The sequence below is a fragment of the Canis lupus genome, chromosome 13 (genome assembly GCF_003254725.2).
Source record: "Canis lupus dingo isolate Sandy chromosome 13, ASM325472v2, whole genome shotgun sequence".
Taxonomy (NCBI): Eukaryota; Metazoa; Chordata; class Mammalia; order Carnivora; family Canidae; genus Canis; species Canis lupus.
In genome coordinates this window covers 36,654,541-36,724,314 of record NC_064255.1, presented here as the reverse complement: position 1 = coordinate 36,724,314, position 69,774 = coordinate 36,654,541, and the positions used below count along the sequence as shown (strand labels likewise).

General features: G+C 63.4%; 1 long non-coding RNA gene across 1 annotated transcript; it reads right to left on the bottom strand.

Moving 5' to 3' along the window:
• Window positions 1–11,749: 11,749 nt before the first annotated feature.
• LOC112662334 (uncharacterized) lies at window positions 11,750–15,419 on the bottom strand. Its single transcript, XR_003138419.3, has 3 exons — window positions 14,401–15,419; window positions 13,356–13,501; window positions 11,750–11,850 (listed from the first exon to the last, which is right to left on the bottom strand). It is a non-coding gene; the product is annotated as an uncharacterized LOC112662334 (long non-coding RNA).
• Between the last annotated feature and the right edge of the window lie 54,355 nt (window positions 15,420–69,774).

The following is a 69,774-nucleotide window of genomic DNA, read 5'->3' as shown; positions in this document are numbered from 1 at the left end:
GTGCACACGTCCGCGTCCCTGCCCAGCAGGCTCCTCACTTGCCCCCGCACCAGCTGGTGAACTCCTGCACGGCCGTCAGGATCCAGCTCGAGGGCCCGTCCCCCGTGAACGCTGTGGCCGGCGCGCTGACACCTTCCGTCGTCCCTTCCCAAAGCCAAAAGGGCTCCTGGGCTGTCGGAGTGGGAGCCCTCAGGGCTGGGACAAGGTGCAGAGGGACGTGGGGGGGGTGGGCGGGCGGGGTGGGAGTCAGCACAGGCACCACAGAGGGAGACTCCCCGGGCGTGAGGGGCCGCCCTGGGTCACGGTGGACGAAGGGCCCACGCGGGGCTGGGAGCCCGGCCCGGGCAGCTCGGTGACCTAGCGAGGCCCTGCGTCCTGCTGATGGGTTTTGCCCCCAGGAGCAGGTGCCATGGCCTGGAGCCCCACGCCGCCCCCACGCTGACCTGCAGCCCTGCCCTGGTCCTCCGGTCCTCTGGGCTGCCCTGGAGGAGGGGGCCCCCCAAAGGCCAGCTGCCCCCCTTCCTCCCCGCCAAGTGTGTGGCCGTGGGCCTTGGGTGCACACGGGAGCTGTGGCTGCGCGGCGGTGGTGGGACTCACCTGTGAGTGTGGGCCCCGCTCCAGGTGGCCACCGGCCCCGCCACAGGACATGCAGCTCTTGGCTCCCTCTGTTTCCTGCGTGAAGACGGAGCTGGTGGGATCACCAGGTGCCGCCAAGCCGGCGGCCGTGAGTCCCTCATGCCTGTGTCCCCGAGGGCTTTGACCTCCAATGGGGAGGCATCCTGGCCAACGGGGGGCATGGGGACGACTGGCAGCGTCTGCAGGGGAGGCCAGGTGGGGCTGTGGCCTGCGTGCGGGGTTACCGGTGGGTCAGGAGGCTGCCGGCGATGCTGACGCCACGTGGGCCCCCAGCACCCTCCCCACCCAGGCCAGGTGCAGGGGTGGGGGGTGCAGGGGGCCCTCTGCTCAGACCGCGCCCCTTAGCCTGTGTGTGTGCATGTGTATGTTTGCACACGCGTGTGAGGCTGCGTGGCTGGGTACCCATGTGCATGTGTGTGAGTGGGGGGGTGCACCGTGTGAATACAGTTCCCGCACGTGTGAACGCGTGGTTCTCTTCCTCGCACCCCCACCCCTGGCTGCCGTCCGAGGGCCCATGTGAGAACACAGCTTCCTCTGTGGCCTCCGCGGGCCACCATGTCCCTCTGGGCGGCGGGAGGGCCCGGAGCCTGACCCCGCACCTCGGCCTCCCTGGAGGTGAGGCCTGGCCGCCTCTCCTGGAGCAGGGCTGGGGCTGCCTCGGGGTCGCGCTCCTGCTTCCCGGCCCCCGGGGGCCCTGTGTGGGGTTCGGGATGGGGACAGCCAGCAGGGCCCGCGCCACCCCACCCTGCTCTGTGGCCTCACTCAGGTGGGGCCGAGTTCTGCGGGGGCACCAGGAGCCCCAGCCAGGCCCCGCTTCTGCTGACCCTGCTCCGATGTCCCTGGTGCTCACAGCGGCGCGGCCAGCAGGACCTGGCGTCCAGCCCGCTGCACCCTGGGGCCCCGGGCTCCTTCTGGGAAGGAACCTTTGGCTCCTACGGGGCTGCACACACCCTGACCGTCCTTCCAGTCTGACTGGGGCTCTCGCCCCCGATCCCCCGTCCCCGATGGCCTCTCCCCGTCCCCAGCCTGGCTGGCCCTCTGCCTTCCTCCTCCCTCCCACGGGGCCCCACAGACCCTCTGGCTGTTGGCCCCGAGCAGCCCCTCAGAGGAAGCGGCCGGTCCTGGAGGAGGGCTGCGGATCCTCAAGGGGGCTTCCCTCATGCTTGTGTCCCCGAGGGCTTAGAGCACAGACATGTGGGCCCAAGGCCGCTCCACTCCCAGGAAGACCAGGGGCCTTGCTCTGTTTGGGACCTGGGGGAGCCTCGTTCACCGGGGGGCGGTTTGCACGTGGAGGGGGGGCCATGGGGCCGTGCATGCTCCTCTCTGCCCCTGTCCTCTGGGCGCCTGGCCTCTCCTCGGGCAGCTGGGGTTTGTCCAGACTCCTCCTGCCAGGCGGGGGCACCAGAGACGCTCCAGGCCCCCCGGGCAGCCTCGGGTCCCCAGCAGGGAGGTCCAGGCCCAAACCGGACCAAGCATTAGGCCCTTTGCCGTCCTCGTCTTTCTCGGGCACGTGCCCCCGGCGAGCCCCATGGGGTGATGGGCTGGCGCACGGCTGGGCATCCTGGGTCCTTTACCCGAACACCGGCCAGCACGCCACCTGCCGCCTCCTCTAACTGCGCATCGGCCTGGACCCGTGGTTGAATGAGTGACCGCGTGTTGTACTGAATCGGAGGTGCTGTGAAGGAAGGGGTGGGAGGGCAGGAGACCGCCCCCAGCTCTCCCTGCCCAACGTCGGCCCGGCCTTGCCTCTGCTCAGCCGGCTGCGCTCCAGGCCGCACGTCCTCCCTGGAGACGCCCTTGCAGCAGCCGAGGCGCCCCGGGATGGCCTGTTCCTGGTCCTCTGCCCCAACTCGGTAGGATTCTCCCCACAACTGATCTTACCCGCTAGCTTCCCCCCATGCACATGCAGGGGTGAGGTAACCAAGCAGCCCCTGCCCCCAACAGGCAGGGACCCCTGGCCGAGCCAGCAGGCAGGACAGGAGCCCGCGGAGGCCGGGCCAGGCAGCTGCCAGGAGCGGGGCGGGGGGGGGGGGGGCGAGGCGCCGAAGGACCTACCCGGGTCCAGCACAGTGTGGGCATTGGTGGGTGGGCCCCACCTCCCTCAGCGGCCCTGTGGGCTCGCACCCTAATGTGATGATGGGGACCCCAGGGCCTGTGATTAATCCTGTGGTCACTGCCCGTCCCCACTGCTCACGTGGGGACTCTGCTGTCCCTGGAGAAGCGGGACCACTGGAGCTCCCCTGCCCGGCCAGCCTGTGCCCCCAGAGGATTGCTGGCCATCCTGGGGTTCAGGGGAGCACAGCTCTATCCCCCGTGAAGGGCTGTGGGTGCCCCTCGCCCCACCAGCTTGCTCTTAAGTGTCCTGTGTGCTGGCCCAGGCTGGTCCTGCTGCCCCAGGGACCAGGCCCCCTCGTCTGTGTGGCTCTGGGGCCTGCAGGAGCCACAATGGACCCGGGAGCCACCATGGACCTGTGGAATCGGAATCCGTGCAGTCTTGGGGTCCCCTGGATCAAGGGCACACAGCTTTTGGGAAGCTCCTCACCTTCCAGGGGCATATAGCACTGTGGGCAACTTTGAGTGGACAGTCAAAACTTGGGGTGCAGGGATGCCCAGAAGCTCCCCGCCCTGTACCCCAGGAGGAACTGTCCCATTCCTCTCTCTGGAGAATGTCCCAGTGATGGGCTCACCGGGGCCTGAGGGAAGGTGAACCCCACATCTTGCAGGGTCCAGGCCTCCAGGCAGTGGGGAGCCCAGCAGGGATTTGTGCTCTGCAGGCCTGGCTGCGGGGAGGCTCCCCTCTCGCCCCGCCCCTCCCAGGCCTTCGTGATACTTCTCCACACCTCGGGCTCCTTTCCTCTGCCAGGATGGTGGGTGCGGGCACCCTTGCCCATCTGCACAGCGAGGATGCACCCCTGTCCGGGGTGAGCACAGCAGATCGTCACCACTTCGCATCCCTGTATCTGGAGACTCAGGGGGGCTCCCCCATGTTCATTCTCCCCGCCTGCCCTGGGGTGGTGATTCAAGTGACCCCTCTGAGAGTTAGTTATGTATCTGCCATGTGCAGGCTCCGTGAGGGCGACCAGGGGGTGAGGACACAGACCTGCCACACAGAGCCCACACCATGAGGCCACGCAAGGAGGCAGGTGGTGACAGGCTGGGGTCCCAGGAAGGGGCCTCGGGAATTTGATGGAGGAGACAGACGGATGACCCTGCTTGGGTGGCTGGGCTCATACTTCCACCTGCCTCCTGAGGTCAGCCCTGCGGAGGGGGCAGTCACAGAAGAGGCCCTCGCTGGGGAGAGGATGGGGTGGGCTCCAGAAGGCCTGAGGGAGCTTTCAGGGGAGCCAGGGCACAGGGAGCGGGCAGGAGGGCAGGGGACAGGGGACAGATGCCCTTTAGCCTGCTCATGACTCCTGGCTCCTAGGTTTAGGAGAGGGTGGGGAAGGGCACTAAGGTAGAGATAGAGCAGCTTTGAGGCAAAAAACCCTTGCTCTGCCATTACGAGCAATGGGCTTGAGCCCTGGTCCCCGCCCCGCCCCCCCCCCCCCGCTCCCAGTAGCCCCCTTTCCTTATCTGTAAGGAACAACGCCTTGGGGTGTTAGTTGCTCAGGACAGTGGGGAGGTGGCAGTGAGTGAGCCCCCTAGACTCTGGGGACAGAGCCTCCCCGCTCCTTCCTCTCCAGAGGGGAAAGCGGGTGGGGAGGCAGACAAGCCTTCTGCTTGGAGCAGCAATGGCATTTCTCATCTGTTCATTCATTTGATCATTTATTCACTCATTAATTAATTTATTCAAATATCTTTACTGAACATCTTCTGGCTGCAGTGCTCTAGGTCCTGGGGATGCTCCCTCACTGGGAGGAGAAAGCCGCTGGCTACAATCAAGCTATCAGGGAGGTGCTGGGGGTACACCAATGCGGTTGGGGATGGCTGGCGGGAGCGGCCATGCCACCTGCAGTCTGATGTGGGCACACATGAGCTGAGTCCTGAATCCAGGTCTGTGGGGGTCTGGTGGGCCAGGCAGCAAGTTGGTGGGGCTCTGTCGGAACCCACAGGGGTGATGATGGTGATGGTGATGATGATGGTGATGGGGGTAATGATGGTGATAATGGTGGTGATGATGGTGATGGTGATGATGGTGATGATGATGATGATCGTGATGGTGGTAATGATGGTGATGATGGTGATGGGGATGATGGTGGTATTGGTGGTGATGTGTGTGGTGATGGTAGTGATGATGGTGGTGATGGTGATGACGGTGGTATTGGTGGTGGGGATGATGGTGATGATGGTGATGGTGGGGATGATGGTGATGATGGTGATGATGGTGACGATGGGGATGATGATGGTGGTGGTGGTGGTGGGGATGATGGTGATGATGATGGTGATGGTGGTGATGATGGTGATGATGGTGATGGTGGGATGATGATGGTGATGATGGTGATGGTGGGGATGATGGTGATGGTGGGGATGATGGTGATGGTGGGGATGATGGTGATGATGGCGATTATGGTGATGGTAGTGATGGTGGTGATGAGGATGATGGTGATGATGATGATCATGATGGTGCTAATGACGGTGATGTTGGTGGTATTGGTGGTGGTGATGTGTGTGGTGATGGTAGTGATGATGGTGGTGATGGTGATGACGGTGGTATTGGTGGTGGGGATGATGGTGATGATGGTGATGGTGATGATGATGGTGATAGTGGTGATGATGGTGATGGTGGGGATGATGGTGATGATGGTGATGATGGTGATGGTGGGGATGATGGTGATGATGGTGATGATGGTGATGGTGTGGATGATGGTGATGATGGTGATGATGGTGATGATGGTGATGGTGGGGATGATGGTGATGATGATGGTGATGGTGGTGATGATGGTGATGGTGGTGATGATGGTGATGGTGGTGATGGTGGGATGATGATGGTGATGATGGTGGTGGTGGGGATGATGGTGATGGTGGGGATGATGGTGATGATGGTGATGATGGTGATGATGGTGATTATGGTGATGGTAGTGATGGTGGTGATGGTGATGAGGATGATGGTGATGATGATGATCATGATGGTGCTAATGATGGTGATGATGGTGGTATTGGTGGTGGTGATGTGTGTGGTGATGGTAGTGATGATGGTGGTGATGGTGATGACGGTGGTATTGGTGGTGGGGATGATGGTGATGATGGTGATGGTGCGGATGATGGTGATGATGGTGATGGTGGGGATGATGGTGATGATGATGGTGATAGTGGTGATGATGGTGATGGTGGGGATGATGATGGTGATGATGGTGATGTTGGGGATGATGGTGATGATGGTGATGATAGTGATGGTGGGGATGATGGTGATGATGGTGATGGTGCTGATGATGGTGATGATTGTGATGGTGATGGGGATGATGGTGCTGATGATCGTGATGGTGATGGTGATGGTGGTGATGCAGGGGATGGTAAAAGCTAACAGTTATTGTCCTTAAATAAGCGATGGCTCAAACACCACTATTTATTAACTCATCCAATTCTCACAGTGAGATGGATGCTATTGTCTACCCATATTTCAGATAAAGAGATTGAGGTGTGGCAAGGCACAGTCACTTGCTCAGGATCTCACGGCTGTTAGTGTTGGAGGCAGAGCGTGAACCTGAACCAGTGAACCTGACTTTGGGGTGCCTACTTTTGACCAAAACTTCTGCTGAAACACAGCCGACTCACTTGCCTACAGGCTTGCTCTCCCTGCCCATGCTGCCCTCATTGTTCCTGGGAATGGCTGGATTAATCTCTGTCAAGTTTGCACTTTCCCCCAAAGTTTGAATTAACCTCAACATTAATTTGCTGATCAAGCGCCTGCAGTAGGTCATACAACGTGAGCACCTGTGATATTCTAATGCATTTCCGAGGAAATTATTGTAATGCACTAAATGGGAGATTTAAAGGTTACTTGTTCCCCTGCAATCTATGAACTGTTTTATGAAAAAGTCATAACTGAAATAATTGAAGTGTCAGAAAGGAAAAAAAAAAAAAAGCATGAGAAACCCAATCAACAATTCCCTTATCACTTACCCATCATCCTGATTTTATTTGGTATTTTGGCAACTCACCAATTCTAGGATATTGCTCTGGGCATAGGCAAAGGGGAGGAGGGAGGAATCACAGAATGGCAAATGTCGCAGCTGGGAGCCTCAGTTATCTGTGCTAAGTGTCTGATTTTATCCAGGTAGTGGGTTCCACTGCCTTAGAGGTAGTCAAGCATCCCACGGGGAGCCTTCCAAACTAGGTGCTGTTGAGGGGATTAGTGCATTCTATGGTCGGTGGCCCAGGGGAGACCCAAGGTTCCTTCCGACCTGAGCTCCCAGGACTCTCAGCACTTAGGTCTGGTCCAGAGAAGCAAAGCAACTTCCCCAAGGCCACACAGCAGAGTCACAGCTGGAGTCTGGACATTGGAATGTCTAGTCCTGGCTCTTCCTGAGCTGGTCTCAGGGGAGGGGAGCTGGGAAGAGGGTTCGGCCTCGGGGTCAGATTTGGTGGGTTGGGGACAGACTGGAGACCCATCCTGATTCCTAGTTGGTTTGTGTGTGTGTCTGTTTAAGAGCTTTGAAGAGTTCTCTCTGCAATTCACGGGATGAATAATACATCGAAGGAACATTAAGTGGTGTCAAAGCCAGAAATGAGATTTGGCCAGGAGCCCAGACTCTATCAACAGCCTGGCTTGGCCTGGGGGGCCCGGGGAGCCTGCCGGGGAACCAGGCCTGAGCAGGGCCCATCTGGCAGGGGGGCCCGCCCTCCGAGCCAGCGTTACGGGGCCGTGTGACAGGCGGCCCCCGGCCGCTGCAGTGGTAGCTGGCTCTGCAGGGCCCTCTGGACTCTCAACTCTTCCCCACCGTGCCCGGGCCTCCTAGGCTAGCGGGCGGCAAGCACCACCCCGTGCGGCTCTGTCCTGGGGCCCTCCTACCCCGGGTACCCAGTCGGGTCCCCGAGGACCGGGTCACACACAGTCTGCATCGGGGCAAGTCGGGACCCAGGCCGGACACTCTGCACTTCCAGCTCCCAGGTGGCCCTGGCCCTGCTGGTCCTCAGAGCTGGGTGAGGAGTCCACGTGTTCTCCTGACTCCGCCGTGTGGGTGGGAGGGCGCGGGCAGGTGGTACAGCCACGAGTGCAAAAGCTTGGTCCAAACAAGACGCCAGGCCCCAAGGGAAGTCGCTTAGGCCGAGCCACATGTCACCGAGCCGAGGCTAACTGCACAGTCTCCCAGCAGGGGGGTCAGGCCAGGCGGTCCGTCATCTGCGCGGCGGACTCTCGATGGCCCCCGAGGGAACCAATCCGCCTTTTTACCTCCTCTGCCTTCCCATTCCCCCTTAGTTGTGTCTAGAAAGTTCTCCTCGTTCAGCTACCCAGAGCCCCCCTACTAACTGCTGATTGGATGCTCCCCCACCGAATAGATCTTTGATCAAATAAACTTTTAAAATGTTTGCTAGGCCTCAGTGTAGCTTTTCAGTTGTCAGAGGCTGGGATTCACCCGCGGAGGTTCTGAGTCTGAGGCTGGGCTTGTCCCGGAAGGAACGGGGTCTGGAGCCGAGAGGTCTGGGTTTAGATTTTGCTTCTGCCTCTTGGTATGTGTCTCAGGCAAGCGACTTAACCTCCCAGGACTGTCCTCTTCTTGCCTGCGAGGCGCGGGTCATACCGGAGGATGGTTTCACGGCGAACTAGGTTAGACTCCCAGGTGGAGCCCCGTGAGGGATGATACGAAAACCAGTAAGAGAAGGTCCCTGAGGACGGCACAGGGAGGCCGGGGCAGCCCAGCTCATTCTTCGGGCTGCATTAGGAAGGGGGCTTGGGCCTCCAACCGGGAGGGTCTGGCCAGGATCCCGAGGTGGGGGTGAGGAGCTGGTGCCAGGCTGGGGGCCTGGGCAGGGTCTGGTGCTGGGACACCCCCTCCCCCACATTATGTGCTCTCAGGACACCAGTGGAGGTCTTTCTGTAGGAGAGAGGCGGTTCCAGGTCCTTGTGCTGACTTGGGGGGCTGGGGCCTTGTGCTGACTTGGGGGGTTTGGGGCCTTGTGCTGACTTGGGGGACTAGGGCCTTGTGCTGACTTGGGGGGCTGGGGCCTTGTGCTGACCTGGGGGGCTGGGGATTTGTGCTGACCTGGGGGGCTGGGGCCTTGTGCTGACCTGGGGGGCTGGGGCCTTGTGCTGACGTGGGGGGCTTGGGGCCTTGTGCTGACCTGGGGGGCTGGGGCCTTGTGCTGACCTGGGGGGCTTGGGGCCTTGTGCTGACTTGGGGGGCTTGGGGCCTTGTGCTGACCTGGGGGACTGGGGCCTTGTGCTGACCTGGGGGGCTTGGGGCCTTGTGCTGACCTGGGGGGCTTGGGGCCTTGTGCTGACCTGGGGGGCTGGGGCCTTGTGCTGACCTGGGGGGCTTGGGGCCTTGTGCTGACTTGGGGGGCTTGGGGCCTTGTGCTGACTTGGGGGGTTGGGGCCTTGTGCTGACCTGGGGGACTGGGGCCTTGTGCTGATCTGGGGGGCTGGGGCCTTGTGCTGACTTGGGGGACTGGGGCCTTGTGCTGACCTGGGGGGCTTGGGGCCTTGTGCTGACTTGGGGAGCTGGGGCCTTGTGCTGACTTGGGGGACTGGGGCCTTGTGCTGACCTGGGGGACTGGGGCCTTGTGCTGATCTGGGGGGCTGGGGCCTTGTGCTGACTTGGGGGACTGGGGCCTTGTGCTGACCTGGGGGGCTTGGGGTCTTGTGCTGACCTGGGGGGCTTGGGGCGAAATCCTCAGGCTCGCTGTCTTCCAGGGTGTTCAGGAGGCTCACATCTGCCCCCAGGGTCTTCACAGAAATGCAGATGGCCTCACATTGTTCCTAAAATGCACTTTTCTTTTACCTGGAATGCTTGTAGCTTGTCTATAAAGGGAAAGACAGGGATTTCCCCAACCCCACCTTCTCCATAAATAAATGGAAACACAATGAAAACTCTGCCTGTGGCTGAGCCTCCGAAGCCTCCAAGCTGGGCCCCCCAGGAAATAACCAGAAAGATGAGGGGACCCTGAGATTTTCTGAATCCAAAGTCAGTCTCTGTGGGGAGGGAGGAGCAGCAGAAGGCTGTGGGGGCCGCCTGTTCGTTCATCACAGGAAGGCCTCAGGTCCACAGCTGGCTCCTCCGAGGGGCTGCCCCCCTCCATGGTCCATCACCCCCAGACCGCGGCCTCCACAAGGCAGGACTGGACCCTGTTCGCTGCTGCGTCCCCGGGCCTGGAAGACAGCAGCATGGAGTGTGGCTGGGGGACCTCCCCGTGGAGGGAGGGAACGCGGGTGCGAGTTCTGGCTGCGGGGACGGGAGCCTGCAGTCAGACCCCTCTGCCTCCACCAGCCCCAGGCTGCGCCCCTGCACCTGCTCCTCCCTCAGGTCAAGGTCAGCACCCACGGAGCAGCGGCCCCATGCCAGCCGCCCCCAGGGCCCCTTCCCGGTGCTGTCTGCCCCAGCCCCCACCCCCGCCCTTCGCCGACCCATGACAATCCCTCAAGGCAGGGCACCGCCAGGTGCGGCTGGCCCAGGCTGTGGGGCAGGTAAGGGGGACGGGAAGGCCCCTGTCCTCACCAACCCCTTGTTGGACTCAGGACCTGGCCCCAGCCTGGGAACAGCTGCTAAGCTGTGGGCATGAGGGTAGGTGAGCCAGACAGTCCCAACCAAGTTCAGTGGCTCAGGTCTATGAGGAAGCCAGGATGGGACCACTAGGGTGGGGTGGCCTGGGCGGAGCCCCTAGGGTGGGGCCACCGGGATGGCGCCTCCAGGATGGAGTCCTCCAGGGGAGACCGCTCTGCCCACAGTCCTGCTTCCTCCCCTGCCGGGCCAGCTGGCCCCTCAAGGCCTGCATCTGAGCCGTCCTGGTTCTGCTGAAACCTGCTGTGCGACTGCGGTGCTGTCCCTTCCCCTTTTCCAGGTGAGATGGAGGTTCAGGGAGGTGAGGAAATGGCTGGGGCATCATCCTTGTGGGAGCGGAACAGGCATGACCCCCGGGCAGTGGCAGGCGGGCAGTGAGGGTCTCTGCAGACGCTGCTGAGAACGGGGCCGGGGCGCAGGGAGAGCAAGGAGGCCAGCGACCAGGGCTGCGGGCACCCACCCCAGCCCACTCCAGAATCTGAATTTGAATCTGGCCACGGCCTGGGAGCTGAGCTGAGTCAACACCTCAGGGTGTCAGCTCCTCCAGTTCTAGAACGAGGCAGAGTGTGGGTGACCGGTTGCCGTGTGACGACTTACCCCACAGCACAGGGGCTTATGGTCCCCGGGTGTCCGAGGGCCAGGAATCCAGGCGCGGCCTGGCTGGGCCCTCAGCTGTCCGCTGTCGGCAGGCAGGGCTGTGGTCTCATCCGAGAGGGACCTGGGGGGGTGGTTGGCATCCAGCCCCCATGGGGGGTCGTTGGGGGCTCACTCCCTTGTCCCACAGCCCGACGGGGAGAGAGCACACACAGGAACCAGTCTCAGAAGTGAGGTCTCATGGCTTCCACCCACCCCATTCCCTCGAATCGAGTCATGAGTCATGCAGTCGGGCCACAGCGAGGGGAGGGAGCGACACGGGGGCACAGGTCCCAGGAGGTGGGGTGCCGGGGGCTCCTGTAGGGGACCCACCACGGCAGGGGAACCTGCCTGCAGGGCAGCCCGGTGACTCCGAAACTGGGCACCGGTTTCTGACCTTGCCGGGCGCCCGGCAGGAGGGCAGGAGCGAGAGGAGCCCTGCCCGCAGCGCAACTGGGCTCTCGACGGTGATGCCTCCCATGGCCCGGGCGGGGTCTCCCTGGCATTAGGGGACACGGCACGAAGGAGAGGTGGCCCCTGGCCTAGGGGATCCCACAATTAAACACAGTGCTTGGACGGGGAGGCGAGGCAGAGGAGGCGAGCGTGACGCGGCGGCGTGGCGGGCGTGGGCCCGAGCACCCAGGGGGCCGCGCTGCTGTCGGAGCCCGGCCGCCGCGTCCAGGCTCAGTCGGGCGATTAACCCCACGCTCAGAGCTACCGAGCCGTGAATTGCGCGCAGCCAGAGTGTGCGCCGCCTTTAAATAAGCCTTATATAACGAGGACGCGAGCAGCTGACTCTCCGCACACAGACCTCTTTTAAAATAGATTGCTTGTCTTTATATAGCCGGGTGCTGCTTTCTTCTGGCTCTGCGTCTTACAGAGGCGCCGATGTAGGTCAGATATCGCCTGGCGAGGACTAATTAATCTATAATTGTATTGAAAGAAGGAAACACAACAAGTAAGCACTCGGCGTGCTCAGCGGGCCCGGGAACCAGCATCCCGGGAAGGACCCGCCCGGCCTCCGAGCGCCCCGGGCCCGGCTCTGACGGCGGCTGGCGGCCTGCCCAGGCTCGGGGTCCGGCTCCGGCCTTCGGCCCGCGTCCTGAGCTGCTGCCCCAGCCCTGCAGGGTGGTCGCCCCGGGGTCCGCTGTGACCAGAGGCCTGGCCCCTCAGCAGCACTGGCTCCCTGCTCCTGCGGCCCCGCGTGCCGCCCTCTGCTCCGCCCCACTTCCAGCCAGGCCTCCCTCCAGGACTGTCCTGCCAGGGACTCAGGAGCCTGCCCGGACTCCCCCTGCACTGGGTCTGTTTGCAGAGCCTGTGGGTTGGGTTGTGTCTTCACAGGAGACCCAGAGGCAGCCCCTCCTCCCCTGCCCCGTCCACGCTGTGCACACGGCCATCAGCACCTGCGTAGCCTCCTGGCACCCCTGCTCCCCACTCAGTCCATTGCCATCAGAGCCCCGCGGGGTCTGGTCAGCACCTCCATCAGCTCACGTCCATCCAAAGCTCTCCAGCGGCCCCCCAGGTCCCGGCAGAGCCGTGGGAAGCCTTACGAGCCAGCCTGGGCCCCTCTCCTGGCCCCCTGCTGTCCTGCCACACGCTGGGCTCTGGCGCTTTCACAGGTAGGGGACACCGGGCTGTGGAATGAGGGGCACAGCCCCTTTCTTGCTGAGTGCTGCCAGCTGAAGGCCCCTCCCTGCTTCTCCCCAGAGTCACTCTCCTGGGAAGCAGTTGGGACAGTAATGGGTGGTGGCTTGGGGAGTTCAAGGATGCTCCCCGGGGGATGCGGGTCAGCGAGGACCTAGAGCCTCCATTACTGCTCAGAGCACAGGTGGGTCCGGCTGGACCTGGGGGCGCAGGACGATGGCAGGGCAGTCACGTGCCGGGACCCAAGTCAGTGGCTCGGGGGACGGGGGGGTCCCTGGGATCCACCTGAGGCCCCAGGTCCCGGGAACTCTAACCAAATGCAGTGCCGGCGTCTGAAAGGGGTCCCTGCTCGCTCATGGGACGGTCCCTGCGATCTTCCTGCAGTGCCCAGGCTCCGGGCTGTGGCTGGCCTCAGGCCCTGACACCTGTGCAGGTGCTCAGGGGAACCTACCCCTGCTCCCCGAAACCCAGGCCAAGAGCCCCAGGACCACGCAGCTGCCCAAGCCCCGGCGCTCCCACGGGAGGTGGGCTGCGTCCTCCTCTTCCCGGGACCATGACCCTGGGAGAAGCCCCGCTTCTGCAGACTCACAGCAGCTGCGACGCTCAGAAAAGATGCCATGTCACCATCACGGGACTGAGGACCCCTCCCTGGGCATCTGTCTGGTGCCCAAAGCATCACGTTAGACACGGCTGTTTGTGGGAGGGGGTTCCCGAAGCCCTGCGGGGGGCGGGGGCCGCACGGCAGGGTGAGCCGGTGGCCGGTGAGGTCTTGGGGTCCCGCCTCACCTCACACCCGGGGCAGAGAGCCCAGCATCCCAGGGAAGCGGCGGGGGAGCTGGTGTCTGTGCTCTGGGGCGGCCGCTGGGTCGGGTGGGCTGATGCCATTCTGCTTGTTTGAATGGGGCACGGTGCTCCTGTTGCGACAGCAGGCCCTGCAAGAGTGGGCTTCAGTTCAGGACCCGGAGTGTTCCTCAGCTGCGTGCTTGGCCCCCCAGCCCCTGTGAGCTGCTCCCCTGGCCGAGTGGGGCTGACTCGTCCACCTCCCGGGCTGGGGGGCTGAGGGAGCCCCCGCCTGGCGCCCCCGGGGCCGCCCCGGCCTGCCCGTCGTGTCCCTGTCCCGTCCCTGTCCCCGGGAGCCCCTCTCCTGCCCCTGGTGGGCCGGCCCCTCTCGCCGCCTCCCCCTGCTCCTGCCAAACCAGGAGCCTGCATGCAGCACGGGTCGGCTCCTCCCTGGTGCTTTGTTCTGTTCACTGTCGAGCAAATGTCAAGGAAGAATTTAAATGAGGGGCAAGTCTCAAAGGTTGTGTTTCTGGCGGTGTTTCAGGACACTTGTAATGAGGGGCACAGCCAAGGCCTGTCCCGGGCTCTAGAGGCAAAGGCAGACGAGATGGAGCCTGTGCCTCGTGTCGCGGGGACCGAGGGTTGGTGGACGGGCTGCGCCTGTGGTGTCTGCTGGGTCCCCCCTGGTGGCCGGCGACCAGCCAGGCTGCCCCTCTGAGCTCCGGAACCGGGAGTGAGGTCCGACTGAGGCAGCTGGCCCCACCTGGCTCGGCCCCAACGGTTGCCCCGGCCTGTCCCTGCCCTCGCTGACCCCTCCAAGTGGGTCCCGTCACTCCACTCTGGGCTGTGCTGTCCAGCCTCGGGGCACTGCACTCCCCTTCTCCATCCTGCAGGACACCCCCGCACTCACTGTTTGGGGTTGGTGGGGTGGTCAGTGCCCCGATCCTGCCCAGGACCCCGGCACTGAGACCAGCCAGAGAAAACCCCGGGTCCTGAGTCCCTAGGCGCAGAGGCTGGGAGCAGGACATAGACAGTCAGCGTCGATACTCACCAGCTCAGCTTGGCGTGTGTGACCTTGTGAGTCCTTACATCCCATGGGGCGGCCCTGACAGTCATCCCCACCTGACACGCCTAGGGGCCTGGTCTAAGGCCACAGGAGAGGGCAGGCAGGATAGGTGATCACAGCACGGCAGCGGGGAGCCCTTCCAGTCCGTCTGCGGCCTGAGGGCTGGCTGGGGAGGTTCCCGTATGCAGCTGGAGCTCCATTAATGCTCCTGGACTGAAGCCTCTTCCCAGGCTTCTCCACAGATACCAGGGCCCACGGTTCTGGAAGCCGCGGGGCGGGGGGAGCTGGTCGTCCCAGCCTGAGGCTCTCGCCCAGTGACGTGCGGGGCAGGGCATTCGTGGCATCCCTCCAGCCAGCGAGGAGAAGGCTGTGACCCCGATTTACAGATGACACCAGAGCCTGGGCCACTTCGGGGAGGGCAGTGCCGTCCTTGCTGGGCAAGGGCGCCGGTGAGCGATGGGGAGGGGGCTGGGCGCAGCCTGGAGTGGGTGGCCGCCCTCCAGCTGCTGGGTGACCTTGGGGGGCCCTCAGCCTCTCAGAGTCTGTTTGTAAAGAGGGGATGAGGCTCCGTGGTCAATGGAGAGCAAACTGGGGACCCCCGTGTGTGGTCACCAGGCCCAGAGCCACTCCCTGACTGCACTCCTACCTCTGCCTGCCTGTCCCCTGTCCCCATGGCACTGCCCCAACTTGGGGACCGGGTCACTACCCGGATGCATTTTGGAGCTGGCCGCGTCAGGGATCTCGCTCTGTTCCAAGCGTCTACCCTTCCAGTCACTGCACAAAACGTTAAGACAAATGCATGAGCAGCCCCACGGGGACCACTGCCCGCGGCGTGCGGGTGGTGTTGAACCTCTTCACGTGCCCCTGCGGGGGGCAGAGGGGGTGCAGCACCCAGCCTCCAGCCTGGCCCAGCCGGCCTCCCGCGCCTGGTGACCTCTGCATCCGCGGGGGCTTCTTCCCACTGTCTCTGCTGGTCCCCAGGGGCCTCTGCCCACGGGGGTGTCCGGGACTGAACTGCATCCCCCCACATTCATGTTGGGGTCCTAACAGGGTCCTCACAGATGAGTAATCAGTTATGAGGTCACATCGGAGCAGGGGTCCCCAATCCCAGAGGGACAGGGGGCTTTATTAGAGGGGACACTTGGGGGGGTCTGAGGGGCTCCGTCTGTGAAGTGTCTGCCCTCGGCTCAGGTCATGATCTCAGGGTCCTGGGATCGCGCCCCGTGTCGGGCTCCCTGTTCCTCGGGGAGCCTGCTTCTCCCTCTGGCCCTCACCTCACTTCTCTTCTGCTCTCTCTCACTCTCTCTCGAATAAATAAATAAAATCTTTTAAAGAAATAAAAGGCACTGTGTAGCCGTGCTTCCAGGGAGGACGCTGTAGGAGCCCCGAGATGGGGAGGCTTCTGCAAGGCCACAGGTGCGGCGGGAGCCGGGGAGGGTCCCCCCCACAGTGACGCTAGAGGCCCCAGAAGGACCCAGCCCCGCCGACTCCTGATCAGGGACCCCGGCCTCCAGCCTCCGTCTCCTGCCCGAGCCGCCGGGCCTGGGTGGCATCGGTTCAGGCTCCCAGGAGCGCCACACTGAGCGGGCCCCGGGCCCCGGGGGGAAGGACTGCAGGAGGGGAAGCCTCGGGGGAGGCTGGCACCCAGAACCCGCGCTCCCGCCAGGGAGGTCCTTACTCCCTGGGGCCCGTCCTGGGCAGCAGAGGTAAACTGAGGCAGCATCCTTGGTGGTGGGGGGTTAGGAGCAGCCCCCAGGACAGTCCGGCTCCCCGTCCCCGTGGCATGCAGTGACCCCAGTGCCCAGACGCCCCCGTCTCGGGGTTGTGCGTACCCCTGCCCCGGGGCCTGCGGACACCCCCTCTGGGGGTCTGCACTTCTATACTCCTGGGCGCGTTGAGCCTTTGGTCTCGTGGTCACTGAATCCATTCTGTGCCAGAACGACGGACGGAGACGACGTCCGCGGGGCCGTCCCGGGGCCAGATTTCCTGTCCTGCGCCTCCGCCAGCAGCGCTCAGCCCGAAACACGAATTTCCTTGTTCCGGGGACTGGTTCGCACACAGCAGAGGAAGAGCGAGCGTCCTTGCCTCCCGGGCCTCATTATTCCCCATAGAAATTCCGATCAGGGATCCGGGCAGTGTCCCCACCGCCTGCTCATCCATCGGTGCGCTCACGTACTGATTATTAATTCTTTTATAAATAACTTGATCTTCATCACGGCTGCAGATCATTTCGGATAACGGGTACATTATTTAGATGTCGGCGGCTCTGAGCTAATTGCAGCGGCTGCCGCGGCCCCAAGGGCCTGCACCCTCCTGCCTAGTTCAAGGTGGCAGTGGCCGCTTGAGGCCCTGCCCCCTCCTGCCGTCCCCCAGATCCCTGCCCCGTCCGTCACCCACTGGGTGGCCTGCTGGCACCGTGCAGCAGGTGGGCACTGGGTGGGGCGGGGGCGGGGACAGCTCCGACACTCCTCGGACGCGGGCGTCCTCTTGCTCTGGGGACAGCCGTCTGTGTGCTCGGGGGAGCGCGGCCTGTAGGTTGGCTGTGGTTTCCGCCAAGGCCTGCGGGGGAGGGGACTCGCACTGTCACCAGCCTGGGTGTCCGCGCTAATTGAAATTAATTCATTTTAAAATTGAATAAAAAGGGGGGTGGGGGACAAGCGAGGTGCACACCCGGGTTCCACCCTGGCCGTTGCAGGCCTGCTCCCCGCCAGCTTCTCCTTTGTCATCCTCTACTGTGAGCCACGGCCACGGCCCCCGTGTCAGTCCTCTGGGCGCTGTGACAAAGCACCAGAGGGTGGGGGAGCCTCACACCTCAGAAACTACTACCGTCTCAGGGCTCTGGAGCCTTGGCCCCGAGGGCAGGCTGCGGCAGGGCTGGTCCCTCTGAGCCTCCCTCCTGGGCGTGTGGACGCGTCTCCACCCCGTGTCCTCACGTGGGCGTCCCCCTGGGCCTGTGTGTGTCCTGGTCCCCTTTCATGGGGACAGCGGCCCGCTCGGATCGGGGTCCCTGGAGTCCCCGTGTGCCTTCATCGCCTCCGCAAGGCCCATGTCCAGACACGGCCACCCCCGCCCCCCGACCTGTTGGCCTGAGCCCTGGGGTTTGGAGACATGGGGGGGACACAGGTGATGCACAGCAGAGCCACCACGGGGGCCACACGGAGAGGCCTCGGGTGGCGAGCAGCTGTAAGCTTCAGAGGGAAGACCTGCCAGCGTCTGTGCTCCTTCCAGTCCCAGGAGCCTGGAGCCTCTGGGGACCCGACCGGGTGGCTGCTGCTTGGCCTCTGCCTCCAGATTTCTCATGCATCGCCAGCCCTTTGACCAGCTGGTTTTGGGGACCATGTGGACGGAAGATTAGCAGCCCCTCCCCACCCGGTCAGTCCCCCTGGGGGGCGGGGCATGGTCGTCGGGGGGAGCAGGGACCCCGAGGGGTAACGCAGTGGGGCTCCTGCCTCTAGGGCTTCACGGTTGTGGGTAGATGCTCCCGGGGGAGGGGGCCCAGGACCCCGCAGTCTGTGTCCTCCTGGGATCGGGGACACGAAACAGGAGAGGGGCTTCCAGGAGGTCACTACCTTTACGGCTGGGACAGCCCTCGTGGGGGAGGGATGAGGGGTCCTGGGGTCGGCCTGGGTCTGTGGGCGCCGCTGGCTGCCCCTCTCCCTGCAGGGCACCCCCCCCCCCGGAGGCATTTAAATGAATCTGCATACATTTCTGGGGATGCGTGATTGTTTTAGGAGAGACACTTTGAATCATAAATACATGCGCCCTCCCAGCCTCTTATTGAAGAATTCCATAAATATCCCACCTGACATCTCCCAGCTGGCTTTGTCCTAACCGCCCCCCTTCTTTCTTTTAATTTCTCACTCTGCGCTGCCAGGGAGGCAGGGGCTTCTCCCTTCCGGGTGGGTGCTGGCGGCCTGCCCGCCCCTCCCGGGCCCCCGAGACACCAGAGGGACGAGACCGGACGGAGGCGCCTCGGTCCCCCACCTCCACCCCCGGGACAGCCCCCCTGCCAAGTCCCGCGGGGGGGGGGCGGCTGGTGCCCAGAGCAGGGCCGAGAGGGAGAACTCAGCTCATTCCGGAGGCCCTTGGCCTGTGCCACCCCCGAGGAGCCCCAGGCTCTGTGCACCCCCTCCCTGCGCTCCGGGGAGGGGAAGGGGCTGCGTGGGGCCGCAGCCGCCGGGCCAGGGTGGGGGGTTTGGGGAAGAGGTGCTGTGCTGCTGCCCGGCCCAGTGCCGCCCTGGCTCCCCATGGGCTGCAGGCGAGGTCCTTACTCCCTGCTCAGCACCCAGGGACTTCAGCACGGGCTCCTGTCTTCCCCGGGGGCCCCCGGCACACTTGTCCCAGACCCTGCCCCTGCCCCTGCCCGTGGCCCTGCCCTGTCCGAAGCCCTCGCACCCTCTCCTCCAGCCTAGGGTGGTGGTGCAACTATCCTCATTGCACAGGAGGAAACTGAGGCTCAGAGAGGCCCGGGTCACAGGCCCTGTGACGGCAGAGCCGAGGTATATCTCGAGTCTGGGGTCCAGGCTGTTATTCACGCTCTCACGTGCATCTGTCTGACTCCGGGCTGGCCCAGCACGGGCCCTGCACATAGTAGGTGCTCAGGTAATAGGCATTCAGGCCTGCACTCGCCACGTGCGGTGGCCAGCGGGCTGGTGGCCAGCAGGCATCTCCCGGGGCAGGCAGGGCCGTGGGTCTGACCCCTCCTGTCCCACGTCCTCTCTGGAAACCCACCCGTGGGCTGTATCTTCACTGTTCGTCCATCCCGCAAGCACCTGCCCGGCCTTTGCTCTGGGCAAGCGCGGAGTGGGGGGGAGGGTGCTGGACCCAACAGGGAGTTGAGGCCCAGACTGTGCCCCAGCAGGGGAGGCAGACCCAGGCCCGGACGAGGGCGAGGACAGAGGCTTGAGCTGCAGGCAGAGGAGCCCCGGGGGTGGGGGGTGGCCCTCGCTGCCCACGCGTGCCTCAAGGGCTCGCCTGGATGCGATGCACCACGGCTTGCTGGAGGCACAGCCTTATCATTCGGCCGCCCTCTGCTCACGTCACTGGAAGGCGGGATGTGAGCCCCTGGACGCTGAGAACCAGGACGGAACATCGGCTGGCCACAAGGTTGGGAGCTTGCAGGGGCGCAGGCAGGATTGGGGGGTCCTGGGGGCCGCAGCCCACTGTGCTTGGGACCTTGCAGACAGGCTGGGCAGGTGGGCCACTGTCCTGGGGCCGTGGGGCTGGTGTCTCTTCCCATCTGCCTCTGGGAAGCCTTGGATGACACAGGACACAGGTGAGGTCACCCTCCTCCCCGGGTCAGCTGGAAATTGTCCTTATCTGGGGATCCTGGACGCTCACTGGATTTTCCTTGTAATTTCTGTGAGTGGATCTGTGTGCCACAGGCCTGACGGGCCGTCAAGCCATTCTCTCTCTCTCTCTCTCTCTCTCTCTTTCTTTTTTTTTAAAGATTTTATTTATTTATTCATGAGAGACACAGAGAGGCAGAGACACAGGCAGAGGGAGAAGCAGGCTCCCTGCAGGGAGCCCGATGCAGGACTCGATCCCGGAACTCCAGGATCAGGCCCCGGGCTGAAGGCGGCGCTAAACCGCCGAGCCACCCGGGCCGCCCCTCTCTCTCTCTCTTTAAAACAAAATACGGGGGGATCTCCAGGCTCGTGCACCGGGAGCAGGTGTCAGCACCTCCCTCCTGCCCAAGCCGAGCAACAATACCCTGCGAGTAGCTGGGCCACACGGTGTGAACCCACCCGTGGACACTGGGCCGCTCCCGGCGTTGGGCTCCCGTGAACCCTTTGCTGTGAACACTAGTGTACGTGTGTCTGGTCGTGTCCTTGCTGTGCTTTCTCTTGGGTACGTGCTCGGAAGCGCGATTGCCAGATCAGGAGGTGGTGGGGATGGCGACGACGCTGCGGTGGTACCGACTGGTGGACCGGAGGACATGGCTGGCAGTGCGGAAGGTGACCAGGTGACAGCAGTGTGGTTGGCTGACCCCAACCTGCTGAGCGGGCTGGATGCCATCGCCGGGCCCCGGGGTCACAGAGGCTTTGTGTGGGGTGTGGATGGGGCAGCCCAGCAGCTGTCACCAAGCCAGGGGGACAGGGAGGTGCGAGGGAGGGGCTCAGGGGGCCGGGGCTTTGAAGAGCGGGTCCCTCTGGCTTCGGAGGGACTTGCGAGTGAGCTCCCTTCTGCAGCACAAACCGAAGCTGACTTTCCTCCACCGGCTTGACATTAAAGAACAACCGGGCGGTAGGATCTGCACACATCCTGAGGCAGGCACCTGGGCACGGGAGAAGGGAGCTGGGGGGCTGGGGGGGGCTCTGTCCCCGGCAGGGGTGAGGGTGGGGGGTGCCCTGCGTCCCTGGGTGCTCCGCACAGAGCACGGTGGGGCCAGGGCCAGGGTCCCCGCTGGGCAAGTGAGTCCCTGGGGCGGTGGAGCCAGGGCTGGGCCTCCTGTGTCTGCCTCTTTCTCCCAGGGCCCCGATAGGGTGACCGAGGACCCTGTGGCTGGGCACAGAGGCCGGGGGGCACCGGTCCCTCTCCCCAGAGTGCATGGTCCGAGCAGGAGACAGACAGGGGCCCCCCAGGTGTCCTTGCACAGGCCAGACCCAGCGTGGGGGCTCCCAGCGAGCAGCCTGGGGCAGGCGCTGAGGCCTGCTGCCACCCACCCGTCCGCCGGGCCCTGTGCGTGGAGCAACACATCCCCCTGCAGCCTTCCCCGCGGGCCTGCTCTCCCAACCCCATCCCTTCCTCCCTGAGGCCTCCCCTTGATGCCCCCAGCTAGCTGCCTCCCAGCCCTGGACACGGCCCCAGGTTCCCGCCCAGAATCCTAGCGTCTCGGTCTGCTCCCGGCTCCACGCCACCTCCTGGCACTTGGCCTGGCACGCGGGGGGCCTGGGGGACCCAGGGGCACCCAGAGTCTGCTGCAAGGAGTCTCCCAGGACCCCCAGGTCTGGGATGCCACGTAAGGGCTCCCGGGGAGTGGTGAAGGAGGGGCTGCCCCCCTGGCTGGCCGCTGGCCTTGGGGGACAAGGTGGGAGCAAGAGGCACAGGCCCAGAGGGGCTGGTGTGGAGAGAGAGAGAGAGAAAGAGAGAGAGGGGAAGAGAGGGAGAGGGAGAGGGAGTGCCACTGGGTGGGGTGGGCCCTCACATCCAGGCTGGCAGGGTGCTGGGGTGAGGGGAGGCCCCCGTTGCCCGACGATGGCGCACCCGCAGCCCGGCCACAGCACCCTCCAATTTCCAAGCCCGTGTGTCTGTCCCCACGGCGCACCCAGGCCGGGGCTGCTGGAGGCCGGGCCAGGAGTCTGCCCTGGTCACGTCTCCGTGTCCCGCTCTGAGGCCGAGTCTGGGGAGGGGCCGCAGACTGATGGAGCCCCCGGGGGGGTGGCCCACCCCGTCCCCGCATCAGGAGCCCTTTGTCCCCGGTACCCCGTGAGCCAGATGCCGTCTGAGGCTCCATCAGCAGGAGCGGCCCGAGATCACGATTTTCCCGGAGTCGAAGGCGTGCGTCCTTTGGTCAGGCGGCTACAAACAAACAGCGCGGCCACTTAATACAGCAGGAGGGAGCGAAGGCCGCCGTCGATGGCAGGGCTCCGGGCAGCACTCAGCAAAGAAAGTCAATTTTCCCCTTCACTTCAGTTCAACAATCCTTTATTGAGCGTCTACTACTCCGGGCCAGGCCTGTGCTGGGTGGGCCCGCCCCGTCCTGCCCCACCCACCCACCGAGGACACGTGGGGCTAGCGCCACGCAGACGTCATCTCCCAAATCCCCCCCACCCGTGCGCTGGGGCGCAGGGACTCGACAGGATTGGTCCAGGACCAGCGGGCGAGGAAGATGCACACACTAACGGATTTCGCCCCGAGCGTGGGGTTCAGCTGGGGAGTCGCTGCTGGTGGCGGGGGGTCTGGTCTGGGTGGGCTCAGTAGGGGCTGGGAGCCGGGACGCCTGCGTTCTGGGTCCCATGCGGCAGGGGACCGTCACCTCTCCAGGGCCTCATTTTTCCCGATGGTAACGACAAGAGCTGATGTTTTGGGCACCGAGGAGCCAGGCTGTGTGTGGGGGCGTCTGGCCCCCCGGCTCACTTGGCCGGGAAGGCTGGGCTGAAAGTCCTTGGTGGTACCAGGCCAGGCTGCCTCGGGGGACCCTGTATCCATGAGCCCCTGCTCGTAGCTGGGGGGGCAGGTGGTGGCAGGGCCTGCGCACCCACCCTGGCTCTCAGCCTTGCCCTGTAGTCTGGGATCTCCCTGAGGCTGCCTCTGCTGAGAAGGCTCTGGCACAAAGATGATGTCGCCAACCCCAGGGTCTTCTGTTTGCCCCTCTGGGAACACAGGGAGGGCGGGTTCCAGAAGGAAAGCAGTTCATCCCTAGGGACACACGTGAGGGCCAAGTCCTGGCCGGGGCACCGGGAGGGGGTGGAACTCCTTCGGGTCACCTCCCTCCCTAGCTGGGGAAAGGGTCTCTGTGGTGACACAGAGTGACACAGACACCCCACAGTTGGGGTGGGGATTCAGAAGTGACCCTATAGGCACAGCCCTGCCTCCTGGGCACACTCTCCTCTGCCACCCGAGAGACCCTGGAGCTGCACAAAGGGGACTTCAGGGTGAGGGCCATACGGGTCAGCACAGGGCCAGTTGGTGGTAGTCCTGGGAGAAGGCACGTTCTTCTCCTCTGCACAAGGTATCCGCCTACCCACTCATCATTCACTTTTGGTCCGTCTCTCCATCCATCCATCCATCCATCCATCCATCCATGTATCCATCCATCCATCTCCATCCATCCATCCATCCATCCATCCATCCATCCATTAATCCATCCATCTACCCATTCATCTACCCTCCATTCTTCTGTCATCCATCACCCCATCCATCCAACCATCCAACCATCCATCCATCCATCCATCCATCCATCCATCCATTTCCATCCAACCATCAATTTATCCTCCATTCATCTATCATCCATCCACCCCCAACCATCCATCCATCCATCCATCGCCAACCATTCAACCATATCCATCCATCCATCCATCCATCCATCCATCCATCCATCCATCTGTCTCCACCCATCCATCCATCATCCATCCATCCATCCATCCATCCATCCACACATCCATTTACCCACTTGCCCATCCTTCTATCCATAACAGTGGCAGTGACCAGTGACCTGGCTCTGAGTCCACATCCATGAACGAGGAATGACCTGGGCTGTTGTGGGAAAAACACTGTTGTGAGATCAGTGGGTGGACAACCGATGACACATGAGGGTTTTGGATGACACAAGAGGGCTCAGGAACAGGTTAATGAATGAGATATCGATGCCTGGGTGCAGGCCGGCTGCTGTCCACACGTCTTCCCACCCAGCCTTCCTGCAGACCCATGTGGCAAGTGTCATTTCTCCTTCTGTAGAGGTAAAGGCCTTGAGGCTCAGTGGAGACAGGATGCAGCAGTGGGGATGGGAGCAACGGGAGCCCAGGTGTCCCAGGCTCAGCCCGGTGTCTGAGTCAGGGGGAGGGGGGCTCTAATCCCCATGTCAGGTGAGGCCTCCCCGTGTCCCAGCCTTGCCCTGACTGTAACATCCTCTGGACACCCTGCTCTTGGAGCCACAAGAGACATGCTTGAGCTCTCAATGTGCGTATTAGCCGCTGGGCGGCCCTGGGCGTGTAGCTTGCCCTCTCTGGTTCTCTACCGCTTCCCTCTGGATGGACACAACGAGGGTCACCTCTGCTCCCGGCGAGCCACAGAGCCCGGCTAGCAGCAGAGGAGCAACATAAGCGCCCTGATGTTCCCTGACAACTCTTGTTACATCTTAAAAATCCATGCTGTGTTCATAATATAGTCATGTTTGTTCCAATCTAAGCATAATGTTCTGAGTCACTTACCAGTGAAATTACTTCATTTTCCAGCTTCATATCTTCAAACGCTCCCAGGGCCCCAGGAAGAGGAGCTGAGGCTCCCACAGCCCTGAACAACTGGGGGCAGCTCGGCCCAGGCTCACGGGGCTGGGGGCAGGCGGGACAGTGGTTAGAGTGAGTGTAGCTGCCGACAGACCGTGGGCTTGGCCTCAGAGGCTGACCTGGGATTGCTGGTCCCCCCTGGGTCTGCGAAGTGGAAGAAGCACTGGGAGCCAGTCCCACGGGCTGCTGTGGGGGCTGGAGAGGTAATGGCTGGGAGGGTCGGGTCCACAGCAGGTGCCAAGTCAGGGCCACCTACGTCCTGCTCTCTGCTGTGGGCTCCCTGGCGGAGAGTGGGCAGCCTGCTGCTCTGTGCCTCGGTTTCCTCATTTGCCACACAGCTATGAGCTTGAGCCATGTGACACTGTCATCTTGTGTGGGTGTCCCAGGCGCACTCCTGCCGAGGAGGCTGAGGCCCCAGCAGGTGCCCCAGCAGGTCACGGCCACTGCTCTGCTCAACCTGGTGGCAGCTGGCAGGACGTTGCCTGGGCTGCTGAGCCACCTGCCCAGCACACAGTCATCGCCACCTGCTCACAGACCAGCCTGGGGCCAGCCCGCGGATTGTGCACCTGCTTCTGCACACGGCCCCCCTTCCGCCGGCTGCAGAGGGGCCCCCAGATCGGCACGCTGGGCAGCCTGTGGGCGAGGGGAGCACAGGGGAGGCAGAGGCCACCCCCCCATTTGGCCACACTCAGGGCGACAACAGTCACAGAACAAGCGAATCAAGGAAACAGCATCGTTCCTGGCATGGCAGCCAGGACACACGGGGCAGAGGACGTGGGGGTTCACCTGCTTCAGGGGGTGCCCGGGATGCCAGCAGGGTGGCTCAGGTTGGTTTCAGGTGTCAGCATGTTTGAAACCCCAGGGCGCAGCTGCCTCGTGTAGCGTCCCAACCCTGAAGGCCGAGGGCCTTCCATTATTCGCAGATCGTACCCTCCCCGCAGGAAGCCTCCTCCACCGACATCAGCTGCCTGAGACTCTGGGCTCAGGCTGGTCCAAGGGGAGAGCGGATGTCTTATTTATGCCTTGAGCATCTTGTCATGACTTCCGTGCCCCCAGGACCCTGGGAGGCCAGGCCGCGGCCCCCCCACCCCTCTGTGTGGGCACCTTCCCGGACTGTGGTCTGAGAGGGGGTCTGAGTCCCGTCTGGTGGTCTGAAGCAGATCCAGCCAACTCAGAACGTCCCTTCCTCACCAGGCTCAGTTGCCTTCAGCGCGCCCCCATACGTGCCCCGTGGTGGCCCCGATGTGGCCGTCATGGCCACTTGGAGGCCAGCATCCCACCCTACCCAGGCACTGCGGCTTCCATGATGCCCAGAGCCTGCCCCGTCACCGCCACCCCTTCTCCCAGGCAGCAGCGTCACCTCCGTGCCCTTCGCCCACACAGACACGGCCATGCTCCATGGGGGCACGAAATACAACAGCCTCCTGTGGGTGGTCTGGGGGAGTCCGGAAAGGGTGCAGCAGGAGCTGGAGAGTAGGGTGGCTGCTGGGGCAGAGCCTGCAGAGGCTTTTCAGAAGCCATGGAAAGAGATGTCCTTGGCCTGGGTGAGAAGGACCGGCCGGGGGGAGGGCTGCAAGGTCAGACACAGGGGACCAGTTAACTGAATTTCAGATGAACAGCAAATAGCGGTTTCCCAAGTATCACAGTGGTCAGATCTGTACAAATAAAATAAATTCATTGAAATTTAAATATAACAGGGCATTGTCTGTTTGTCCCTGGCGGGAGGCCGGATGGGCTACAAATTCTATCACTGAGTCATTGGCCAGAAGTGATGGAGGCTTGGACCTGAGACTGGGGTGGCCGTGGGGACAGGCTTTGAGACAGGCAGGGGGTCTCATCAGGACCGGGCCCGGGGTGAGCCGCCCTGCCCCAGGCTGGCCAGCGGGCAGCCCCATAGGCAGTGTGGCCTCTCCAGGCACCGGGATGCAGTGGGGGGAGGCCACCCCGAGAGCCTGGCCCACGTGGGGTCCACGTGCAGCTCCACAGCCGGTGGTCGCGAGCACCTGGGCGGGAGCCTAGACAAGCGGATGCTGCAAGTGCCCCAGCGACTCCGTCCTGGGCTCAGTGGGTGGGAGGGGCCCCGGAGGTGGTGGGGGGACCCAGCCCACCAGGTCCTGCGGCCAGAGGGGCACGGCCGGGTCTGCTCCCAGCCCTGACTTCCTGCACATGGAAGGTGCTGTGTGCTTCCGGGAAGGAGGCTGGAGCTTGCTGGCTCATTGCTGCTAAGGAGAGACCACGGCTGGAGGGCGGCTGGGCAGGGGGCAGATGCTAGTGCGGCGCAGCAGAGGGTCTGGGCCCAGGGACCCCCGGCCCTCGGCCTGTCCCTCGTGTGGCCGGCACTCAGACACCTGACGTGGCGGCACCACAAGACACCCCGGCGCCAACCCCTCTGCCGTTGTTCCCAGATTAATGCAAGTTCACTTATAAACCTCAGGGGGCGACCGGTGAAAGCTGCTGGGACGCAGGGCCGCGGGCCTGCCAGCCGGGTGACCACAGCAAACAACGCACACATGCAGGTGGCTGGGATCGTGTCACCGGGACTTGTCAGTTGGTGGAATACAGCTCGTGCGGACCAACGCATCCCATGCACGTCGCCATCCACCCGGCCCGTGGCTGTCCGTTTCCGCGGACTCACGGGCAGCCGTGGCCCCACGCATCGCCCTCGTGCCCCGCGCTGGTCACCTGGCGACACCCGGGCTTCCGCTGGTCGTGCCGGCCTGTGTGCGGTGGCCTGGGGGCTTCTGCTTCAGCAACGGGGCCCCCCGGGCCCTCCAGTCCCCTGCCTGCCGTCCTACAGGGACTCGCCGGGAGCGTCTCCCGTGGGGTCAGGGGGGCGGGCGCAGGACCCCATCCAGACTCCTGGGCGGCGGAGCCGATCCCCTCCCCGGGTCCCCAGCAGCCAGCGTCCCTTCGGACGAGACTCTCCAGGACCTGGCTCCCTCTCCTGTGGCGTTGGTTCCTCCCAGACTTCTGGGGTAAGGTGGTCCCTGCCCACGGAGGGGACGCAACCTCCCGCAGCAGATGCAGGAAGGGTCACCAGGACACGAGAGCCGGGTCGGTGGTGATGCTGCCCCGGATGCAGGCGCGGGCCGTGCTGGGAGCCTGGGCGTTAGGCCCGCTGCGGCGCGCCGGCGGGACAGCGTGATGGGACCGCTGCTTCCATCCTTCAGTCTGCCCCGGACAGAGACTGAGGCTTGTTCCCACCCCGACCTGGGGCTTCTGGAGGGGCCGCTCTTTGCGGGGACAACCCGGGTGCATCCCATCCCCCAACAGGAGCATTGGTTCAGCAAACGCAGGTTAGCGGGCGGAGGGGGTGTGGGGGCTGTGGCGCTCCCACTGGGAGTGGTCCCCAAGTTTGGAGGACAGGAAGCGGCCCACGCCCGGAATCACAGTCTCCCCCCGTGTGGTGGCTGGTCAGGGCGGGGGGGGTGTCAGGGACCAGGCAGTGGGAGCTGGGGACCCCGCCGCAGCCCACCTGCCCTGGACGGGAGCTTCCAAAGTCCTGGGGTGATCAGGGCGGGTCACCACCACCCTCCAGGTGCCTCGAGGGTCAACCTGCCCCCAAGGGAGGCAGGTCCCCACGCGAGCCGCGTGGCTGTCAGGGCTTTGGAGGACGCTGTGTCCCCACCCCCATGGGCACCGGGGCGCCGTCCTGCCCTCACTCGGCTTCTCTGGGGTGGAGTCTTTGGAGCGCGGGGGGTCTTTGAAGCCCCTGAGTGTGTCGCGGTGCGGAAGGGCCCGCGGGTGTCCCTGGGACCCTTGGCAGGAAGGGCACCTCCATCCCCACCTCCGACGAAGCCCCTGACCCCCAGACGGGCACCCCATGCCCGCGGTAAGCCTGCAAGCTGGCATGCAGGTCCCTTCTGGCAAAAATCCCCGCGCCCCACCCTGCCCCGGGAAGGATTCATCAAGGATTTAACCAAATATAAGAGCAGCACTTTTTTTTTTTTACAGTAGAAAAAAAGCCCAGTTATCTTCGGGGGGTGGACTGTGGGCGACCCCCGCCCTCCTTCTTCCTATTTGGTATTTGATTTTTGTTGATGTTGCAAATAAGCGTGTGTTACCTTTTGTGGGGAGATGCTTGAGACAAAAGGACATTGCTCATTTATTATTGGTCCTTAATGTATTAATTCATCAGACATTTAGTGACCTTTCCCTCCTTCTTGCAAACCATGGAATAGAAAACAGCACCGAACACCCCTGGCGTGTTCACACAAGCCCCGGGGAGCAGGGGTGAGCTCCTGGGGTGCGTGGTGACCGTGGGCGGCCCACAGGGACCATCTGCTTTAGCTCCAGCAAGGCCCTCGGCCGCTGAGCCTCCGGAGCCCGGGCGGCTGTCAGCTAGGGGACAGCACGGGGACGTTGGAGACGGTGTGTGTGGTTCCTGCATCAGCCCCCGCCCCCGCCCGCTGCTCCCCGGCCCCGCAGCGCCTGGCTGGCCCCGTGGACTCACCAAAGTCCAGAACAGGCCCCCGGAGATGCAGAAGGAGCCTGCGTGGGAGGGCCTGGGAGGCTGCGGGCAGGGTGACCTTGGGCCGTGTGCTCGCCATCACACCCTGTTCACCTGTTGGCAGCTCGCTGTGGGCTGGGCGCTGGGCAGACAGCGGGCAAGGGGTGGCCCTGCCCTCGAGGGTCTCGGCACCTGCCTGGTTGACGGGAGGCTCGGGCACCTGTCTGGTGGCCACAGGCCCACGCAACCCTCCCCGTTCTCCGCCCAGGGGTCTCCTAAATCGCTGAATCCCTGGACCTGCACACCCACCGGAGCCAGCCGTCCACCTGCCCCACCTGGCGGGTGCCGTGTACGGGCTGCAGCCACCCCCACCCCCGTATTTGTGAAGCGCACAGGTTTGGGGAAACTCTCCCGACCACCCAGAGCCCTGAAGCCCCCGCCCACCCGGCCTCCGGGCACCCGCCTTCCCTCAGCGTCTCCGTGCCTGTGGCTGCTTCGTGGCCAGCCTAGCCCGGCCCACCGCATCCAGCTGTCCCTCCCCTGCAGCCGAGGAACCCACAGTCAGGCCTCCTGGGCTGCGCACATCTGCGTGCACCGATTTCAACCGTAATAAAATACAGAAATAAGGAAGGAGAATGAAGAGAAGGTTGGCCCTCTTGCTCGATCCCCGTGGCAACAGCGAGTTTGAAACAGCGGCATTTGCTGGTGGACGAGAGGGTCCACACGGTGTGGTGGCGTCACGCTGCTGCCCGCAGGACCTCGTGGAACCCAGCTCCCGCACTGCCGCGCAGGGAAGACGGGGCTTATGAATCAAGTAGTGGGTGGGTGGGTGCAGCAGTGAGCCCCAGGGCGTGGGAGCCTGGGGGGGCTGCTCATCTCGGGCACCTTCGGCCCTACAGTGGCCCTGTGTGCCTCCCTGCAGCCCCTGAAGTCCTGTCTGTAGGACTGAGTGGCCTGAAAGGCAGAGGGACAGCAGTGGAGTGACAGGGCTGGTGTGCTGGCCTAGGTGCGGAGGGTAGATGAAGAGGAGACTGAGGTCAGGAGGTCAACATAACCCCTGGTGCAGTGACTCTGGGGGGTCTGGGAGGGGCTGGACTAGATGGCACCGCCTCACTGACCTGGCCATCATCCATCCATTCACCCACCTACCCACCATCTATCCACCAATCACCATCCATCCACTATCCGTCCATCCATCCACCATCTATCCATCCATCCATCCATCCATCCATCCATCCATCCATCTATCCATCCATCCACCCTCCATCTAGCCACCCATCCACCATCCATCCATTTATCCATCCATCCACCATCTATCTATCCATCCATCCATCCATCCATCCACCATCCATCCAATATCTATCCATGCATCCATCTAGCATCCATCCACCCACCATCTAGCCACCTGTCCACCATCTATCCTTTCATCCACTATCCATACACCGTCTATCCACTATCCATCCACCCATCCACCATTTATCCACCATCCATCCACCCATCCACCATCCATTCACTCATCTCTCCACTGCCCCCATCCGGTCATCCATCAATTATTTTTTGAGTGTCTACTGTGTGCTGGACACCTTTCTGACCTAGGAGGGGATGGGGAGATGGAGAGGGAGGACAATTTACCAAGGAAAATAAGGCATGGTGTCTACTATTTTTGAAAACAATCATACTTTTGTAAAGAGACCACTTCCTTGAGTAAAAAGCCCACGGTCCTGAAAGGAGGTGAGTGTCCAGTGTGAAGAACTCTCTTACAGTCAACCCATATCAGGGAAACTATCTTCTGGACCTCCCTCAGGACCCACCTCGTTCCTTTTCCGGCCACTCACTCTCTCGCCCCAGCTGCAGCCCCTCCATCTGGAACTGTATTTGACTTCCTTCCTCAAGCTCAAACTTATGACTGCGTTTCCTCTTCCCGGAGTGATTGCCATTTATATTCATTTTCTTTGACATTATAATCACTGTCATCAATCATAAGAATAAATCAGCAATTGCCTTTGCCCTGCCTGGAGATCCCATGGCCCTGGGGGGCACTTCTGCCTGAGAGTGCACCTCCTGCAAGCTAGTGGCAGCTCGGCTCGGCGGAGCCCACGCCCGCCGACCCCGACACGCAGCTCGGTGGAGCTTGGTGCTGCCGGGTGGGCCTCCCTCCAGTGAGTACCATCGAGGCACAGCTTCAGGCTCAGGGCTCCTGTGGCCGCGGCAACCCAACCACCCGTGAAATCATCCCAAGTCCTCCTTGTTTGCGGCTCGGACACTGAGCTGGGGAAGGCCACCCTGTCGCCCAGGGCCCTGCTGTGCAGAAGAAAAGGTGGATGGAGGGCCACACCTGACCAGGGGCCGTGACCACAGACAGTACGTTCCGCTGCGGGGAGGTGGCTGCTCTGGGTGGCCCACGTGTCTGGCGGGGACGCTGCTGTGACCAGGGTACAGGGGCGTGGGGGGCCCAGGCTTGGTCTCTGTCCCCGAGCGCTCTGCTCCTCTCTGACCCTGGTTTGAGCTGGAGGAGACGGGCCTGGAGGAGCTGGGGCCAGCACCCCTCTCCTGCTGCCAGCACCATTTCAGTGCCCCGAGGATCAATTAAACCCAAAGGCCCCTCACCTCTGAGGAGTTAAAGTGCTTTTAAGAGGCGATTATGCAGAATTGTGTCATTACTGCTTCCTGAGTGCTCTGTCCTTTCCTTGCCCTGACCTGATGAGATTATTTCTCTTCTCCCATCAGAGAGAGGGGCCGAGCCTCCCCAGGATGCAGGCGCCGCAGCCCTGGCCTCCTGCTCCGGGACCCACGCACCCCAGACGCCGAGGCGCGGGGTTTCTCCCTGGGGGAGCCTGTCCCCTCCCCAGTCGTCGGGGCGGTGGGAGCCCCCAGCCCCCGAGCCGTCAGGCTCACTCACTGACTTGTCGAGCGGTTGTTCACTTAGCAAACACTGTGCAGCACGTTCTCCTGGCCCGCCCCTGGCCCGTCTGGGCTCCGGGGGTGCGCGGAGGGGCCGACCGGGCAGCCGACCCCCTACCCCGGGGCTCTCGAGACGCGGGGTCCACGAGCCCACCCTGGCACCTTTCTGCTTCCGGGGGTTGGGGGTGTGCCCCGCAGGGCCTCTCACAGGGTGGGAGGGGTCTCCACAGCTGCTGGCCACCAGCGCCTGACCTCACAGTGACCCTGCCTGCCATGCCGTGAGCGCACCCCGAACCGGAGGTCCTGACGGCGGCAAGCGGCCAGGAGCAGCTGCTCCTCGAGGGGCTGGGGGGCCCTGCTCAGCCTGGCACGGCTTTCCTCGCCGGCTTCTCCCCTCCCTGCTCCCACGCCCTCCCGTCCTCCAGTCCTGCTCTCCTCACCCGCGCTCTGCCTACGTAGCCTGTCCCGAGTGGAGCTCAGAGAGCCCACCCGGCCCTGAGCCTCTGTCCCCCGCCCGGTCTGGGGGGGCTGTCACAGCCCTGGAGCTGGCCCCGGGGCTGCTCTCTCTCTCTCTCTCTCTCTCTCCCTCTCTCTCTCGACCCACACCCGCCCCTCTGGCCAACGCCACGGCTGCACCTGCTCCTCCCGCTGGCCCCCACCTGGCCCTAGCCACCGTCTCCCCTACTGGGTTTTCACGACGGCCTCCCGCCGGAAGCTGCGTCCACCTTGCACCGGGCTCTGCTCCAGGGGCCCGGGCCTGCGGAAGCCGCCAGACCCTCCCCCCTGCCCAGGACCCACCCGCGGCCCTGCGCTCAGGGCACCGTGCGACCGCGGCCGGTCTGAGGCCTCCTGGGAGCCCAGGTGGCCCTTGTGTCCTGCTGTAGCCCAGCCGTCCTCCTGGCCGCCGCGGGAACAGGCCGGGCACGACCCGCCCGGGTGAAGGTGCCTCTCCTGTCTGCCCCCCACCCACCGGCCTGCCCGCTGCCTCTCACCCTAGTTTCTGATGGAGCCTTCCCAACAAGCCCCATATTCCCTCCACCTTCGGGCAGGCCTGCTGGCGGCCTGAGGTGTGGTCCCGTGGCCAGGCAGGATGGCGGTGGGGCCACAGGAGGCTCCCCTCCCTCGGGCGGCCCTGGGCGGTGGGCGCCTGACCTCTCGTTACCCGGCTGGGGTAGTTTGCACGGACACTAATAAGTCCCAGGAGCCTCCCGTGGAACGTCTGGGGGCTCAGATGCCGTGGAATCTTCTGGAACACAGCAGAGGCTGACGGACCCAGGGGCCCCCTCCAGACACACAGCTCCGTGGGCGAAGCCTGAGAGCCCAGAGGAACATGCCGGAAGGGAAGACACCTGACGCCGCCCTCGCGCCGCCAAGGGCTTTCCTAGGCACTTGGACACAGGGGTTGGGGAGGTGGGGGACACAGGCACGCCCGCTGGGGTCTCATCAGGAAGGAATCTCTTGCTCGTCAGGTCTATTCCAGAATGGGATGGGCTGCCTTGGGGTGGGCGCTGTTCTCAGAGGTGCATGGCTGCTGGGGCAGGGATTCCCGCAGCGGGTGGGCGGGGGGAGAGGCACAAGATCCCCGGCCCTGGCGTGGCTACATCCCGAGAGATCATCCCCGAGCTCTGAGGCTCCGGAGGCGGGGGCCTCCCAGCACTGGCGGGTCTGAAGGCAGGGGAGAGGCCAGGAGGCCATGGGACCGAGGGTGGGGAGATGCTGAGGTGCCCGGCTTGCCTCCCATCCTGGTTCCTCCGAGCGATGGGAAGTTCTTATGCCAATGGGGGGTCAGGGTCTCATGCCTGGGGGCGGGGGCTGTCTACGGAACTGCCTCGCTCAGTAGAACGGACATTTTGGGGCTCAAGGCCTCTCTCTTGGGGGTACCCTGTCCACCAGGAGAGGCAGGACCCCCCAGCACGCGATGAGGGCACACAGCTTCTGCCTTTGGGGCTCCCTGGGGAAAACCGGACTCCCCCCACAGCAGCTGGGGTTTGGGGGGCCACGTCTGAGGGGGGCTGCAGATTGGGATGACCGGGAAAGTGTGGACTTCAGAAACGGGACGAATAATTCTCGGTATCCGTGTGTCTGCCCAGCGTCATCCCACCCGGTCATACAGTGAAGACCTGCTCATGGTTTATCTGATGTTCAAGCCGACCTGGGCGTCTGGTACTTAACCTGGCACCCCTGCCCCGGGGGAAGCTGGGCCGACGAGGCGGCATGACCCCCGCCCGGGCTCTCATCCACACCGGGGGCTGGCGATCCCAGCTGGTCTCCAAGTCCGGAATCAGACGAGCAAGTGCAGCTCTGAGCACCATCTCCGTTGCCTGGGTCCCCTCGGGCCCCCTTGTGGTCCAGCTGCTGGCCCACTGGGGCCTTTCGGGGGGTCAGGGTTGGCGGAGTTCTCGTTCACGGGCGTCCCGCTGGCCCAGCCAGGAGCACCGGGCTTGCCACTCCGATGCCAGGATCACTGCTCCTTCCTCTCCCTGCCCGGGCCGGCGCCCCCGGCTCCCGGGCCCCTCTGTGTGCAGACTGTGCTGGCCGTTCCACGCGGGTGGCCGCGTGCCTTCCCCGCATCCCACAGCAGGAACCAGCAGAGCCCCCAGAGCTCCACTCGCGTGCCCGCGCTCTGGCCCCTGGACCGCACGCCTCCCCGTGAGCTGACCGGACCTCGGCTCAGGACCCACCTGCAGTGCCGTGTCCCTGGGGCCTGCTCCAACTACCGGCACCCTCCTGAGTCCCAAGGCACCTGGGGCCGTGTTTATGTGCTGACTCTGTCTTTAGGACGTGAGGGGGGTGCATCTCCCCACGGGGGCTGCGAGTCCTGGGAGCAGGGAGTGCGGAGACTGCACGCCCGGGCCCTGCCACTGTCCTCTGGGCATCCTGGGCCTTGTGCGGCAGGCCCGGGGGCAGGGTCGGGTACGCGTCCACCGATGAGCGTCCGTGGGCTGCAGAGCCGTGCTTGTCAGTGGCGCGGGATCAGAGGAGGGGTGGGTGAGGCGAGCACCCCAACGGACTCTGCAGCTCAGCCAGCGCCACTGGGGGGCCCTGGTGACCCCTGTGGAGGGTGGAGGCCCAGGTCCCGGAGATGAAGGGGCTTTCCTGGGGTCGCGGTTGGCCTCCGGGTGGGGTCCCGGGGCTCGGACCCATTTGCGTGGGTCCCCGGGGCCTGGGCCTTTCCGGCTGCCTGCACAGCGCGTCTGCGTGGGGGCACAGCTTCCTCTGTCTTCTCGAAGGAGTTTGTGGGGCTAGTCTCCGCTGTCCCCTGACTGTCTGCCTGTGACAGTAAACACTGTTTGGATCCAAAGCAAATTGGCTCTAATTAACCAGATTACAGCTTGAAGGAGCCAGTGGAAAGGACGGTTCTTCCCGAGAGGGTGGGGACGGGGCCTGATTAGTGTGGCAGCCAGGCAGACACCCTGCCTGCTTCCCCTCGCACGTCCTCCTGCGGGGAGCGTCCCAAACCGAAGACCCATCTTCATAAGCTGCTCGGCCTGAGTTGGGGCCCAGGCTGTCGGAGGGATACTGCTCAGTGCTCAGGGGGGCAGGACGGGGCCCGCGCGCTGCAGCCACATTGTCTGTGACAATAGAGGCCATCAATGTCACCTTGACTGCTGTCCCGAGTACCAGCAACCCTGGGGACTACTCCATTGCTTCTGTCACCACTGTCACAATCACCTCCACCACCACCATGGGCACCACCACCTCTGGGTGGGATATTCTCCATCTGGCCCTCCAAATCTGCTCTCCTCTGATCTGCATCTTGGGAGGCTGACCTTTATGGAATGTGACAGTGAGCTACTTCCCTCCCATTCTGGTGGGTTCTTCTAGTGGGATGGGGAGGAGGAGGGGAGAAGGAAAGGGAGAAAGAGGGACCCTCCAAGAGAAGTCAGAACTGAAAGGAGCCTCTAGTGTGAGGGGTGGAAAGGAGGGAGAAGGCTCAGATTCCAGGTGGAAGCTTGGGGTGGCTGTAGGTTCAGACGCTCCGAACACCCCTCCCTCAGCCTCGGCACGGCTAACATCCTTCCAAACAGACACAATAGCCCCACCAAGAAGCTGACACGGTGGCACTTCATTTAGGATTTTGTCCTTATGGCAACATTAGAGCAGACTGTGGGGACAGGGGACGAGTGGAGGTGGGTGCGGGGCTCCTCCCCTCTCTGCCCTGCACCCACCCCTATGGCCTCCTGGAGGAGAGGTCCAGCTCTTGAGGTGGGTGGTTCTCCTGCCGGTCCTGGAGGTCAGAAGGGAGATGCCCTCCCTGGAGGCTGTGTCTCTGTCCCCAAGGCCTCGCCGTTGCCTTTCTCCCAGTATTTGGGCCGTCCAAGTTGGTTGACAGGGCTAGTTCAGGAGACTGAGTCCACTCCACCTTCTTCCTCCAGGTACCCAGCTCAGGACAGCAAGAAGCGCCAGTACTGGAGCAGCAGGATGTTGGGCTCACTGTGGGCGCCCTGGGGCCCACTGGATGCCATCCGGGCTGAGGACAGCGGGAGGAGGGGGTGCACGTGCTCACGCCACCCCCCTGGGCTGTGCATGGGGAGGCCAGAGCATTAGGCGCCTCTGGGGCTGGCACGCTCCTACCCGCACGCACCCCCACCCACGCAGGCAGGACCCCGGCTACATTTGAGTCCTAGACAGATGGGGAATACTCTTCTGGCTTGCGTTTGTCCCGTGTGAGGCTGGAGGAATCCGGCAACCCTTCTATCTCCCCTGACCTGGGATGGTAGGAGGGTGGCTCTGGCTGAGGCCTGTGGCCCCGTGGACTCCCGGGGGAGTGCTCAGGTGAGCACATGGAGGGTTCTCCGCAGGTGTGCATGGAGGCCCAGGCAGCTGCCGTGGGCAGCACCCAGCCGGGGCGTTCCCTCTCCCGGGCTCCCGGCCCCAGTCTGACCACTGTCCCTGCTCCCAGCCAGGAGCTTCGTAGACACTGAGGAGGGACAGACCCTGGCCTGGCTGCACCTTCCCTGTCCCAGGCGGAGGGTGCATCTGCTCCCTTTGCTCCCCACCTCTCAGCCAGGGGGATCCCCTCACACAGGAGGGATGGAAGCTGCAGGGAGGCTGACGGGGAGCCCCGGCTCACAGGCCGCAGGGCTGGGGTGTGAGCCCTGCAGGGCCGGCCGCCAGCCGCGTGTCCGCTGCCCCAGGCCCACCTCCCGTCAGTCTGGAGAAGGGTCCCCAGGAGTGGGGTGCTCGCTGGAAGCCTGGGGGTGCTCCCAGCACCTCATGGCACCAGCCTTCTCATGCAGAGTGAAACGTGGTCAGTAGCGAAACCATCTCCCTGTTGGCTTGGGGAGAATTCAGGAACGCTTCCACGGAGTCAGCGCCTTTGACCTTGGAGGCTTCTAGTCTCCAGTCCCTGGCAGAGGGCGGGGGGGTGGGGGGGGGCAGGGAGGCCTTGTTGGGGTGGGGACGGAGGGCTGGAGGGCCAGGCTGCGATGGGGCCTACACAACCACTAGCTCACCGAACCCCTGGTTACTGCCCGTGGCGGCCACCACCATGCTCATCCCCATCCCCGTCCCCAGGGAACCCAGGCCAGGGGGAGGTGGGCAGGGGGGAGCGAGGGGTTTCCAGGAAGGTCGCCCAGTGTGGGGTAGAGCTGGGCTCTCCGACACCGGTCCGCGTGCCCCACAACTGCCTTGGGCCCTCATCGTCCCCCAGCCGTCCCCACAGCCACCACCCTGCCCCTGTCTTTTCCACGTGCTGCTGCCATCTGTGACCTCACAGACCCAACTGCTTCCTTTTCCAGGTGACGAGGGTCACATCTTCCCCATCGGGGCTCCTCCCTGGTTCCCCGCCGTCCCCCCACTCTGGAGGCGGCTTGGGGAGCAGGCAGGCAGGGTTCAGCTGCTGGCGTGATCCCGCTCTAGCATGCCACACGTGACCTTGGCAAGTCCCCTAACCCCCCGAGCCTCAGTTATTTTGCCTGTGACATGGGGGCGCAGGCTGCGTGGGTCTTAGGAGAGAGAACGTTCACGAGAACAGCTGGCTGCCCTGGGCATTCGAGAAGTAGCAGTTGCTTGTGTCCCTCGCTCTGCCGGGTCCAGACGCCGAAGCGCGGGGAGGGGACGGGCCGCGGGCAAGGAGGCGCCTGGCAGCCCTGGACCCCTGGGTGCGCGCTTGCTCGGCCCGGGTTGGGCGCTGCCTGCCCGTCTCCAGGCCTCACCCCAAGGGCCCCGCGGAGTCTGTGGGTTTTGTCCCTGTATCACTTCCTCGAGGAGCCCGCTTCCTAGGAGTCCGAGCAGCCAGCGATAGCGGCGCCTTGGCTTGTTTTATTCGGGCCCACGTCACGCATAAACATTCTAAATCTCCTTGGCTGTGCATGAGCGCGTCCCGGAGAAGCAAAGAATAAACACGCCCCGGGGCTACGCTGCCCGCCTCTCGCTGCACCAGAGGATGGATGGTCACGTTCGCAGTCGGCAGCTGTCCCTCCGCCCGCCTGGGCCAGCGGCCCTGGGTCCTCGCCACCCGCCGCTGGCCCCAGCCCCGGCGCCGCTCTCGTACCTTCTCTTCCTCTCTCCACGTCCTGTCACCCACGGTGCAGGGAGCAAACAGCCAGAGCTGTTCGCAGGGAGTTCCCTTGTTCAGGGTGTGAGGTGCATGCGGATCTGGGGGTTTCAGGCACACCCCTGCCCCCCAGGCCCACGTCCCGCCCTGTGCCCAGGCAGCGCACTCCGACTCCTTCGGGGAAGGCCTTGTGTCTGCGCCTTTAACAAGCAGCCAGGGGACGCCTGGGGGCTCAGCGGCTGAGCATTTCCCTTGGGCTCAGAGCGTGACCCTGGGGTCCCGGGATCGAGTCCCACATCGGGCTCCGTGCATAGAGCCTGCTTCTCCCTCTGCCTGTGTCTCTGCCTCTCTCTCTCTCTCTCTCTGTGTCTCTCATGAATAAATAAATAAAATCTTTGAAAAACAAAACAAAACAAAACCAAGCGCCCGGGTGATTCACAGGTGCACCCAGGGCGGGGAATCCTGACCCAGCTGAGCTTGGGAGGTCGGGGAGGAGCAAAGGTGGGCTGTGCAGACCTGAACCAGAGAATTGGGTCCCTCATGGGACCTCGGATGGAGCCCGGCAGAGCTGTGGGTCCGTGGTCATCCCGCCTCACCCAGAGTGGAGGCAGGTGTGCAGCGCGGCTCCGGACGGGACGCCCACTCTGACCCGCATGCGCTTTTCTGGAAGGTGAGCACAGAGGGCGCACGGGCTGAGTGGCGGGTCCCGCGCTGCGCCTCCCGCTCCGGGCAGCCGGTGGTCCCTGCGCAGCAGCAGCAGCGGTGGCTCCCAGCGGGCCCGTTACCGGCCACCGTGAGCTGTGCCCGCGCTGCCGGGAGGGTCAGCGCAGGGCCAGGCGGCGAGGTGGGCACGCGGCACGGACAGCGTCCACTCAGCTCGGCCGGCGAGGCGGGCCTCCGGGGGGCCTGGGGCTGGCGTGGCGCCGTGTCAGAGTGGGAGGGTCACTCCAGCCACCGAGGCAGGCTGGCCCCTCCCCGAGCCTCGGTTCTCTGCCTACAGGCTGGGACGTAGTATATCCCGGGGGGAGGCCGCGGCCTGGGTGGGAAACGTTTAGGAAGGTAGGCGCTGACCAAGCGAGCCTCGCGTGTCTGAGGGGAGGGCACGGGGGTGCTCGGGCTCCTCCTCAGAGGGCGCCTGGGTCACATACTGGGCTTCTCTGGCCTTTTCTAGACGGGCCATCCTGGAACAAACGCCGAGATCATGCAGCGTGGAGCCTGGGCTGGAGCGGAGCAGGGAAGCTGGGTCGCATCTCCAGAATCAGGGGTGGGCCTGCCGGGGATGGGGATGCGGGCTCACCCGAGGCCTGGCGTGACGGGTCGTCCTTCTGACGGTCACGGCCGGGACACCTCTGCGGGAACGCGTGCCGGCGGCAGGGGGAGGACAGAGGGGCGCGTGCCTGGGGGTCTTGCCTGCCCCACCGATGTCAGCACATAGGGACTGGGGTTCCTGACTGTTTTAGCCCAAGAGGCGAAAAGAGGCCTCGGCGATGCAGGAAGTCCGTAGGCGGGGGGAGTGGACAAAGCAGCTCCCGTGCAGTCCCGGGTGGACGTCCTGGGTTCCCAAGTGCGAGGTCAGCAGTGAAGCCCTGAGGCTCCCCAACCCCCGACCCAGGGCTGCTTATAAGTAGGTAGCAGCTAAGTTACTGTCCTGCTCCGGAAACTTCCGTGTCTCCTCTGGACCCACAGAGTGAAGCCGACGTGTCCTTCAAAGCTCCAGGACGCCTCCAGGTACCCCCACTCGTAGTGCTCCTCACACCCCGTGTGCCCGTGTCTGCCGCGCGGGCCGTGCCCACAAACCTGTAGCCGCGGGCACCTTTGCAAACACTACTCACCATCCCTCTGCTGCCTGCTGTCCCACGTCTCCTTTCAAGGCTCCTTCCAAGCTCTGTCTTCTAGAGGACGGTCCCAGGACCCCAGCCTCCTGTGCCGCTGGCCCCTGACAGAGGCTCCTGCACCCCATAGGGAGCCCTGGGGACATAGGGGCGGGGAACCTGACCTCGTTCCCAACTCCAGGAGCTCCTAACCCTGTGGGTTCAATTCAGCCTGGGTGTCCCCTGACTTCGTCTTCACGTGGAACCCCAGCCCAGCCCGCGGGGCGGATGGTGAGAGTCCCTCTCCCACAGATGACGGACGGACGGCGGGCTCTGCGAGACGCCGCGGCTGGTTGAAGGCGCCCAGCTCTGGTCATCCCCACCTGCCCGCGGCTGCGCCCGACGCTCAGCTGGCCAGGACCATGCTGCTTTCAAACCCCAGTTGCCATGGGTGATCCATTTGACTGTCCCAGCTGCCAAGGAGGGAGAATTACCTCTCCAACATGGAGTGACTTATGTGATATGTCAACATGCCACCTAGGAGAATAGAGAAACGCCAGCAACGCCACTTTAATTACTCTTCTTAGATGAGGTAATGATCGTTAATGTGCACTGGATCTCATTAATTAACTCTCTGACTTTAATTAACTTCTTGCCTATTTCACCTGACATAATTTATTATCACAAATGTCAACTCTGCAGAATGTTTCCTTCTTGGAACAAAATAAGTTGCATCACGTAAATGTTGCAATTTTGATGCTATATAGGTTAGAAGCCCTTGGTAGGGGGTGGATGTGCCACCAATGGGAGACAAAAATGTCTAGATGGAATACAGAGTTTTCTAAACATCTACTAAAAATTCATAATCATAATCAAGTTTGTTTCTAATCACACAATCGTGACTCTTTATATCCTTCAAACATTGCTAATGATAAACACAACAACAGAACACCTGAAAAACAGCAGTGGAGTTTTGGGGGAAAAAGAAAGTAGCTTTATTTCCACCATGGTGGCTTCTAGGTTCCATCAGAGCATGCAGACCTGTGAGATGAAGGTGGAGGACCACTGGCTCGAGAGGGCTTCCTTTGCTTTATGACTTCCTTGAACAACAAATACCGTATTGTTAATGGAGCCTGGAGAGAAATGTAGAGAATCGGCTCACAGTCCTGAGAACTCAACTCTTCCTCCTTTACTGTCACCATCACCAGCATCACTATATCACCACCTCCACCATCACCACCTCCACCATCATCATCACCACCACCATCACTATCATCATCATCGCTGTCACCACCTCCATCACCTCCACCATCACCACCACCACCACCATCACTACCATCATCATCACCGTCACCACCTCCATCACCTCCAGCATCACCACCACCACCATCACCATCACTACCATCACCACCTCCATCACCTCTAGCATCACCACCACCATCACTACCATCATCATCGCCGTCACCACCTCCATCACCTCCAGCATCACCACCACCACCACCTCCATCACCTCCACCATCACCACCACCATCACCATCACCACCACCATCACTACCATCATCATCACTGTCACCACCTCCATCACCTCTAGCATCACCATCACCATCACCATCACCATCACTACCATCATCATCGCTGTCACCACCTCCATCACCTTCACCATCACCACCTCCATCACCTCCACCATCACCACCGCCATCACTACCATCATCATTATCACCATCACCACCGCCAGCATGCCCACCAGCATCCCCACATGCTCCATCACCACCCTTTCACATCACCACTACTGTTCATAATATAATGGCCATCAACCTCATCCTCACATCACCATCACCTCAGGCCAGCTCTCACCATCATCCCTGGGACCAACACTGTCAGCATCGCCGTGACCATAGCCACCATCTTCACCTCCATTCATTCTCACCTCCACCACTGCATTTCTGCACCACCATTACTGTTATCATGGTCATGACTGCCTATGTCCTCAGCACACCAGCCCCATCCCAGGATGACTCAGAATGCTCTGTAAGCACTGGGTTTGAGAAGGGGGGAAGCTTATTAGTATAGTGGCAGCTGGGGAAGCCCAGAGTCCCCAAGTTCACTGGCACTGCTCCTTTCTGGTGCTTTATGACCACTGCTGTGTTACTCCCATCTCCTCAGCTTCACCATCATTGCCAGGACCATCGTCACCTCCCTGAGCTGGCCCCTCTCTGTCCCTCCCCGTGTGTTCCTCAGCCACGTGCCAAGACCTCGGTTGCTTCAACAACCTCAGTCATCCCCTGAGGGTTGTATTCCCTGAGAGCACAGACCAGATTCCTCCTCTGTGTCTCTCTCACACACAATACAAGTTCCAGTGCCATTAGACCCGAATCAGATACAAGACTGTGTGCTGAGGTGGGGCCCAGTATGTCAGACATGGCCCGTGATGCGAATCTCCCAGCCAGGCTGCCCACACACCCCTGGGGGAGCCAACTCTTGTGGGGTGGGCTGACCGTGAAGAAGTCCTCACCCCTCTGCTGCTGGAGCATGGTGATCACTCCAGCCGAGAACAGCGCTTGACTTAATTTCATACCTCGGTGGGCACTGAGATGAAGCACCAGCTCCCATCCTGGCCTCCGTTAGCCGGGCCCCAGCCCTGCCACCCTTAAATCACCTCCGCGGGGAACTCTTGACTTTCTAGATGCAAGTGTACCCCTGACCCCCTTCTCTGCAACACCGGTGCTGTGTGCACACATGCATGACACTCACATCACATGCATCACACATATGCGTGACACACTTCACACCCATGAACAACCCACACAGTGCATATACCCTACACACTGCACACAGGTGCACACACATGCACACTACAATCACACGTGCACTCATCACACATGCCCTACATACATGCACACGCAAGCACATGCCACATGCATGCACACACATCATACACACGTGATGCATGTACCACACACATTGCACACATGCATCACACACATTACAGATGCACCATACACAACGCAAAATGCATACACACATCACATGCACACCATCCACTAGCGCACATGCACACAAACACGCACACAGTACACACACATGCAGTCACAAGCACATACCACACACATGCACAGCTGTGCCTTCAAGCTCTCAGAAACGCGGCGAGGAAAGAGCACTGGGGAGCGGTCACGACGACGTCAGGGGCAGCAGCCAGGAGAACTGATCTGCTGTGTGCATTTGGGTACAAGTCCTTTTTTTTTGGACACCAGATTCCTTATCTGTCCACTTCTCTGAAGATGTTTGTTAAGGGCCTACTGTGCACCAGCAGTGTTGAGGGTGGGCCAGCGAGGGGCTCCCTCCACTGTGCGGGTCGGCAGCCAGGGGCAGGTTCCTGTTTGCTGTGCATGCACCTGGCAGGCCCGGCCTGGTGTGGCCGCTAGGTGGGCTCACCAGGGCTGGGGCAGCAGGGCTGGAGCAGAGGTGGGCCTGGGCGTCAGGACGGGGGGTACCACGGGCTCCTGCTGGGGTGGCGGGTGATCCTGGGCACCTGGAGAGTGGAGGTCCCAGCCCACTCACAGCTTCAGGGGCCTCTCGGCTCAGAGGAGGACATGTTCTTGGAGCCAAGCTGACGCAGGTGTGCACGGGTGATGTCGTTAGCGGTGGGAGGCCAGCTTCTTGACCCGAGTTCTCCCGCTGGCCCCGTGTTCCAACTACACAGCCACACCGCCAGCGCTTCCCACTGGCAAGGGCAGTGGTCTCCATGAATCGTTGATGTCGGCCTGACCATCCACTGGCTTCAGCCACTGGGACGTTAGCAGACAAGATGTGAAGCTTTAAATCTTTCCGTGGTCGGGGCTGGCTTCTGTGTCTCTGTCATCCACCATGAGGAGAGCAGGGCTGGTGGCCATGAGTCCCCGACGGAGAGACGCGTGGAGCGGGCCGGAACTCCCAGGAGCCCAAGCAGCACCACGCTGCCTCCCTGCACATCTGGGAGTGGGGGAAGAGGACCGTTTGTTACAAAGCATCATCATAGCAGAAACTGGCTGCTACACAGGTTTTCATGCCCCTGAGCTAATACCTCAGCCTTACTGAGCGAGACTTCCCTCGTCCTGAGGGGATGACGGGATCACCTGCAGTGCTGGGAGAAAATGCAGTTCTAGCTGATCCAACACACGGTAGCAACTCAACACCCGCCGGTGTTCTCGGGGAGCCACCCCCGTCTTCCGCTGCCTCCACGATGACTGACCCCCTGCATATCTTTGAGCTGACGAAGGACCCCTCTACCCGGTCCCACGGGATCCTCATGGTGTTGCTGGGGTGGGGAGTGACCATCGCGGAGGAGGAAGCCGGGGCACAGGGGTGCGACGAGGGGGGCGCACACCCAGTGGCGCCTCTCATACTTCCGTGCTCAAGACCCACAACAGGCTGAGGCAGGTGCCAGTTTCCTTCTGGCTCTGAGATTCTGCGCTTTTGTCTCTGGCTGCAGGAAATGAGGGCGCGTGGGGGCAGACACCGAGGACATCTGCCCCCTGAGACTCTCTACGGGCTCAGGGGCCGCCTGCCTGGCAGGTGGGCCTCACAGACACTCTGCTCAGCCCGGGTGTGCGGCGTCCTGCAGGGATGGGAGCCGTGAGTCTGGTCCTGCTCCGTGGGCTCTGGTGCCTCCACCCCCGCCCTCCCCGCTGCCGCCAACCCTCTCCGCCCCCGCAGGTCAATTCAATCCAGCCACGGGCTGAGTAAATCAGGGTCTTGTCAGGCTGATGGACGAGCCGAGTGGGCTGGAGCCTCGCACGGAAGGGACAGCTTGCTAAGTGTCTGTCACCACCTTGGTGTGACGGCTGGGTTTCTCCTTCCCTTTGTGGTCTTTAACGTCCACGCGAGGCACGCCAGCTATGGTGCCGGGGACAGACGTGGTCTCTGCCCACCCGGAGCTCAATGTCTGGTGGGGGACGCTGAGCAAAAATCCTCGCAAGTATCCGTAAGCAGCAGTGACACCTGCAAAGGGGGTGCTCAGGGTGGCGGGAGGGGACGGCGGGACAGCTCCACAAGCCGTGGTTGCTGAGTGTCCACCGAGGGTCGCCGTGAACTGGCCACGAGTAGGTTCACCGATGACCGATTCCTGGGACTTGTCCTGTCCACGCTTGCGAGTTGAGGGGAGCGGCTATGGACACGCTAACTTACCAGTTGAGCGCATCCCAGGCAAAGTGCTGCTCAAGCAGAGGCAGGAGGAGGCAAGGCTGGATGCCCGGAGCACAGGGAGCCCTTGGACCTCAGCTATGCCACCTGGAAAATGAGCAGTGAGGGTGTGGTCACCTGTGTGCACCCAGAAACATGACCCCATGGCAGCGAGGTGGGTAGTAGGCACCTGCCAGGCAGAAGCTTCCAGCAGCAGGTGGAGGGGATGGACCTGCCTCAGGTGCCAGCTGCCCAGGGGCGGGTGTGTGTGTGTGTGAAGCAGGTGGGACCAGCTCTTCTGGGCCTGTACTTGCCCTTGGTCTGTGGACCTCATCTTGGGAGCCTCTGGACCCACCCCAGGGACTCCGCGGACCCTTCACAGCAGGGGCCAAATTCAGTCTCTGCCTCCTTTTGTAAATAAAGTTTTATTGGGACACAACATGCTCACTTGTTTGCATGTCACCCGTGACTGCTCGGGGCTGTGACGGCAGATGGGACAGTTATGATGAAGACTGGTTTGCAGAACTGGAAGCATTTACGCTGTGGCCCCTTATAGGGAATGCGCTGCACGCTGGGTCACGGGCTTGTGGGGAAGCGCAGGCTCCAGACAGGCCAGGGGTGGGGCGGCCAGAGGATGGGAGGCCTGGGGAGGGGGCTGTCCTCCTGGGGAAGCTGAGGGCGAGCGTGTGGAGGGACCCAGGGGGGCCCAGGTGGAAAGGGGCCTCCTCACGGGCACTAGGGAGCCCCTGACGGTGTGGAAGTGAGCGTAGCTCTCTCTCGTGGGGGGTCCTCCCCAGTACAGGGCGAGCCCTGGTCCTGGCCCACGCAGGCTTGTCCTCTGGACCAGCAGCCTCTGTCCCTGGTCCCCACGTGCAACCCCAGGTTGGGGGCCTCACCCGGGGGCCCTGGGCAGACACCCTCACTGTGTCTTACTCCGCCACATGGAGGGGAGGGCTTGCCCCATGTCTGAGGCTCCCGGGGCCCCCAAAGATGCAGGGCTGCTGGTCACCCCCGAGAGGACGCGGGTCCTGGAAGGTTCTGGAGCACGCTGGTGGTCTGAGATCCCTGCAGACCTGGAGAACAGATGCGACAGATTCAGTCAGAGGCAGTGAGGCGGCTCCTAAATACTAAATAATTTGTGTTGAAATAAATATTTCAGACTGAGAGATGAAGCAGGAATCTTCCGCAGGCCCTCCTCTGACTCCTCCCAGCTGGGCCGGTGCTGGGCGGGGAGGCGGGCGGAGCTTGTGTCCTCCCCGCCTGCTGGGGTGCTCATGGGGGATGCAGGGCCTGGCTGCCACCTCGAGGCCACCTGTCCCCCTGTGCTGGGCCCTGGGCCGGCGCCTCCCTTGGCCCAGAGGCAGTGAGAGGTGAGGCGGGAAGGGCACAGGGGCGCAGAGGCCACCCCCATCGCCCAGATGCTCGTCCATACGTGGTAGCCGTGACCGCACTGGCTTCAGGGGCTGTGGGGGGGCCCTGGTGCACCCGCCTGGCACAGAGCGGCCCAGCCTCAGGGCCGCAGGGTTGCGTGTGCATCAGAGGTGCCAGCTCTCCCCAGCACTCGGTCCTCCAGCTGAGGGTGAAGAGAGACCCCGAGTCCGCTTTTGGGCAACTCACCCCCTCCCCTCTGCCTTCTGGGGAAGGAGGAGGGCGAGGACGGCCACTCCTGTGGGGGGTCCTCTGCGAGGCCCAGGGCCAGGGCTGCCTTAGGCTCCGCTCACAGGGGAGCCAAGGGAGAGGGCGGCACAGCGGCTGCAGGGTCACAGAGTCTTGGGGACTTGGCCCGTGGCCCGTCAGCACTCCTTCGTGGCCCCCCCGGGGGCCTGGAACCATCTGGGCGGTCTGGAGGTAGCCCCGGGGTGGGGGTGGGGTGGGAGGAGCCCAGGGCTGAGGGGCTCCCCGCCTCCTCCCCAGCTTCTCCTGGTCTCAAGTGGCCACCGGTCAGGCTGTGTGGTGGCCGTGACCCCAAGTGGGGCCCCTGCGTCTCCCAGCGCTAAGTGCCGGAAGGAGGGGGGATGGCAAACGCTGTCTACGGGAGGCCGAGGGCCAGGAGGCCGTGAGATCCGCAGCCCCCAGCTGGCCTGGGCACTCGCACCAGAGCCAGGAGGTGGGTGACCTGGTGTCCCTATGTGATGGCTGGAGAAACCGAGGCTCAGTTCACCACGGGCGGCAGGCGGGGGGCGGAGGCCTGCCCGGTCAGGGGGTGGTCAGGGCCTCAATCCAGCTCTGAGTCTGGGGCTGCCTCTCCGCACCCCGGCTAGCTCTTCTGTCGGCAGCTGACAGGTGATAGAGATGCCGCAGCCCCTCACCCAACAGTGTTCCCGCTCCATGTGGGGGGGACGGGAGGTCCTCCTCAACCAGCGTAGGATGGCTCGTGTGACAGAGCTGGAGGGCAGCGGTGGACAACGGTCTCTACCACTGCTCTGGAGAAGGAAGCCAGCTGGTGTCCTAGAGGGAATCAGGGAAGCCCTCCTGGAGGAGGTGGCCCTAGAGTGGGGCACTGACGTATGGGTAGGATCTTGGTGGGGAAAACTGGTGGGAGAAAGGGTGTCACAGGCCAAAGATAGCATGGGAGTGGAGGGGCCAGGAGGGGCAGCCCGCGTTCCGGGACAGCAAGGGGTCCAATTTGACTGTGGGGCGTGGGGTAGAGCTGCCGTGAGAGGCGAGGTAGACAGGAAGGCTCGGGCTCAGAGAGATTTAAACAGCAGGCACAGATGTTTCCCACCACCCACCTGTTTGCACCATGCTTGGAGGGCAGGGCCACTTCCTCATGTTTTAATTCTCAGCACTTAGGACAGTATTGGGCCCACCAGCGGCTCAATGCATATTGATTTAATGGGAATTGGATAGATGGGTGGTTGGATGAGTGGATGGATCGATGAGCGGGCGGGTGGGTAGGTAGGTGGGAGATGGATGGGTGAGTGGATGGGTGGGTAAGTGGATAGGTGGGTGGGTAGATGGGTGTGAGGGTAAGCAGATGAGAGATGTTTTGGGTGAATGGGTGGGCGGGTGGGTAGGTAGATGGGAGATGGGTGGATGGGTGAGTAAGTGGATAGGTGGGTAGAGAGGTGGGTGAGTAGGTGGGTGGGTAGGCAGGTGGGAGATGGATGGTGAGTGAGTGGATAGGCGGGTGGATGGGAGGATGGATGGGTAACTGGGTAGGTGGCTGGATAGGTGGGTGGGTAGGTAGATTGGAGATGGATGGGTGGGTGAGTGGATAGGTGGGCACATAGGTGGGAGATGCATGGGTGGGTGGGTGATGAAGCGTGGATGGTGACACATGGACGGTGACGAGTGGCAGATGGAGGACTACATCAGTGACGATGGGCTGCAGGGGACGGGTGTCAGCTACGGACCCTGCAATTCCTAACGCCCACAACACGGAGGAAGGGGTTTCTTTCCAGGCGGCCACTTGTTGGAGATGATCACACCCTTTTCCACAGGGGGAGTTGGTGACTCCAGATGTGGGTTTGAGCCCCTGCTGCCTCCCTTTGAGCCAGGCGACCACCTCCCTCCTCTGCAAGGATGGTCTGGGCTCCCGCCTCCCTGTTCCTAAGCTCAGCCTGGGCTCGGCCTGTGTGCGGACACGCACCACAGTGCAGCACCGCGTCGGGCAGCCCGTGGGAACGCTGGGCAAGGCCACTGGACGCTCAACCCCGAATGGAGGAACCGCAGGGCTGAGGAGACAGACGGGGCACCTGGGTGCCCGGGGCCAGGTCCTCGAGAGTGAGAAGAAGAGCCGCTGGGGGGCCCAGACCCCACGATTCAGCAGGCCTCAAGGTCCCACGGGCCGCCTCGGGGCTGCCCCGGGCTTCCCACCACTGCAGCCTCCTGGTGAGTGGACTGGCTGGCCTGCAGCAGGACAAGGCCCCCCTGCCTGGCTGCCACCCTGCGGCCCCCACAGTCTCAACCTCCTCTCCCAAAGGCCCCGGCCACCCCTCCAGGCCTCCTTGGAGCCCCCCCAGGTCCTGCCGACATCCCTGGGCAGAGGACGCCCAGCCCGGAATGCCCTGCCCAGCGGGCTCCTGAATTCACGCAGAGGAAGGGAGGGTGGGAGGCGTGACCCCAGGAAGGGAGCGGCCACAGGCAGGCGTGGCAGGCCCGAGCTCCCTCACACTGGGCCCTCTGTCCCGGGGGCCTGCTGGTGCCCGGGCGAGCGGGGAGGCTTGTGCTCTTCCTGGAGCCTACAGGGGCGCCGACCCTCGCCCCCTGCCACGCAGACCTGGACGGCCCCAGGGGCAGCCCTGCTCGGGCCCTCTCACGGGGCTGGCCCAGGGTGGGCGAGGCCCTCTCAACAGCCAGACCCGGTCCTGAGTCCAGGGGTGGGCTTCCAGAGGGGCCCACAGTAGGGAGCGAAGCGGGTTAGGATTCGATGTGAATGTGACAACGTGCAGAAAGTGAGTGAGAGCGCACATGTGCGAGCATGGGTGGGTAAAGGGAGCGTGTGTGTCAGCGGGGTGGGTGTGTAAGCCGAGTGAGTGCCCACACATGGGAGTGAGTGTGACCCCCCTCCACACCCACGTGCCTCGTTTCCAGGGGCCGCTTGCTCCCACGGGGCGCTGTCCTGGGGCTGGAGCGGGTGGTGCCCCCGGCCTCGGCCTCTCACGTCTGAGACTCCCCTCCGGCCTCGGCCTCCGCGGGTGTGGCCGGGCCCCCTCGGAGGGCTGAGAAGCGGCCAGTGCGCTGGCTGGGGGGCTGCTCACACCACAGGGCTGCGGCTGATGGTGTCAAAGTGTGATGCAATTGGTAGCCACTCGCGGCGGGGGGGAGCATGTCCAGGAGCGTGTCCGGGAGCGTGTCTGGGAGCGGGGCGGCACTGAGTTTAGCCTCTGCGTGTCACCGGCTGGACGGTGGAGGTCCCCGAGGGGGTTGGCTGTGCTCCGTTGCCGGGAAAACAGCAGACCCAGCATTTCCCTGAGCTGGTGGCTGGGAGGAGCACGGGGCCCCCGCGGTCTGCTCCAGGGAGCCCTCCCACTGCCTCCCGGGCTGGGGGTGCCGCTGTGGGGGGGGGCCCACCAGGTCCAGGCCCGCCTCCCTCCCTGCCTGCCACCCCTGCCTGGTGCAGCCGTCGTGCGGGACCGTCCCCACCTGCCTCCAGCCCAGTCCTTGGGCGCTGTGGCTGGGCGGCTGGTGGGGGGCCCAGGGGCATCCCCGCCTTCACCACCTCCCGGCCACTGGAACCAGGGGGACCCGCCACCACCTGCGGCCCCTCTGGCACAATGGCCGTGCATGTACTTTGTGTCCTGAGCGGGGGCTTCTCGAGTCCTGCCAGGGACGGAGCGGCTCCGTGGGGCTGGGTGTGAAGGGAGGTGCCGACTTCCGCTCCCCCGGGCAGGACGGGCACTGGCTGCAGGTGCGGAGATGGCCCTTCGCTCTCGGGGAGCAGCTCCTTCGCTCTCGGGGGAGATATGTGCGGGGATGGGACAGCGTGGTGGCGCTTGGCGGGATGCTCCCTCCGACGCCAGGACACCAACCACATCTGCCGTCGCTTGTGATCTGGCTTTATTTGGCGGAAGTGCGGGAAGAGGCGGTTGTAACCACTGTGGCTGCTGAGTCGCTGTCTGCAGTCGCGGGGAGACGGGGGTGGGGGGGTGGGGGGGTGGGGTGGATGAGCGCTTGATAATGTGAAGATGAGTCGTCATCTGCTGACAATGCACAGGGACATGGGCCGTAGAGAGAGTACTGTGCACAGCCGAGTCGCTCCCGGTGGCAGCGCAGAGAAGCTGGTGGGCTTGGGGGGGATCACGGTGGGGGGAATGGGGATGGACGGGGGCCTGGGACTGGGGGGGACGGGAGGGGGAATCGGGGATCTCTGGGTCTGGGCAGCAGCACGGAGAAGGCAGTGGGCCTGGGGAGTGGGGACGGTGGGGACAGGGATGGACAGGGGCCTGGGACGGGGTGGGCAGGTGGCTCCCCGGGTCGTGGTGGTGGCTCAGCCCTGGGGCCGGACACCATTTCAGGAGAAGCGGTGGGGGCACCAAGCGGGGCACATCCAGGCCCAACATTGACCACGGGGGCCCTGGTCCTGCTGAATTGAGGCAACTGGTCCAGTGTCATGGGATCGTTGGGTGGAAAAGCCAGGACTGAAAAACCACTCTCACTCATTCACTCATTCATTCACTCAATCACTCAATCATTCACTCACTCACTCAATCCTGCATCTTCTGTGAACTTGTGTTCATCAGGAGAAGGTATGAGGACCAGTTACGACCTGGCAGATGGTATGTGCTGGGAGCACAGCCGAGGAAAGGTCAGCATCTGGGGTGCAGGGACCACCCGGCTAAAGGAAAGGAGGGAGGAAGGAAGGAGGGAGGGAGGAAGGGTGGAGAGGACACCGGCCATCCCGCTGCCCCGTGGACGGGGAGCTGCTCCCGTGTGTGGCCGGTGGGAGGGGGTCGGGGGACACAGTGCGGGGGACGAGAGAGGGCAATGTGTCCGCTGCGGGGCCCGCGAGCCGGGGGTGAGGCAGCACCTACCTTCTGCAGGTAACGGACTGAGTGAGTGGGCGTACCAGTTGCCCAGGCGGCGGTAACAAAGCCCCGCACACCCGGGGCTCCACGTAGCACACGCTCATGGTTCCCACACACACCATTGGAGGCCAGACTCCGACACCCGCGTGGGGCGGGACTGTGCTGTCCCTGCAGGCTCCAGGAACGGGGGGTCCTTCCTACATCTTCCCCTTTGTCCTCACAGGCGCCCCCACGTCTCTGTGTCGTCCTCTCACCCACGTCTTTAAGGCTGGGTTGGATTTAGGGCCCACCCTAAATGATCTTGTATCGAGATCCTTCATTTATTTACACCTAAAAACACTCTCCTTCCAAACAAGGTCCCTTCCGTAGTCTCCGCGGTTCAGGGCAAGGGCTTATCTTCTGGGGAGGTGCCCACTCGACCCACTGCAGTGAGTTGCCAGGAGAGTGGAGGCGGGCTGGGCATGGGCAGTGGTGGGAACGGGCCGCCGGGTTCACGGGCCGAGGTCCCCGAGGGGGGTTGGCTGTGCTCCATTGCAGGGAAAATAGCAGACCCAGGATTTCCCTGAGCTGGTGGCCGGCAGCTGGTTGATGTCAGAACCACCACGAAATGCAGACCGTGTATGTGTCCCCAAGTGCCGCTGCCCACAGGGCCCGGGGGTGTGATGGGATGGTGTCCTCCTACGGGGCTCGCGGCCAGGTCCCCGCGTCCAGACCACCCAGCCAGCCGGAGGGGAGCTGGGGCCGGCAGCCAGTCTGCGGAGCTTCCCATGCCCAGGCTTTCTCTTCTAGCAGGTGCCTCTGCCTGGGGCCGGGGGGCGCTCCTTCAGCGCAGGGTGTGAGCGCAGTGTGCGTCTGTGTGTGCACGCGTGTACGTGCAGCGTGACACGCAGGAATGACACAAGGTCCCCGGCAGAAACCTGAGAAGCCGAGGCCCAGAGGGGCCGCGTGGGGCCCGGGGTCTCGCCGTGGGCGCCGTGGCCTCCCGACCCCGGGCAGCGTGCGCCACGGTGAGGCTTCCTTCTGGCGCAGCCTCCCCATTTATTCTCCTTTGTTCTACTTTATGTATCTTCATAAGCTGCCTTAAATCCTTTTTGAACAAGGCAGGGCATAAATAGATAAATAAATAAAAACCCCATGCTTCCAATTTTAAAACATCTTTCCCAGGGCCCCACTCATTCCAGGAGAGATCCATTTATAACCTCTGACAACTCTCCGTCCAGGCTGCAGGCGCTTCTGGGCTCAGAAAAATGAGCTGGTTCAGGAGCCAGTTCAGGAGCCTGCTAACGTTTACAAAGCCTCCGCCAGGTTCCCTCCCAGGCCCAGCAGCACGGCGCCGTCCTGCCTCGGGGGCCGGGGCCTGCGGGATCTCCCGACCACCGCTGCCCAAACCACCTGCTGTCCCTGAGCTCAAGGACGAGGGACTGGGCAGTTGTGGGCGGCTCCAGTGCCCACCGGAGAGATTCCAGGCACATCCTGGGCCCCCAGCAGACACCTAGTGTTTACTGAGTACCTACTACGTGCAGCGCATGGGGTGGGCACGCTAGCGGACCGTGTTCCCACTGCAGGCCTTCCAGCGGCCACCTGCCCTCGGGCTCCCCGCCTCAAGGTCTGTCAGGACGGGGCTCCGTTGGCCGGCTAGCTCCCGGGGCAGACATACTGGCGGATGCTTGCTGCCTGGTTGATCGATCGATTGATTGATGGAGAAGCCAAGACAGTCACCTTGCCGAGTAGAGGCCGGCCTAGGTGAGCAAGCTGGCCTCCCCGTCGGATAGGCCAGGGCCTGCGTGTATGGGGCTGGGCGGGGCGGGGGCGGCCGAGGGGGGCGTGGGATGACACCCGCATTGGATCTTGGCCTTCACACGGTGCCGTTCTCGAGGCCCAGACGTGAGTCAACAGCCAGCTCCGTCCTCTTGGAAGCAGCACGAGTGTGCGTGGCTGTGTGTGTGGAAGGAGGGAGTGCGAGCCGTCTCAGTCCGCCACGACGACAGGCCTTTAATTTGGTCTGCTCCCCACCCCCCACCCCATCCCATCCCGGGTTTGGATCCTGTTTCAGAGGCACGGGGGGTCCCGAGTCCTCCTGGTGCCCGGAGCCCTTTGCCCTGCTGAATGGCGGCCCTCCAGTGCGGGGGTGCCTGTGCCCCCCTGCTCCCCTGGCCTAGGGGTTCACACTCTGGTCAGATGTAGGACATTCTTGAATTTGGGGGAGCGATGTAGTGAAGATATCAGGGACGCTGGAGCAGCCAAGCCCGGCTGCCATATGTCAGGGGCAGCCACGCAGTTTATTTCAGGGGACGAGACGCACACACTTCAGGCCCGTGGGTCGGAACCGCGTCACGGCTGGACACATGCACGGTTGTGCTCGGCGGGGGTGCTGGAGGTCGGCAGGCTGGACGCCTGAATGCACGAGGCTTTGCCAGCACAGGACCCCAGGGAATGAGGTGGATGAGGGAGGCGGGAACGGGCGTGGGGCTCGGTCAGGAGGGCCGCCCGCGGAATTGACCTTGGCTGGGAGATCCACGGGGTGTGGGAAGGACTCAGGGCGTGGGGCCTGCCCGCGCTCCAGCCCCCAGCATGTCCAGCTCCGTGGCCTGGCACGATTTATCAGCGTCCCCGTCTGTTCCCGTGGCCTCCGTCGTGAGCACGACTCCAGTCTTACCTACCTCGTGGTGCTGCTGCGAGGACTGAGCGTCCCAGTGTCGTAAAGCTTGAAGTGCTTTAGAGACTAAGTGCTCGACATGCGGTCAGTCCCTCCAAAGGTATTTCTAACCATTTCTTGTGCACGATGAGGAGTAATGGGTGCCGGTGAAGAACCGCACGTATCCGTGTATTAGCACGTGACCTAGGCTCGTGGCAAAGCAGGGAGCTGGGGTCGGAGCCAGGGCGGCCCTGCCGGCTGCGGGGTGGACGGGCCCCGCTCTCTTCACTGAAGCCGGGGGTTTACGTGCAGGGGCCGTGAGCTTTCGGCCCATCAACCTGCGCGGGTCAGGGATTCGGGCTTCGGCTCCTGGGGGCCTGGGGACAGGGCATCCTTCCACTGAGCAGGGGGCCCGCGGCTCTGGCTCCAGACCCCTTCCAGCCTTGCCTCCAATTCACCCCCGTGCTCACCTCCTCCGGGGGCCGCCCGGCCCACCCCGCTGCCTGCAGACCCTGCCCGAGACCTCTCACCTGGACAGATGGGAGGGCAGAGCTACGTCAAGGGCAGCCCCGAGGGGACACATGTGTGGACGGGAGGCCTGGCACGGTGTCCAGGAAGTCAGGTTGGATGTCGCGGTCTGCAGGTTGCAGACGCTCCGGGGGAGGGGGTCCAAGCCCCTCCCAGCAGGTGGTCTTCGGGGGGACAGAGGGTCCCAAGCAGGCCACAGCCTCCCTCCATCCCCGCCTCGTGCATCCTACTGGCGTTTGCCTGCCATGGGCCTAGGACCAGAGAAGGTGCTGTGGGTGCTCGGTCCGTGGGGCCCACAGGAATGGGAGGCAGGTGACCTTTCCCTGAGGTGCCAAGCGCAGCCCGGCGACACCTGGAGGCATCCTGCGGGACACGGAGGCAGCCTCAGCCCAGCAGTGCGCCCCTACCCGTTGGCGCTCCAGCCCTGCCTCCCCTGTGGGGACCCTGGGGTAATGTTGGGTGATGTTGGGTACACACTGGGCACTGTGTGGGGCGATGCTGGGCGCTGGGGCCAGGGTCAGGGCCTGGACTCCACCCACGCGTCAGCAGGACCACCTCCCCCGGCTCTCGGCCTCCAGGTCCGCGGGGGCTCAGAACAACAATTCACCCGACAGCGACACCACTGGCTGGAGCGGGTCCCCCGAGAGCACCGGCCTGTGTCTCAACACACAGGACGCAGGATGGCGCTAGCACACGGGGCCCAGAGAGAAGATCCCCCCACATCCCACGACCGGCCCTCCCCGTGGTGTCCTGGAGGGTCTCTCCTGACTTGTCCTTCGCTGCCAGACTCCTGATTTTCAGTTCTGTGGGCGCGTCTGGGGCGACTCTACCCCCACCCCCACCCCCACCCCCACCCGACCTGACTCTGCTGTCGTTGTGACCTGGAGCATGACCCGGGGCAGGCGCACGGCCAGGGGAGCACGTCCGTGGAGGGTGTCCCGCGAGTGGGAGGCCACAGGGCCGCCGTGTGGCCTCTGTCCGGGGCATGCAGCTGGGAGCCCAGCAGAGGGGACCCCACGTAGCGCCCCGACCACCGCGCCAGCCCACACCCGGGATGGTGGGTGACGCTCTCCTAATCACCGTGAGCGTCCCCTGAAATGCTGGGAGGCCACGGACGCGTCCCTGGCCTTTCAGGAAGGGGCCGCATGGGGCGCCGGGGGCTTCTGGCCATCTCCGCAGGGCTGGGTGAGCCGAGGGAGCCGGGAGGGGGCGGGCGGAGGCCTGGGCTCCCACTCCCTCAGCGGAAGGTGAGCTTTGCTCCCGCGGCTCGGGTTAAATTACCACATTAATTATTCAAGACACTTAATGCGATCAAACCAGAATCCGTGTACCGGATCCAAGGGGGAACCAGAAACAAAATCGATGGGTCCGAAGGCCTTGGCGGCTAATAAATAATTGACTCTCCTCCCCTTGAAGTTTAACTGGGGAAGAACAAACACCTTGCACGCTAAGCAGACTGGACACGTGAGAACAAGAGAAGGGCAGACAGACAGACAGAAGGTAGGGAGACGACGGACACACAGGTGCGGCGGGGGACGGGGGCGGAGCAGAGAGGACTGGGACCGCCCTCGTCCAGCCGCAGGCAGCTCGCGGGCCGGAGCCAGAGTCTTGCGGGTGTCCGTCGGGGGCCCCGGGGTGCTGGGCCCCGCGAGCGCCAGGACGGGCTCCGGCCCGTCTACTTATATCCAGATCGATTCCAAGTTGGTTACAGGACGCTGCGGCATCGACCGTGCTGCCCGCTGTAGGCCGGGAGGAGACACCGACCCCGTCCCTGGGGCCCGGGCCTTGCCTTGGCGGCCAAGCTGCTGACAGCACGCAGCCCGTGCCGCACGACCTCTGTCCCGGGCACCCCTAACACCCTTCTCTGCGCCCTTCTGGCGCCTGAGCCCTCGGCCGGCCGCGTGGCTCTACTGTCTCAGGAGCCCGGGTGCCCTGACCCTCCTGGTGAGCCCGTGGCTGGGGGGAGCGGGCGGGACACGTGTCACCCTGGATGGAGGGCGGGGCGGGGAGGCCGATCCAGTCTGTCCAGCGGCCGCAGCGGGAGCGTGGGGGCCGGGGCGGTGGCCCTGGCTCGCAGGGGTGACCCCGGGCGCCTCTCAGGCACGCGTGCCCCCGGTCGGCCAGCGTGGGAGGTGCTGGGTCACCTCTGGGCCTCACTGTGCTCTGCTCGCTTCTCTGGAGCTGCGGCTCCTGGTGACCGGCAGGGCTCTGCTCACGGCCATGTCACGTCCTCCTTCCTCGTCACAACTTCCTGAGCCTGTGCCTGGCACCGACTAACCCCGGGGGTGGGCACCGTGAGACCAGCGCTGCCATCGCCATGGGCCCCCTCGGGTGGGTGTCACAGGGCCGACCGGGGCCAGTGCTGTGGACGGGGTGGCCGCACAGCTCGGGACCCACATGCGGGGCCCCTCCATGCCCCGGGAGCCCTCCCCTTGCTCCTGCTTCCTCCTCTCTCTCCCCGTGTCATCCTCCCTGAATCCACCCCCCACCTTGGGGGCACAGCCTTGGAGCTGGACAGACAGGTGTCTGCAGCCTCTAGAGCTGTTGGGGACGTAGCTTGGGGATCAGCAGTCCCGGGTTCGAGTCTTGCATCTGCCACATGTGGCCTCTCGACTTACCTTTGAGTCCTAATCCCTCGTCTGCGAGGTGGGTAATGATGCGCTCTCCTGGGACAGCTGTTGGGGCGGAAGGGTAGCGGTAAGGACAGATGACCGCAGCACCAGGAAGCGCCCGTGTGGGGGCACGGCCAGGGGGAGCCCACAGCCCCGTCCTCCTTCTCACAAACGCTAGGGGGTCACGAAGCAATGAATCCACGCAAGCTGAGGCTGGAGAGCTTGCTGTGCGCAGCGTGTCCACACCTGCTGTGTGCGCCCCGAAGCCACTGGGGCTTCTGGTGTCAGGAGGGGCCGAGGGGAGCCCGTACCCACCTGGACACCACGTCACGGGATGGTGGGAGTGTCAAAAGCAGAGACTTGCCCTCTCTGCCTGGGCGCCAACGCCGTGGGGCACCGGCATGTCCTCGCCCGCTGTGGGTGCTGGTTGCAGGGTGTAGACGGCAGGGGCAGGGGGGATTAACCCCAGGCCGTGGGGGAGCTGGGCGCTGGCGCTGGGGTGTGACCCCGCTGCTCACACCCAAAAGCCCTGGTTCCCAACGAGAGGTTGTGCTGGGGAAGCGGGCCCAGGGGCTGGGTGCCCGTGGGGGGCACAGGAGGGACGCAGCTCGTCGCCCGACCTGCTGGGGGCCCAGAGTGGCAACTGCGTCCTTCCCACGTCACCTTACGCAGGGCAGGCGTCAGACGGAGGGAAGCCAGCAGGGCCCCAGGTACCGCCCGCATCCCGGCCGTCTCATTAGGAACAACTGGTCTCGGCCTTGGCTCCTCTGCCCTCCTCCTCCCTGCGCACAGCCTCAGAGGACCCTCCCCTCCCCGTGTGGGCCACTGCCCCTCCCATGCTGGGAGCTCGCGGGGTCCCCCAGGAAGCAGGAAGCAGTGGGGTGGGGAGTTTACCCCGTGTGGCCCTCTGAAGATGCGCTGGGCTCCTCGCTGGGCTCCTCGGGGGTGGCGGGGGCAAGCACGTGCTGCTTCCGAGGAGCACTTGCCCCGAACGCCCTGACTCTGGCGGCCCGGGTCTGCGTCACCCAGGAAACCGCTGACCCCACTTTTTCTCTCCCACCCCCACCCCCCTGCACCAGCTGAGCGCAGCCGGTAAGACACCCTTGCAGCAGAGACCTCCTCCCATTCACCAACAACCGGCGTCCTCTCCTTCGGGGCGTGAGCGGTGCTCATCCGCCAGCCTCCCTTGCTGTCGGGTGCGGCCCGGTGACTGCGTCCCGGGCGGGGGAGCGTGAGACAGGACGTGGGCATCCTGTGGGGCTGGGCGGGCCCTTGCTCCAGCGGGTGGGGTGCAGTGACTGACGAGTAGACACAGGCCACGGGAGGGGAGGCAGCTGGGGATGGTCCCGCGTCCCCACAGGAGTGGCCTGCCAGGCTCGGCTCCATGCGTCACGTGACCATTGACCTCCTCGCGGGGTTGAGCCTCTGTGCACGCAGGTCCCTCGGTTCCCTGGGTACCTGTGGGGCTGCCGCCCGTTAGACGCAGGGACGGGCGCTGGGTGGCAGCCGTGGCAACGGAGATGGTCAGGAGTCGCTCCTGACACATCAGCTCCCTGAAGCCCCCGCACAGGTGCCGGGAGGCTGGGCACCCAGGAAGTGGGGCGTCGGGAAGGGCCTCGGGGTACGATGCTCAGCTAGGGTCCGGGGGCTGAGGGGACCAGGCACCGGGGGGGGGGGAGACGTGATCCAGCAGAAGGACTCATGCACACCGCGGCCTGGAGGCGGGAGGAGGGAGGCGGGCCTGTGGGTCAGAGAGGAGGCCCCGTGGCCACGGCCGAGAGGGTCAGCGGGGAGACACAGGTCAGGGCTGCCCGGTGGCCTCCCTTCGGCCTGCCCACTGCCCCTCCCGGGGTGCTGAGCTCTGAGCCTGTCAGAGGAGCGAGTGCCGGGTGGAGAGTGGGTGCAGGGGGGGAGCAGGGAGGGCAGGGAAGGGGGAAGGGTGGTCCCCACTGGGCCTGGGGCTCCCGCCACCCTCACATCTCCCGTCACCCGAGCGAGCCATGTGCTGTGGCCCAGACCGGCCAGCCCTGCCCCGGGCGGATGTCGGGCTCGCGGTTTGAGCCCCACTCCGGGCACCCCACCTTCCGCCGCCTGCCGCAGCACCAGGGCTGGGGTCCCGCGGAGCGTGTCCAGGAGGCGCGGGGCACAAAGCGGCCACTCCAAGCGGGAGCCCCGTCCCCCCTTCCTGCGGCTCCGGGAGCCACCCTGGCATCGCCGGCATGTGCTCCTGCCTGAGGCCTCGGCCCGAGGACGACCAGTGACGCGCTGATTGCATCCGTCGCAGCCCCCCGCAGTGATGAATGGGCCGGGAAGGCGGCGTCGCGGGGATCGATACTGTGATATCTCTATCCTGGCGACGGGATGAGGTGAGGAGCCGGGAACACACCTTCCCGACTCCCCTCCAAACCTCAGGAGGCAACGAGGAGCTCCCGGGGACCCATGACGTCGGGATGCACGCACCCCGGTGTCTAGTGCCCTCCCCGGCCGTGGGGCCTCCGTGTGTGGCTCAGGGTCCCGCGGGCCCGGTTTCCTGAGGACGGCCTGAAGAGCTCCGCGAAGTGCCAGGTGGTGTGTGCGTGGGCCGATCCCGGGGGGCCCTGAGGCCGCGGCCCCGGGAGGAGGGCTGGTTCTGCAGCATCTGGGGGTCCTCAGACGGCGTGACGAGACCCCAGCCCTCTGACCCCGTCTGGCTCTGTGACAGACTCAAAGTCACACCGTCAGTTGGGGTGGGGCCTCGGGGTTCGGTGGCCGTGGCCTTGGTCTGCTCCGGGGCGCGGCCGGGGCGGGGCAGGGACTCTGTGCCTTCGGGGGACCCGGCACAGCCTCCTGCGTGACACACGCCCATCCGTCTCTTCCTGTTTTGTTTTTTTTCCCAGAGCACCTCTGGTGAGGAATGGACTCATTTGCTGCTGCTTCGAGGCTGAGATAAATGACAGTGTTTCCTGGCGCATCCTGTGAGCGATGTTTCCCTCTTTACAAAAGAAGCATCACTGTCTCCTGTTTGCTCAGTGGTGGGGGTCACTCATCTGTTCAGAAGGGCCCTGTGCCGTCAGGCGTCTGGAGCCCCCATCCGCGTGCGGGCACCGTCTCCAGGCAGAGCCGGGGCTGCTACGCGCGGAGAGCAGGGACGAGCCTACATGGGGGGACGCAGCCCCCGGCCTCAGGGCCTCGCTCGGTCTGGTGGGGAAGGCAGCTCCCGCGCTGGCCTGATGGAGGAGGCTGAGCCCCTGCCCTGCCGGTCAGACGTGGGAGGCACGACCTCTGTCCCTCGCGGCGGCCTGATGGGAGGACGAAGGCAAAAAGAAAGCAAGATTCCTTCCTCTGGGAGCCCCTCGTCTCACAGGCTTCATGGGGGTGGAGGACCCCCGGCCCCTAGGCTCTGGGCATCCGTGGACTGAAGGGGAAGGTCAGTGCCGTCCGTGGAAAGCTACAGGGATAGGGTCAAGGCGGGGGCAGCTGCTGCTCCAGCGACGACCGCGGCGCGGGTTTTACTGACTCTGGAAGGAGCCAACAGGCGCCTGGCCAGCTGGTGGAAGGGGGAAACGCAGAGACGCCGCCTGACAGATGTTCCCCGTCCCACTCCCGGTGAGTCACACACGCGGCAAGCACGTGGACGGTGGGCTCGGCGTCGGGCTCCGAGGGGCTGGGGCTGAGGGAGGACCAGCGTCGGGCATCGCAGAACTGGGAGCCCTAGCCAGCGCCTCCGGAGACCCCCGAAGACCCGTCCCCGGACGGCACAGGCCACGGCCCAGGGCACCGACGTCTCCCCGCAGGACGCCAGGCCCTGGACTCTGATGGGCTTTGGGTCGGGCCCACGGGAACCTCTGCAGGCCCGGGAGCGTCAGGGCAGGAGAGGCGCAGAAAGCTGGGGTTTCCCCGAAAGGCTCCTGGGGAGGGGGGTGAAGCCATCCACGGCCTTGTCCCCTGGCTCTGGGTCTCCCTGTTGTGCACGACAGGCGGGGATCGGGGTGGGCAGCTGAACCTGAGCCGTGGGACCTCCTGGCTGTCCCACCGCCTGCCGCTTGCGCCACGTGCCCATCCCTGGAACCCTAGGCCGTGGAGCCCAAGACCCCAGCCTGTTTTCTCTGCAGCCTGCACGGACCCTGCTCACATGGTGTCCTGAGCCCTGCGGTGCCCGTCAACACCCAACGGGGAGAGAAGCCTCAGGTCCCGCCGGGGCCTCGCTCTCAGCCCACTGCCCCAGCCAGGGCGGGGGACGGAGAGGATCTGCAGCAGGAAATCCGCCCGAGGTGTAGGTCTGTCTATGCTCCACCTTCTGCTAGACCCTCCAGGCCCCGCGTGTATAATGACCGGGGTCCCCCCTCGTGCTCCAGGCTCTGCGGTCCTCAGGAGCCGGAGCACGCAGCCGCCCGGCCGGAGGCATCTGCAAACCCCGACACCGTCGACAAGGGCCGGCCTCAAGTACCCAACGCTCTCTCCGCTTCAGGACCCGAACTCGTGTTCAATAACCACCCCCCATCTGGGACGCCATCCCCTCCCCAGCGCGCCCACGGGTCTCGCTGTCTGTAGTGTGTGCACGGCTCTGGCATTTTTCACGTTTATTTTGTTCCTCGATGCCTGAGTGTTCATCTTTCGCAGGATCGATGTCTGGTTCCCCCCATAGCCGTCATCACCAGCTCAGGGCCGTGACCTCTGGGACAGTGACTGAATGATGGCTGATGTGGTGTCTGCTCCAGGCCCTGCTGGCCGCTTGGGGGTGGGGGGACTCTCCTGCTTGCCCTCCTGGCCACACGCAGGGACTCAGGGGACCCCGCCTCCAGCTCAGCCGTGGGCACAGAGGACTCAGGACTTGCCCCAGGCCACACGACCCGGCCAGTTCGTTTCCAGCGTCTGCACTAACTGAAAAGATACAAGCCGGACCGAACCATGGCAAACAGGTCGGGAGGCTTGGGTGTACAGAGCAGGAGGACAGAGTCGGACCTCTTTTCCTTCTAGTGATCGAATCTCAGAAGTACGGGGCAAGAGGGATCATGTGGTCCAGAAGGATTCTAGAAACAAGCAGAGGTCTTGTGTGTGGGGATGAGGCTCTGCACCACACTTGGCCTCATGCAGATCAGGTTGTGAGCAGGATGGTGGACTTCACCTGTCACCTGGTGAGTATAGGGCCCTGGCCTTCCCCACCTGTCACCTGGTGAGTATAGGGCCCTGACCTTCCCACCTGTCACCTGGTGACCATAGGGCCCTGACCTTCCCCACCTGTCACCTGGTGACAATAGGGCCCTGACCTTCCCCACCTGTCACCTGGTGACTATAGGGCCCTGACCTTCCCAACTGTCATGTGGTGACTATAAAGCCCTGACCTTCCCTACCTCTCACCTGGTGACTATAGGGCCCTGACCTTCTGCACCTGTCACCTGGTAACTATAGGGTCCTGGCCTTCCCCACCTGTCACCTGGTGACTACAGGGCCCTGGCCTTCCCCACCTGTCACCTGGGACTTGCAGGGCTGGGAACTAGAAGAATTTGAGAGTGTGCATACTAAGCCTGTGCCAAACCTGGGCCCCATGGTGCTGGTGTTTATAAAATGAGGTGGCTGCGCTGGGTGCGGGACCACATTTGCAGAGCATGGTTGGATTTCCACAAGTCAGTGGAAAAAATGTGACCAGTCCTTGTGTTTGTTGGGTTATGGGTTCCTTTGTGTGTGATGGAGAACCCAAATTCTTTTTTTTTTTTTTAAGATTTATTTATTTATTTATGATAGACAAAGAGACAGAGAGGCAGAGACACTGGAGGAGGGAGAAGCAGGCTCCATGCAGGAGCCCGATGTGGGACTCGATCCTAGGTCTTCAGGATCAGGCCGTGGGCTGGAGGCGGCGCTAAACTGCTGCGCCACCGGGGCTGCCCAAGAACCCAAATTCTGAGTGGCTTCAGCACATGCACCTCTGTGGGTGTGAGAGCTGGTGAGGGTCTCACTCAGCTCACGGCCCTACAGGCTGTGGGGGCACAAGGCGAGGGGCACAGGCATGTGGAATTGTCCAAGCCCATGACCCAGAAGCCACATCACCTTTGCTCCTGGCGGGAGGACCAGCTTGGTCACTTGGCACTCCTAGCCACAAAGGGGAGACAAGCCAGGTATTTTTGGGTGGCAGGTGCCCTGCCCTCCCCCAAAACTGGGAGGAAGCAGAGACTGGGTTCTGACCAAGGCTGTCGTGCATGCGCAGAGCTTTGCCGACAGCCTCGCCCCCTCTCCAACGCTGCCCGGTCTCTGTGTCACTTGTGTCTTCACAGCACCCCGGTGATGCAGACAGGGTCTTGGGTGGGTCCTCAGGGTCCTGGGGAGGAAGTGCACACCCAGGGGCTCTGACCTGCCCAAGGTCAAGCCACAGGCCTGGGCTCCCCGACATCGCGGGACCCCGTTCTCATGCCTGTGGGGAAAGTGCTTTGCAGAATCTCTTGACATTGACTCAGAGCACAGAGCTTGCCCCTCGGACCGTGGGCCTGGTTCTAGACGCCCGGCCTGGCACTCGGGCTGCTGCAGGGCCGGCGCCCACTGGAGGCCGTGAAGCCGTACCTCGGGTGTTGCCCAATTACTCCTGACACGTCCGTCCCCGCGTGGCCCCCCCACTCGGATCCAGGCTTCTTGGTGTCCCCGAGGGGCGGTCCTGGGGCTCTGCAGGTGAGGGCAAGGGGAGTGGACACATGATGCTGAGCCCGCACCTGCCTGTTCCGCCCTCAGGCCGGGAGCTCGCGGGTCACAGACCACTTGTGCCCGGAGGACGAGGTGAACTTGGTTTCCTGGCCTCTGGCGGGAGGATCAATACCATCCTGCGTGCTTAGCTCTCATGCCCCGGGGACAGCTTTCTTATCCCATTTGTGGGATTGATTGCAGCCCTGTCTGTGCACAAAACACAGAGACTGGCCCAGAGGATGTGTCTGTGAGTGAGCGAGTGGATCGGTACGTGATTAATGACAGGCCAGCCTCGGAGGGGGTGCCCGATGCCCCCGTTAGATACACGGGCGCAGGGCTGCATCCTTCCGTCCCCCCGGCTCAGGGAGTTTGTCCTCGGAGTGTCGGCCTCCAGTCCTCAGGGCAGGGCACCGGCTGGGGTGTGGCCTCACTGGGTCACCTTCCCTTCTAGAGGCCCCGCAACTTTCATCAGAAAGGAAGGTAGATTCCCCAAAACCATTTCTTGGTCTTTCCAGGACTCGGGGAACTCCCCAGCCTCTGCACCAGTCGGGTCACCGAACGGGGCCTGAGCCCTTTGAAGGACCTGTGTCCTGACCCCGGTGATCTCCCTGCTGCGATGTCGCATGGCGCCCTGACGACGGGCGGTATGTGCTTGGATGGGGCCGGTGTCGCTGTGGCCACGCAGAGGGCTGTGCCTGGGAGCCAAGATCAGGACCTGGCACCTGCACGTGTCCAGGGCAGCGGGGCGGGGTGGGGGCGGGGAGGGGCATGGCTCCAGGTTTCACGGGGACACCGTGGCTTCACGTGGGCTGTTCTGTGTTGGAAGTCCCCTTCTCGGGTGGTCACTCCATCATCTGGGGTCCTGTGTGCTGCTCCTTGACTCAAGTCCAGGTGGAGAGGGAGTGGGCTGTGCCCCCACAGGCCCCGTGGCTCCAGGCTCATCTTGCACCAACACCTTTTCCCAGAGGCAGAGCCGGCTCTGCGGAGCTGGGGCACAGGGCCTGGTCTCCAGGGTCCAGGCGGTGGGCCCAGCAGAGCGCCACCCAGCTCCCTTCCCGGGACAGCCCCGGCTCGGTGCTCGGGGGCCGGCTGCGCTGACTTCTCTCCTTCCTGCTGCTCTTTGCTCCGTTCAGCCCTCGCATGGGGCTGCTCCCCGTCTACAAGGCACAAGGGCCTGTGGTGCACGGCTGCGCTTCCTCCCCGCGCTGCAGGGGGCGTGCCGTGTGCACCCACACCCACACCCACTGGTGGGCGCCCCGACTGAGCACACAGGCCCCCGTGTCCCCCGGGCGGCCCTCCCTCCCAGGGGCCCGGCGGCCGCTTCTCCTGCTCCTTGGCTGTCCCAGGAAGGGCATTTACAGAAGCTTCAGCGTTCTCTAAGACGCTGGCGAATGCTGGCCTTGGCTCTGTTTCCTTCCCGTCGGTGCCACCACGGTGACAGGTGCCCAGAGAGGGCTGCGCCCGGACAAGCTGCATCCATGTCACCTGCAGCCTGCGCTGAGCGTGGCTCCTGGGCCACCAAGGGGTCTGAGTGTGAGACCTGCTGCCTCTGGCCCCCCGGCCCTCTGGCTGCCGTGTGACTTGTCAACTTCCCTCTGAAGACTTGGACTTTGCATCGTGTTCCAGGCGAGGCAGGAAGACCGTGGGCGCCACATGGCCCGCGTGGATGAGACTCTCAGGTGGGCATGGCCACGGCCCCTGCGGGCGTTCGCACTGGCCTCTCACCGTCCTCCCGACGGCGCTGGGCATCGAGGGTGGCTCCTCCTTCTGGGAGAGGGCCGGGCCCCTGTCCTCCCATCTGGACGATGATAACTGACAGGACGATGGACTCCGACAAATGCCTTGCCCTCCCTGCCCCTGCCCCCTGGGGCTCTTGAAACTATCCAGAACCTTCTTGTGAGCTGGGCACTCAGCCAGGCGCCCTGTCCACCATTGGACTCAATCCTGCAACAACCTTGAAAAGAGGGTCCAGCTATGACCCCGTGTTGGAGGGCAGGAGGCGGGGGCTCAGGGTGACCTGCCTGAGGCCACACAGCTGGCATGGGGCAGAGCCGGAACCCGGGCCCATACCGGCCAGCCCCGAGCTGCCCTGCCCTGGGAGCCTGGGAGCTGGTGGGGACCCCAGACCTGGGGGCGGGGGGGGCACGAGCTACGTCCACCCCCTGCCCCATCCGCTCATAGCTGTGGACCTAGGACACACCAACATTCCTGCAAGACGGAGTCTCCGAAGGCCTGCCAGCGGCCTCCCAGCAGCTCAGGGCAGATTTTAGCCTTCACGAGCTGATCTTTTTTTTTTTAAAGATTTTATTTATTTATTAGAGACAGAGAGAGAGAGACAGAGAGAGAAGCAGAGACACAGGCAGAGGGAGAAGCAGGCTCCATGCAGGGAGCCCGATGTGGGACTCGATCCCAGGTCTCCAGGATCACGCCCTGGGCTGAAGGCAGCGCTAAACCGCTGAGCCACCGGGGCTGCCTACGAGCTGATCTTTATTTAAGGTTTGCCATCTGGAGATGCGGGAAGGGGCTCGGCCCTCCCAGGTGGTGGAGGTGATGGCGTTAGGGACCTGCGTCCCGGAGCCCAGGCCGTGAAGCCGTGGCAGGCAGACAGAGCACTCCATTTTCGCTGTGGACTGTTGTATCTTTTGAATTTTGTACCAAGTACATTCTAACCGTCGAATAAAAACCAAAATATTAAAAATTCACCAGGGCGACACCTGCGACCGGCACCCCTGGCTTTGCCAGGTGCTGGGACCTCGTCTGCAGGCTGTCAGGGCGACTGCGGATCCCGGCACTGGAATTCCCAGTCTTGTGTCCGTGGGCAAAGTCACCTCTGCTCACTGTGCCCCAGTCTCTGTTCGTGAAAATGCAGACAGGGGTGTGAGCTCCCAGGAGTGGGTGTGACGTGGGTCGGGAGGTCGGGAGGTCGGGAGCAATGGGGCAGAGGTCAGGTTCTGCTGCGGCTGGCCTGGCCGGGGTCTGATTCTGAAACCTCCTGGACTTGCTCTGCTCCTTGGGGGCACCTCTGACCTCACCTGTGAGCACAGGTGAGCTGCCTCACATGTAGGACGTGGGGCGGGTGGATCTCGTGAGGTGACTTCCCAGACATCCTGTGGCCACACAGACATGCCCCATGACACAGCCTGATGTTCCCCGGCCCCCAAGTAGGGGGACACCGATGGCTAGACGGCCATCAAGTCACGTGTCTGGAGGAAACGCTTCCGGTTATCCCTGAGTCATTAAGTGTCGCTTAATTATTAAAAAAATAAACAGCCCTGTGACCTTGTAAGAGGCGTGTGATCACACAGATCCTCCAAGGCCATAAATATCGCTAAGAAACCAATTAGCACCTCATTAGCTGCGCTGCTTGCAGGGCAGAGGTTGAGGGAGGTTTGTGGGGCTGAGCCCTCCTCCCGCCCGCACTCCCGGGGGAGCCTGCAGCCCGTCCCCCTCCTTGCCCCGAGCTGGCGCTCTCGTCCCCACTTGTCCTCCCTGCCCGCCGCTCCCCGCTGCCCTCCTCCCTGGCGTCACGGAGGCATAACCCACAAATACAAACTTCGTATGTTCGAGGTGCACGATGTGGCGGTTTGGCATGTGCACGGACGGCGCTGATGGACACGTCCGTCCCCCCGCGGGGTGATCCAGCTTCCTTTCCTTGTGTCTGTGGCGAGGACGCTTAGGACACATGCGGACTCTGCCACGTCCTGGCGTCCAGCGCTGTCCCGTCCGCCGCGGTCACCACATGCGAGCCAGCTCTGGGACCTGGGAGCCTGTGCCCTCACCCAGCCCTCCCGGTCATGGGGACCCGCGGCCGTGCCGGCGCCTGGGCTGGCCTGTTGGAGCCCACGGTAGGCGAAGTACTCCGCACCCCATCCTGCAGGCCCACCCGAGCTGGCCCAAGTGGCTTTTCTTCCTTTGTAAGGCTGAACAGTGCTCTGTGTGTGTGCCTGCCACGTCTTCGTCGTGCGTCTGTCTGTCCGTGCACCCCCAGCTTCCTCATCTTGGCTCGTGGATGGCACCGCGATGAACGTCCCCCCGTCGCTCTGCTTCTCCTTTTCTCTTTCCCTCCCTCCTCCTCCCCTTGCATCAGTCCCTCTGTCTCTCCCCCCCTCCATCCGTCCATCCCTCCATCCTTCCCCTTCTCTGTCTGTCTGGCTCCCCCACCACCCAGCCCCCGACATCTGTGTGGCCGCGACACGTGTGCAGCACAGCACTCAGCACGTTCAGAGTGGTTCCAGCCTTGGCTGCATCTCATTCCTCCTGCGGGTGTGCGTCCCCCGGGAGCCCCGGGCCCTGCAGGGAGAGAGCACGGTCACCCCGGAAGGACCCCAGGCGGCGGCGGAGGCTCTCGGAGGCCTGACTTGGAAGTGAGAACTTGAAGCCACGCGGTGTCTTCCCAGGTGGAGGTGGAGGGTGTGCGCGTGGGGGGCACAGGGATCCGACGGCTACAGCCCCTCCCACGAACCCGGGGACTTCGAATCGCCTGCTCCTCCTTGTGAAGCCAACTTTTTCCAGGTGTAATTTACAGACCGTGAAAAGCACCATTTCAAGCAGCAAATATATAACAGATATATGTACAAATACATAATGACAAATATATAATATAACCACCTGCACAGTCGAGATAGAGCACATTCCGTCGCCCCAGGGCTCACGGGTGCTGGGGTCACTCTCTCCCCAGCCGGCCCTGGGCAGCCCTCACCAGCCGTCCCCCCCGTAGGGTGGGCCTGTGTGCTCCGTGCACACTGCGGTGTGTGTGTGGGCGTCCAGGGTCCTCCTGTGGCCGTGTGGGTCCCCGGGGGTCAGTCTCCACAGGGCTCTGTTCTCTGACACGCTGCAGTGCGTGTGTCCATCCTGTGGAGGGGTGTTTTCAGCCTTGCTCTGCTGGGGCTGGAGGCTGAGATGTGGACCAGGGGCCCGGGCAGGGTGAGGGACTTGCTCACAGACATGCAGGTGGGAGGTGGCCCAGCTGTGGGCCCAGGGCTCTGAGCTCCCTGGATCGGCCTCGGGGTCCCGTGGGGCCACAACTCAGCACCAAAAGTGGACTCGCCGGCCAGATGCTGGTGTCCCGCAAGGCTTCTGGGGTGGACAGCTCCGGCCACATGGGCGGGTGGGTTTCCACGTGGGAAAAGGCACCTGATGCAATTCTAGCCTGTGCAACAGTCCATGTATGTATGCACACCCGTGCACACACGTACCCACATTGCACACACAACCCCTCTGGGGCCTGGAGATGCTCAGCCTGGTGCTCTTCACTTTGATTATGGTTTGGAGTAAAATCATGTCTCTGGCGAGCGCCTGGAACTACAGCCTCTGCAGGCCTGGCGGGGGCGGGGGGGGGCTTTTAAATTCAAGTCCTTTGTATGACGAGGGCTTGTATTGGAGCGTCAGCTGTGGGGAGAGGACAGCGGCAGTGGCAGCAGGCTGCGGTCTGGAGGGTCAGCCTTCTGCCCTTGGGGTGCGTGAGTGCTGAGCATTTGTGTGCCGTGTGGGGTAGGAGGTCAGCTGGGGAGGGGGAGGCTCCGGGCCGTCCCTGCGGCGTGCTCGGCAGCAGGTGGATGAGCCCCAGGGGTTCAGTGCAGAGAGAAGATGAGCCACCAAATGAGGCTATTCACCAAAATTAAAAATACAGACGCGAGTCACAATGCACATTTTGCCAAAACATAATCAAACAACAAAAAAAATCTATCTTAAGCCCGTTGGA